Genomic DNA, 69,087 nt, shown 5'->3' on the forward strand with positions numbered 1-69,087 from the left:
GAAGGATGCAGAATGTCCCCTCTGCCCCACCCGTCATCCCCACTGGCTACCAATGGGCTCTGGCTTGCCTTTGCAATCCCCCCTACCAGGGGAGAAAGGAGTGAGAAGGGATCTAGTGAGCTAGAGCTGCTCTAGGCGCTGGCAGAACGCATTCCCGAGAGCCGTCTCATTTACCCCTTCGCATCCCGTGGAAAGAGCAGAGAGCAGGCTAGATCTGCCACCTCGTTTCTGCTGCCAGAGAGCCGCGTGACCCTGGGACTCCATTTCCTCGGTGGCTGAGAGATTCAGGGAAGATTCTGTGTTCCGAGTTGGAAGAAACTTGCTCCAGGCCACATAGGTTAGGAGGGACACAGCAGGAGCTCCAACGGACAGCCTGGGAACATTGAGGAGTCCAGCTGGACCCACCTAGACAGCACCCGGAGCTCCTGGATCTCCAGAACCTGCCACCCCCCCCCCACACACACACACCTGGCCCTGGAGTAAATCTGGCACGGCCTGGGTCCCTCTCCTTCCCCAGGAAGCCTGGTCTTGCTGTCCCCTGGCACCGAGGTTGGCCCAAGGGAGGTATTTGCCCAGTCCGGTGCCCGGGCCCCTCCGCCAATTCAGTCAGAACCAAAATAATTCCCCGTTGATATGGAAACAAGTCAAATTATTTTAAGGAGAAAAAGCCAGTCCCTATTAAATCGTGTTGTCATGGCAACAGGGATTCTAACAGTAACTTAACTGAGGAGGCCGCTGGGGTTGGGGGTGGGATGGAGGCTGACCCGAGAGCTTTGAGAGTCCAGAAAAACAAACCAAGCTTCCATTCCCCAGCAGCCCACCCCACTTTCTGCGAGGCCCCCCCCCGGGAGTAAGTGGGGGAGAGAGGGAGAGACCGGGGTGGGCCTCTGTGAGTTGCTGGGGTTCTCCTGCCTTCTCCGGACTGACCCTAAGCTTCCTCGAGGGGTGGGGGGTGATTGGAGGCTTAGCATATGGAGGGGTTGGGCCAGGGGTCCCACCCCCTGTCACTCTGCTGAAGGCAGGGGGCTTGAAGGAGCACAGCCGGAAGAGCTCTGAGATGTGAGAGCTCCTCCAGGGCCCGGGACCGAGAGCAGCAGTTGGGGGCACCTCGAGCGAGGGGCTGAGAGCCGTCCCTGGGACGCTTTTCCTCCACGCTTACCCACGTCCCCTTGGAGCCGTGTTCTCTTGGCCCAGAACAAACCACAAAGTCCCTGACCCACAGGCCGGGAACGGACCCGCTCCTGGCTTCCACTCCTTGGCTTTGGGTCCGGCCAGCAGTTGGCATCCTCGTCCTCCCTGATGAGTGCTTGAGCTGGGCACCTTGGCAGCAGGGGCAGCCTGGCAGAATAGGGGCTTCTCCGGAGCCCGACTGCCCCGCTAGTTTGGCTCCCCCATTAACTAGCCTTTTGGACAAGTCCCTTAACCAACTCCCTGAGCCTGAACCGCTTCATTTTGGAAAGGATGCTGGGAGGCGGCATTCCCTGCTCCGCAAGGAGCCCAGAGGAGAGCAGGCGGGCCGATGGCTGGTGCTCAGAGGGGATCGAGGGCCGTGTCCGCAGGGACAGGGAGAGAGGATGCTGCAGGTGGCCCATTTGGGCAGGATGTCAGCTGGCTGTGGGGGAGGATTCAGGCAAAGAAGCTGGGGAGGGGTCAGAGAGGCAGGAGGGCAACCGTTCTGAAAACGGGGAGAGAGAAGAGAGCGTGGGGGGGGGAGCGGGGGGAGAGGATGATCCGCAGTGTCTGATGATCTGGCAGTTAAGAGAATGCTGGGAACTTTGGAGAGAGCCATCTCGGTCAAGCGATGAGCTGAAAACCAAAAGGACCTGAGTTCAGATTCCCTTAGCTGGGTGATCTGGCCTCTGGCTGCCTCGGTTTCCTCGTCTGTAAAATGAGGATGATAATAGTGCCTACCTCCCAGAGTCGCTGTGAAGAGAAAACGAGATAAATCTGTCAAGTGTTTAGAACAGTGCCTGGCACATAGTGGATCCGATATAAATGTTTGTTCCCTTCCCCCTCCCCTTCTGGGTCTGGTCCAGCTCTCATGCTATGCTCTAAAGACCCTTCCAGACCTGATGTTCTAGGTCTCATATAGCACGTTCCCTGTTCTAAGCTTTCTTTCAGTTCTAATAGTCTCTGATCCATGTTCCGAAGCCCCTTCCAGCTCCGCCACAATCTCTTCTGCGTTCGTTCTAAGGGGCCCTCTGGCCCAGATAGGCGTGCGGGAGCTTTGCCTGCCAGCTCCTCTCTCATTGGATTTCCCGGCGGTTTGGGGCTCAGCACACTCAAAGTGAGTTTGGCTCCGTTTTGCGTCTGGCCTGTGCCCGGAAGCGTGTCTCCTGAAAAGGCCTCCCCGCTGGGCTGCGCGTCCCTCTGTCTAGCGCGAGGTGACGTCCCCAGACTTGGATGGGCCGCAAGTCTGCGTGTGCCTCTGGGGCAGTCCATTAGAGAACCCCCTGAGGCCAATTAGCCGGGGATGCTGAGGAAGCCATGTTTCCAGCCCTCCTTCTGAAGCAGATCAGACTTCCTGAGCACGCCGACTGCTCCGGCCTTTCCGGCTTCGGATTACAGGGAGCCGATGGAGCCTGACAGCAGGCCCGCCGGTTGAAGGGGGCCAACAAGCTTGCCACTTGGCCCAGTGAGCCTAGCAGGACGTGGCTTAAAAGGGATGCTGGGAAAGGAAAGAGGGAAGGGGCTCTTGGGGGAAGGCTGCCTGCTGGCCTTCTCCGCCCTCCCAGCTTAATGCCGTGGATTCGCCCGGCTCTGACCTTCTCTGGGCCTTTCTTGGAGACATTCTAGAGTCCACATCCAAGGGGCCCTTCCTTCTCGCATGTTCTTTGTTCTCCGTGTCAGGCCTTCTTCCAGCTCTAACATTCGGTTCTAAGGGCCCTTCTAGCTAGAGGGCATTCTATTTTCTAAGAGCGTTCCAGCTCAGACATCCTGTGTTCCGTGTCTAGAACTAGTCAGAAGCCCTAGGTTCAAGGCTTGCTGGGGACCTTGGGAATGTCCCTACAAATCCCCTGCTTCCCTTTTGGGTTTGTGGACCGGCTAACCTCAAGAAAATGCTAACAGGCCAGATTAAGCGGAAGAGAGCTGGTTGTTGAACATTTGCCATCCCACCCCGGCTCAGGCAACCCTCCCTGACCAGCTCCTGAGTCTTGGGGAGGTTCCGATGACTGTGGGTGGAAGGAGTTACGCCATGGGGGAGTGGGGGGGGGGGTAAGTCGCTGCCACTGGACCTTCCTCTTGAGGGCAGCCTCAGGCTCAGACAGGGCCGCCCAGGCGGAGATATGCTGTGACTGGCACTGCCAAAGGCAAGGGAAGACGGGGCCGGTACCTCCTGTGCTTCGAAGGTACCTGATAATCCAGGGAGAAGTTTGTAAACCAAACGATGTGGCCGGACCTGGCACAAGAGGAGCCCCTGCCCTCGGTCAAGGACCTCCAAATCCCCGAAAGCTCAAATTCAGGCCCTTTCTCCCTCCCCAGGCCATGCCTGCTGTTCCACCCAAAGCACGTAGCCAGGCCACACGCGCCAAGGGCAGGACAAGCAGCAGCCATCCGTTGGGGATACACGGGACGACCATCTTGGCCCCCCCCCCAGCCACTGGCCACACTAACCAGCCTCCCCCAGTGCCAACTACCCCCATTCCACTCCGTGACTACCTGGAAGCCTGAGGGAAGGGCCAGCTCCCATTCGGACCTTGGGGCTAACCCCTTCACAGCTGGTCTAAACAAGCTCAACTCCCCCCACCCTCACACGGGAGAGAGAGAGAGACAGAGACAGAGACAGAGAGAGAAGGAAAGAGACAGAGAGACAGAGAGATAGAGACAGAGAGACAGAGACAGAGATATAGACAGAGAGACAGAGGGAGAGAGACAGAGAGACAGAGAGATAAAGAGAGAGAGACAGAGAGAGAGAGGAGAGAGACAGAGAGGAGACAGAGAGGGAGGGAGGGAGGGAGAGATGTGTGAGTATGTGTTGTGTTCTTGAGGCTGAGCAGCCTAGATGTAATCGGGGGGCCTCACTTCCTGTCTCATAGATTTCTTCCTGTGAACCCCAATATCCTGGCTTGCTTTTTCTTGCTGACTCATGTTCAGCTGGTGACCCATTATGACCTCCACACCGTTTTCTATGTCACTCCCCCCCCCATACTGTAGAACCTGGAGGAGTAACTGTATAGAGTTATCCTCTCCTTCCCTTCTGTAATAACAGCTAACATTTCTCCAGCACTTTAAAGTTTGCACGTTGCTTTTGTACATTCCTTTGAGTCTGATGATATGGGGATCGTAACCCCATTGACTAGATGAGGAAACTGAGGCTCAGGGAGTTTACTCTCCCATGATCACATAACTGCCAAGTGTCAGAAGGGGAATCTGAACCCCAAACTTCCTCATTTCAGCTCCACAACCTGCCGCCCCCCCTCCACCTTTGGCCGTTTTGTTCTCTCCTTCCTGACCAAATAATCTCACTCTACAGTTGACCCAGATCCAGAGCGGTATAATATAGAGTTGCAGTCAGAAGACCCGAATACAGTTCCTAGTCCTGCTGCTTGCCGACCTCATGGCCTTGGACAAATCCTTTCCTTTCTGGAGACCTCAGTTTGCACTTTGGGAAAATAAGAGATTGGGGCTAGAGCAGTGATTCCCAAAGTGGGCGCCACCGCCCCCTGGTGGGGGCTGCAGCGATCCAGGAGGGAGCGCCAAGTAGTAGTTTTTCTGCAAAGGGGGCCGGAGGCCAAACAAGTGTGGGGAGCCTGGCCTAGATGATCCTTGAGGTCCCTTCAGAGCTCCGGGTTCTCGGCTTGAGTCCCAGAGCTCCTCTTCTCTCCCAGCTTCCCTGTGGCCACTTGGGGCTGATGACTATTTGAAGTCGGGTTGGCGCCCCGCTCAGCGAGCCCCTCTGCTGCTGGATGTTTCAGAGAGAGCCAAAATAGCATAGATAACGTGGAGAAGAAGAAAACAGTCAACGCGCTTCCTGCACCTCCCCGGGAGTCAAAATGGGATTGTCCTTCAGCCCTTCTAAGGCTCCCGGGGACCCAGCAGAATGGGCGAGCCTGCGCTCAGTCTGAGAAGTCTCTTTTAGCATCTTCCTGGGGAGTCCTTCGGGCTGAGCCACCGAGTAGCCGACAGCCGTCCCCTTCTGGGTCTCTTTCTCTTGCTCCTCCCGAGCGTTCCCATCTTGGCGCCCCCACCGCCTTGGCAGCCCGGTTCTGCTAAACGCCTCCTCGCCTGGTGGGATCACCCCCCTCGGCCCCACGAACAGCCTCGGCATTGTTGGAAGCGGAGGCCTCCGCAGATGTTCCTCACATGTAAAAGGGGGCTGACGGTGCCCACGCTCCAACCTCCCCCGGCTGTCAGGAGGCAAGCACTCTCTGAACCCCGAAGGCGCCAGAGAACTGGCAGCTCCTGTCATTAGTGGAGAACTACGGCTGCGTGATGAGGCTGAAGGGGGCTCTTCCCATATGGGGCTCTGATCTCCCTGGGACCACCGTGCATCACTCAATTCCCCTGCAGTCGCCTTTTACGTGGGGAATGGAAAGGGCCCTCTGAAGCCAGCTTGCTCAGCCCCTTCATAGGACTGAGAGGGAAGCTGAGGCCCAGGGAGGGGAAGGGATTTATCCAAGGTCACACAGCTAACTAGTGTCTGAGGAAGGATTTGAACCCGGCTTCCTTGGACCTCATAGCTAGTTAGTACTCCTTTTCTGCCCTCTGCATTTCAGAGGATTCTGGCTCGGGCTTTGGCGAAGCAGAGAGAACCATTGGAAAAGCTCAGTTCCTCTTCCTTTCTTAAATGAGGTTTTTAGACCTCCCGCTGCTGTCAACAAATGTCTCTTTGGGTGAGTTGCCCGAGAACGCGTGGCAGGAGCTCACTTTCAGTGTGGCTGACAGGTGGGCAGATGGAGAGGCGACGGCATCGGCCGTTTTGTCCAAATGTCAATGCTACTGCTGTCCCGGGGTGTCCCAGTTAGAGACTGGCCATTTGGGCCAGCTTCTGCCCAGCAGTGGGGGTAGTGCCAACCAGTACTGGTTTGGGCACAAATCTCTGAGCCACCGGAACTCAGCTAAGAGATCGCTCTTAGGCTGAGAAGGGCCCTACAACAAACGAACCAAACAGAGAAGGCATCTGCTGGTTGTGTAGGAAAGAGCGGGGGCTGTTGGAGAAGGAGAGGCTCCCAGGATGGCAGAAAGGGAAACCGAGGCCCAGAGAGTACAAGGGACTTGGCCAAAGTCACATGGCCTTACAAAGGCAAGGAATGCTTTTGGGAAGCAGATGTGTGTGTGTGTGTGTGTGTGTGTGTGTGTGTGTGTGTGTGTGTGTGTGTGTGTGCATAAAACCCAGATCTCATGTGATAATCCTAGACCTACCCTGGGCTGCTCATTCAGAGGCCAGAAGAACAGGAAGCTGCCAGGTTTCTAGATTTCTATAAACATTTCTTGAAAGAGGAACCACAGGCACTCTCCTTCCTGTTCCACCCAAGCCCTGCTTCCCCTGGCCACCCCCAAACCTCCTCACCCTCTGTGGCGAGGAGGCCTCTTTGGGCCTCTAGAGGTTCAGCTCAGGAGGCAGTTGCCCAACGGTGGATAGTAGACAGAACCAAGAAGGGCCAGTTAGCCCAAGACAGTGGGGTCCATGTCTCTCCCCTTAGAGGCAACTAGGGAGTGCCGCAGTGGATAGAGGCTGCCCTGGGCTTGGAGTCAGGAAGACCTGAATTAAAGTCCAGCCTTAGACACTTCCTAGCTGGGACACCCTAGGCAAGTCACTGAACCTCTGCCTGCCTCAGTTTCTTCAACTGTAAAATCAGGATTGCTCTGAAGATCCAGTGAGATAATATTTGTAAAGCACCCGGCACAGTGCTTGGCATATAGTAGGCACTTAATAAATGCCTGTCTCCTTCCTCCCTCCCTTTCCCTTCCTCCTTCCTTCTTTTGTTCTTTGCTGCCGTCTGTTGCTCTCGTCCCCACAACTGAATCCCAGGCCCCAGAACTCCTGTCCTCCAGGGCCGCCCCTGGCACACTTGCTCTTCTGATCAGACACACATTGGCCCTGCAAGCAGAGGCTCTTGTCTGTGTGGTTGGGCTGAGCTCTGAAAGGAATCTGGGGACCTGGTTTTGACTTCCAGATCCAGCATGCCTTTCTGGCCTGAGCCGGGGGGGGGGGGGCAATTATTCTCTAATGAAGTGTCAGTGAGATTCGCCAGGCGTGTTTTCCCCCTTTGGGCCACAGCCAGTGTGCAATCATAGACGTAGAGGTGGAAGGGAACTTAGAGGTCACAGAGGAGAAAAGGGGCTTGCCCAAGGTCAATGTATTAGCAGGACCAGGATTCGCATACTTGACTCTTGCTGTTGGACACCCAGTTTTCTATTTTCTGCCTGCCCCTCTCCCATTAGGACTCCATCTGCTGCCCCTCTTCCCCGCCCTGACCTCCCGCCCCCATCCTTGACTCCCTCTCTGGCACCGGTTAATCGTTCGAGGAAGAATAACTCAACAGGCTGTCGAAGAAATGCGAAGGCGCATTGGTCCAAGCATTTCCCTCAGAGGGGTTCGTGAAGCCAGCACAGGCCCCTTCTCTTGGCGCCCAGCTGCCCTGGGGTGCTGTCTTGGCTCTGCCTTTTGGGAGAAGCCAGTCTAGAAAAAGTGGCCTCGGGTGGGAGCTGGCCTTTCGTTGGGCCCTAAGCATTGCTCACAAACCAGGAGGGTCTGGGCCTCTTACACGCCACCGAGGCCTGGGCCTGGGGCTCGGTAGAGCTGATCCCGAGCAAACAGGAAGCCTCGGGCTCCTCCTCACCGCAGGCCGCCACGGGTCCCTGGGGTCAGATGCCTCTGGCCTCTCCCCAAAGGAATCTGGGCTTCCCTCAGCAGGCCCGAAGATGGTTCCTCCTGGCCTTGAACCATATTCGTCTGGAGCACATTTCCCGGTAACTGGAGAGAATTCAGACTTCCTATCAGAGCCATATAGCCTTCCCCAGTCTACACAGGATGCAGGAAGTGCCGGCTGGAGGCTCCTCCTTTGAGAAGCATGTCTTGGCTACACACGCTTGGCTACACACATCATTTAACGCTACCTCCGACCCTCCCTCCTTTGAGGCTACGATGTTGGCTAACTGAAGGGTGCTTGGAGGTAGCTGGATGGCTCAGTGGATAGAGGGCCGGGCCTGGAGTTGGGAAGACCTGAGGCCAAGTCTGTCCTCAGATACTTACCAGCTTGTAAGTATTGACCTTGGGCAAGTCACTTGATCCTACTTGACTTAATCCCCTGGAGAAGAAAATGGCAAACTGTTCCAGTATCTTTGCCAAGACAACCCCTTGGACAGTTTGGCTCATGGGATCGAGAAGAGTCAGACGCGACAGAGGGTGGGGGTAGAGTGGGCTTGGAGTGATCCCAGGAAGCCTCAGCCTTTAATTGACTCTGAAGGCCAGGATGGGCCAGGCCACCATTGCTCCTAGCCATCGTGGAAATGCTGGCGATTATCATGTACCGAGGAACTCGGAAATATTAGCTGTTGGGGGGAATGGCAGGGCTTGCCGGGATCGGGCCTGTGTGTGCTCCGCCTCAGCTGACTCCCGCGCCACCTGGTGGCTGTGCCGCCCCCTTCTCGGCCACGGCTGTCCCTCCCTGGGGTGCAGGAGACCCCTCAGGGAAGTTTGGAACAGCTCGAGGGACAAAGATCCAGTGAGATCAGCTTAGCAAAAAGACTTCTGTGTGGCCGGTCAGCGGTGGCTGGGACTGACCCCCTTCCAGCTCCGTCCCTGCTCAATGAACAGGAACATGGAGCCGGGGCTCTGCTCTTCCTGCTACAGGGAAGGCCCTCTGCCCGTGCAAAGCAACCTTTTTCTTGGCATCACCAGCACTTAGCTCTGTGTCTGGCACATAGTAAGGGCTTCTTAAGTTCTGACTGACTGCCCACCCACCGGCAAAACTTAGAATCATGGGAAGTTGCCAGGAGCACAGAGAAGGTGGGGGACTCGGCCATAGTCACACCACCTTGAACTCTAATCAGGTCTTCCTGCTTCTGGGGCTGGCTCTCTCCCCACTGTGCCACACCGCCTCTCGTGAGCAACGAATATTTCTCCAACTATTTAGGTTGGCCTTCGTTGCTAGAAAGAGTGTCCGGTAGTCATAGTCATAGAGTTTCGGGGTCTCCCTAAGAGTCACCGCGCTGGCGTTATTTTAAATGGATCCTCTTTCCAGCTCTTCCTGCTGGGTTTTGCTGGCCATATCCAGGAAAGCTGATGATCTCTGGAGTTTTCCCCAAAGCTATTCAATTAATGAGTGGACTCTCTCGGGTTCTAGAGTGCCTCCAGTCTCCCAAAACGATCCCTCGCTTTCTTCTTTGCCACCGCGTATCTCTGCAGTCAGTCTTTTTTTTCATTGCTCTCACTGGCATCTCTGTGGCCCTGCGGTACATAGGAATGAGGAGACTAGACATCCTTGCGGTATAATGAAGCTAGTGTGCTAGAGTGACAAAGCACAGGTCCTGGGGGCCGTCGAGACAGGGTCGAGTTCCTGTTCTGCCCCTGACACTTGCCGACTGTGTGATGGTGGGACAGTCATTGAATTGTTTCTGAAGCTGAAACCTGTTGTGCTCAGCTTGAGGTTTGCGGGGTGGGGGTGGGGGGGTTGGTTCGAGGTTTTTCCCCCTGATCTTATTGGAAAGGCCTCTCGTGTTTCTCCATTGTGGATCGTGCCAGTCCTGGGTTTTAGATAGTATTCATTATATTAAAGAAAGGGCCACTTATTCCTGTTTGTTTAGCTTGCGCTTTGAAGCTTGCTCTGAAGCCCCTTTCCAACTTCTGCTCTGGGCTCTTTATTCTCTTTCGATCTGTTTTCTCCCGGGCCCTTAACTCTCCCTAGAACACTATTTTTGCTTATATTTTGTCCAGGGATCCTTGCAATCCTTGTGGCCAGCTCGGTTTTCCCCCCAGAGGCACTGCTTGTATTTGTTGTGTAGTTACTTTCTCCTTCTGGGTTTACTCCCTGGGCATCTCTTGTCCCATCATATTTCTCCCTACTGTCTAGTCCCTTCTAGTACTCACCCATATCTCCACCCTCAGTTCTGATCTTGAGACCTTGGCCAGAGCTAGGCTAATTCCCCTTCAGCACTCCCAGGTTAGATTAGACCCGGATTGGAACCTGTTTGTCTTTTCAGTAGCTTCCCCTTCCCCTGATGGATCTTTGCTTCAGTGTGGCCCTGGTCAAGGCCCAGATCCCTTACCCCACCCCCAGTCTTGCCCTGCTTAGGGTGCTGCCAAAGGCTTCCATCCCGCCTTGAGCTTCCTGGAGAGATCCTTCTTTCAGCAATTGCAACATCTTTTTGTGTAGTCTTGATCTTGTCGCAAGAACTTGCTGAGGTTTCTCTTTGGATTTCTTGATCCCGTTTCAATCTGGGGCTCTTTTGAGATCATGGCTGGCTCCTCTTTGAGCCTTCGCACAGTCATCTGAACTGGAAGGCGGAAGAAGCACGCCTTTCCAAGGAAGCCCGATCTCCTCCATCTTCGTAAAACCTAGAGCATCACACATAATGGGGACTCACTGTTGAGTGGATAGATGAATGAATACATGGATGGATGGATGGATGGATGGATGGATGGATGGATCAGAGGGATGAACCAGGGAGTTAGAGAATCCCAGAAGCTCAGTGTGGGCAAGAAACTTCAGTGCCATTGAATCTCAACCAGAACCCCTTCTTCAGAATCCCAGAATTTGCTAAAAAGACATCTAGGGAAGCACGCTGTCTTGGCAGGTAATGAACTTCACATTCTTGGAAGTCTTCAAGCAGAAGATGCTTGAAAGGCCCCTTTCAGTTCTCAGACTCCGATTCTGTGACTCCTTATCCATGCTCTCTCTTTTTTATTTTATTTTTATTGTCATGCAAAATACAATTCCATATTGGTCATGGTTGGAAGAGCAAACTCATACATTAACCCAAATGCCAAAATAAAACCATAAATACAGTGATGTGAAAGACAACTTCCAACAGTTCTTTCTGTGGAGGTGGAGAGCCATCCCCATCGTAAGTCTTTCATTGTCCCAGATCATTGCACTGCTGAGAGGAGCCAAGTTTTCAGATAATCATTGTCTAATATTGCTGTTACTGTGTACAGTGTTCTCCGAGTTCTGCTTGTTTTGCTCTGCATCAGTTCATGTAGGTCTTTCTGGCTTTTTCTGAAACCACCTTACTTATAGCACAATAGAATTCCATCACCAACATGTGCCACAGTTTGTTCAGCCATTCCCCGATTGAGAGACGTCCCCTCACTTTCCAATTCTTTGTCGCTATAAAAAGAACTGCTAGCAATATTTTTGTACAATATTTTGGCAAACAGACTCAGTAATGGTATTACTGTATCAAAGGGTATGCACCGTTTTATAGCCCTCCAGAATGGTTGGCTCAGTTCGCAGCTCCACCAACAATGCATTAGTGTCCCGATTCTGCCACCTCCCCTCCAACATTTACTTTACTGCCATACTGGCCAATCTGCTAGGTGTGAGGTGGTATCACAGTATTATTTTCATTTGCATTTCTCTAATCCACAGGGATTTAAGATGTTTTTTCATGTGATTATTGACGGCTTTGATTTCTTTCATCTGAAAACTGCTTGTTCTTATCCTTTGACCATTTGTCAATCGGGGAATGGCTTGGATTCTTATACATTTGATTTCGTTCTTTATATATTTGAGAAACGAGACCTTTATCAGAGACGTTTGTTATGAGAAATTTTTCCCAGGTTGCCATTTCCCTTCTAACCTTGGTTATGTTGGTTTTGTTTGTACAAAACCTTTTGAATTTAACTTACTCAAAACAGCTCATTTGACGTCTTCTCTTACTCGCTATCTCTTGTTTAGTTGTAAACTCTTCCCTTCTCCAAAGACCCGCCAGGATCGGCGGTCCCTAGTTTAGTTCTGGTCTCCCTCTTCCACGTTCTCTTCAGGACGGCAGCTGGCCTCCGTCCTGGGTTTCTGGTAATGCTCGTGTTCATATGTTGTTTATGAGAACCACATTCTTATGCAGAAGTCCGGGACTTCGGTGCTGTATGTAGCCGCCTTCCCAAGCCCTGACTGGCCCATCTAGTCACGGCCTGCGTGGCCTCTCTCCAGGCTGGGCTGTGAAGTATGCTGTTTGGGGGAATGGCCCAAAGCGGCGCCTTCCCTGGAGCCAGCCCCTGCCCAAATGCCCCATCACTGTGTCTATTGACCACGTTCTGGTTGAAATTGGGGCTATTTACGTGCATGGTTTTTCTTCCCTGTTGGGCCGTTAGCTCGGTGAGAGGCTTCACTCTTGGTGCCCATCTCATGGTTTGGCACATCGCAGGCCACGTACTGGTCCACGAATGAAGGAGCGGGAGCAGAACCATAACTAGGGTGGGACAGCGGGGCCTTTGCTCCAGAGCTGCTGAATTTAGAGGACTCCATTCCTTCAGCACGTAGCAATGCAAAGCTTATCCTCTGGTGAGCCAGACTAATGGGTGAAAATGGGGAACTACCAGAGGGCAAGCTGGAGAAAGCTCGCCCGCCTCCTTCCTCGCCTCCCCAGCAGTGGCCTCACTGCTCGCGGACTGATGCTGTGGGACTTTGGTCTTCCCCTGCTCGGCCCAGCCGAGGTTGTGGGTTGGTTTTTCTTTTGCCAGGCCCAGTGTTTGGTACTTGTCCCGAGTGGCAAAATTCCTAGTTGGGGCTTGGAATGCGAGACTGAACGGATGGGCGAGAGGATGAGGCGGCTAAATTGGGCAGGGGAAGCTGAGGAGAGGGTCCTGGGCGCTTCAGGAGGACGAGGCCACGCCAGGCCTCCCGAGAAGCAGTTGGCCTGCCCTGCATTCCTGGAAGCTTTCAGCTCAAACCCCGGAGCCTCCCGAATGAAGTGCTAAAGGCGACTGTGGCGGCTTCCTCATCACGTGGCCCAGCATCTCCAAGGCTCACTTGGTGCTCTTCTTCCCTAGCTGCCTCCAACTTAGGTCTGGAGAATAAGAAAGCTGCTTCCCACCCCGAGTCGTCATGGCAACAGCCAGTGAACGTGTTCCTCTCCTCCAGCCGGCCCCCAGGTGTGGAGGAGCTGTACCAGGAAGCCGAGCTTAATCTCCAGAGCTTGCTACAAGGTACTGCTGCAAAGGGGGAGGCTTTGGGGGGAGAGCCGGGGAAGGGAGGAATTGGAGGCAGTCACAGGCAGCAGCGGGGCGGGCACAGGTGAGGTGGATGGCTGGCGCGCCGTCTTCATCTTCCAGAAGGTTGGCCAGCTGGCAGCGTTTTGTTCCTTCAGACGTGGGTGTGGGTATAGCGAGGACCTCGGTAAAGGGCTGGTAGAGGACGGCTCGGGACATGGTATCTGTCCTCGACTGTGCACCTGGGCCTCAGCTCCTCTCTCTCAGCCCTCTCCTGGGCTGCCCGTCCGGTTCAGAGACAGGTGGGGCAGGTTAGGGGAGACGAGGGCTTTCCTTGGCATTTCTTGGCTCTGATGGCTGAGAAGATGCAGCTAAAAGAACCAGAGAGCCAGAGTCGTCAGTAAGGATCTGAGTTCTAATCCTGACTCCAGTCGGTACTCCTCTGAGCCCGTGTGGGCACCACCATCACGGAGGGAATGACACTGGCCCTCCCTGCCTTGCTGGCTTCGTCAACACAGAAAGAAGCATTGCCAAAAAGTCAGGATGATGCCAGGTTGGAGCGAGGGCTCGCACTCGGCGCTTAGTTCTGCTGCACTGAAAGCACCCCCCCCCCCGGCCCTCAACCCCCAGATTTCTCCCTTCCCTCTGGGAGCTGCTGAGTGTGTGACGCCCAACAGCAGCTTGTTCTCTGCACAGCTCAGAAGAGAAGGCACCCACTCGAGATGCCAGCACACTGACACTCTCAGGAACACTGCTCATTACTGCTGCTGCCTCCCTTCTCTCCTCCTCTTCTGGGGTCTCTGTTGCCACGGCAACCCCATCTGGAATCCTCATTTGACACGGCACACCACTACCACCACCACCACCACTACCGCCACCATTGAGTGCCGCTATTCTGAAAGCACTCCAGGCCCAGGACGAGGAGACCCGTCCTGCGCCCACTCCCAGCCAACGGGGACCGCCGCTGAGGTCATGCTGGTGGCACGATTACCAATCACCGCTTGCCGATTTTCCCTATTTCCAACTTTGCCCCCCAGAGACCTTTCCACGGTCATCCTGCTTCTCCCTCTTCACCTGCTCTCAGGCCATCCCGCGCACACTGCAAACTCCAGCTTCCTAAAGCCCTGCCGCCAGCTTCTTGCGCTGCTCAGGAACCAGGCGTGGCCAGCTCGTGTCTGTCTGAGCAGGGCGAACGGCCTCCACCTGGCATTTGAGTCTTGGAGGCTCCTCCGTCCCGGGCAGCTGGGGCTCTTCACTGTCTCTTCTTCTAGTCTGAAATGACTCCTTTCTGCCCCCCTCCCCCGGGAAGCCTCCCTCTAGTGACTTGCCTTGCTCTTGCTCTTCATTCCTTGCACGCCGTACATTTGTATATACGTTTGCACGTGCACGGAGAGTCTGTCCCCCACTCGGTCGCCTCCTCTCGCTTGGCCATGGTTCCTGGGCTGGTTCAGGCATTCTCGGGGCCCCACCTAAGCCCTCAATTGCTCCATGATGGGGACGGGGCGTTCCAGCTGGGTTTCCCAGTATCCATAATGGCGCTCGACCAGCTCTCAGTAAGTGTGCAGTCAAGCTTTATCAAAGGGGGGACATTCGGTGTCGAATGTCCGGGCGTCTGTCACGAGCGGGAGGACCCACTGGCCCAGAGAGCAGAGAGCCAAGTTAGCCGTCTCTCTAGATGGGGAGCGTACCAGGGGATGCAACAAGCTGCTCCCTCCCCCAGTAGAGTAGGGCCACATGTGCGCAAGGGCAGTGGTTGCCAGGGTAAAGGCATCATAGTTTGTGGCTGGTGGACCCATGTTCAAATCCCAGCTCTGCTACCTGTGTGACCTTGAGTTAGTCCCGTCTCCTCTCTGGGCCTCAGTTTCATCCTCTAAAGCGAGCAGGGCAGCTTGGTGATACTGCAGCAGACAGAGCACAAGACCCAGACACAGGAAGATCTGGGTTCAAATCTGGCTTCAGACACTTCCTAGCTGTGTGAGCCTGGACAAGTCACTGAACTCTATTTGCCTCCATTTCCCCATCTGTCAAATGAGCCAGAGAGGGAAATGGTAAACCACTCCAGTGTTTTTGCCAAGAAAACCCCAAGTGGCATCACAGAGAGTCAGACGTGACTCGGTGACTAGCCGACAACAACAGAATAAATGACCTGGAAGTCGCTTGTGGCTCTTGCCGTCAGAGCCCGGGCACAGTTTCCCAAATCCCCATCTATTGACAGCAGGCAGGCCCAGGGGACTCCTGCCACTGGGCCATCGCTGGGCTTCATCCGTCTAAAGCTAGGTATGAGCCCCCGGGCATTTGCCAGGTGTCAGGAGCGCACTTCCCCCCGCCACTGCCCCAGAGCTTTGTGCGTGGCGTAATCTGAATCCCAAGAACTGAGGCTTCGCTCAGTCCTGGGCTTCCCTCCAGTTCTCTGGCCCATGGCAAATGACGATAGAAAGAGACCGTGTGGCAGCATGGGCCAGAATGGAGAAAGCGAATTCTGAAGCTGGAGGGAAGTCCTCTGTGATGGGCTGTCCTGGAGCCAAGTGGTTAGCGCATGCCTGGCAGCTGGACCTGTGCCCTCGGACTCCACCGATTGTACTCGGTCCTTCACATCCTACCATAGCTTAGCACACAGGAAGCCCGGCCACTCAGTCCAAATGGGGAACCACTGGCTAGAGGGAGGCGAGCACCATCCCTCCCCTCTGTGTGCCAGCCGGCCTTGTCTGGATTCCCGGCTCTCTGGCGCCTCCCCGGAAGTGCAGGTGGCCCTTGGGCCAATCCCCCCAGGCACCCTTTCTGGTACCCCCCCACCCCACCCCACCCCACCCCAGCTTCCAGAAGTCTTCCTTCCTACTTGGAGTGAGAGGACACGGTAGAGGCAGGCCGAGAATCAGATCCCAGGCTCCTCACTTTAGAGCTGGAAGGGGCCTCAGAGCCATCTGGTTCAACTTCCCCCACTTTACAGCTGATGAAACTGAGGCCCAGAGAGGTCAGTGACTTGGCCAAGGTCCCACAGAGCTGGGATTGGAAGCCAGATGTTCTGAGCCCAGTCAGTGCCTTTTTCGCCACGCAGAGCTGGCTGAAGGCAGACTCACTGGCCTGACTCCCTGTACCACTTGTCCTCGTGCCTTTTCTTTCCCAGAAGAATATGAGGAACAGTACTCTGAGGCCAGGATTTCTGGGCAGACCTTCCGCACCCCGGCCCCAGATGAGCCCCCGGAGCCCACCATCAGCTCACGGCCACAGCCTGCCAAGCGCCTGGAGTTTGTGTTGATGGTGAGTTTCTGCTTTCTTCCCCGGGATGGGGCTATGGGAGGCAGGCCTCAGAGCACACAGAAGCCTATAGCCACCTCGGTGGGAAGAGCTGAGCTTCCAGGAGCAACGAGCCCTGCCCCACGGGCCCTCTGCTCCCCCCTTCTGGCCCCAGTCCCAGGGAGTTGGGAGGGCTTTCATGAGGAGGCCCCTAGCGCAGAGGACAGAGTCAAACGTCAGGGCAGGTAGCTTGGAGAGCCGCCCCCCAGGGCAAGAGCACTTCAAGCTGGCAAGGGCTAGGGGAGTTCTGCTTGTTGAGAGTGGTGGAGGAATACGTGTAGCACGTGGTGTCCGGAAGGCCTGGCTTCGACCCTGGGCAAGTGAGTGCCCCTTTCTCAGCCTCAGTTTCCTCACCTGTAAAATGAGGAGAGTGGATTCTATGACTTCTCAGATCCCTTCCATCTCCAAAGCTAGGATCTCCTAAGAGTCCGTCCAGCAGGAAGCCTCAGACTCCCTGTCCAGAGAACAGCCAGCCAGGCAGACCCACGAGCTTGCCATTATCATTACCCTCTTTCCATTGGACTTTCTCCTAATAGCCCACGAGCCGAAGAGGGAACGGAGACAAGACCACCACTCAGGGTGTGAGGCCCCCCGAGTCCTCTCTGAGCCTGCCCGCCTCTCCAGACAAGCAAAACACCTGGAACAGACCCTTCCCGTTGCCCATCCTGGAGGAGAAGAGGTGGCATCCATCGTGTTCCACCCAAGGCAGCATTGTGCCCATCAATGTCTCTGGTAGAGTTTCCTGGGGACCCCCCGTCCTCTACCCTTCGTGCCCTCTGCAGTCCATCCTCTTTGCACACAGCCGGGTCAGCTGGCAGAGGGATAGCATTTTTTAATTGTTGCCTGAGTGGTCCATGCGGTCTTCCGTAACACTCTCAGACGGGGCCAAAGGGTGGCTGTGCCTCTATTCCAGAGGCCTGATTGCACTGCTGTACTCCTCAAGGACAGCCAGGGACCAAATGGCCAGAAAGTTTGCCACAGAAAATTCCCCCCAAATTTAAGAACCCGGCCCTCCTTGGAGCTGAAATCGAGCAAGTTCTGGACCTCATTTCAACAAAAGCCCACATTGGGCAACAGATCTCTCCCATTGCTTTGGCCTTGGGAAAAGGAGACTGCCCACTTAATGCCAGCCAAGGGGGTAGCAAGTCTTTGGGCCAGAGGGCCCTACTAGGGTGGAGAAAAGCCCTGGCCCAGTGATGGTGAACCTATGGCACAGGTGCCAGAGATGGCATGCAGAGTGCTCTCTGTGGGCACATACACTGTCACCCACCAGAGTTGGTTACTAGGCAGAGGGGCTTGGGCAGAGCTGCTCCCCTCCCTCTCCCCACCGCACCTGTGGCATTTTTTCACATCATCTACTCCTCTGTCCAGCAGCCCAATGGAATGGGAGTGCTTTCTCCCTCCCCTGTGTGGGGTAAGGGGGGGCAGGGCACCCCCAGCACTTGGGGGGAGGGGCATGGCACGCCAGTCTCTGGAGGGGCACGGCACTTGGTCTGGGAAGTGGGATGGGGGAGAGGCCCAGCACTCTGGCTCTAAAAGGTTCACCATCACTGGCCTAGATACAGATGGCAGGTATTCCTCCTGGGTCTGGGGGTGAGGTGGCCAAGGCAGACCCCAGAGTCCTAAGTCAATACTGATAGACAGTTTTCCTTCCTTCTGTCCCCCCTTCCTCCTTCCCTCCCTCTTGAGGAGAAAAAAAGAGGCAAACTATTAGAATGAGACTAGAAGTTCAGAACCAAAGACACATCGATCTTTTCCAGGCTGACTGTCCCCAGGTCCTTGTTCTCCCCTCACCACTTTGGTCTCCCTCATCTGAATGCACACTAGTTTGTCAATGACTTTCTATAAATGTGGCCCCCAGAACTGAGGGGCGTACCCCAGCTGTGGAGTGGCCTGGTCAGACTGCAGCCAGATGAACGCGTCCTTAAGAGTCCTAGGTCTCTTGTCGCATCCTAGAGTAATACTGTTAGTCAGGCCACCATATTATACTATGGCCTCATTTTGAGTTTGTGGTCCACTAAGAAGCCACGCTCTTCTTCACACAGCCTGACATCTAGCCAAACATCCCCCGTCCTACACTGGGGGAGTGGATTTTTGAACCCAAGTGTACTAGGTTGCTTCAGAAGCCAGGATGTAAGCCCTCACCAGAGGGCTTCAAGCCAAGAACAAAGTCTTGATGGGAGTGGTAGAGAGTATTCTTAGCCAAGTCTACATTGAACGAGATGAACTCTGAGGCCCCTTCCTACACTGAGATCTTGTGATTCTGTAGGCCTTTGTAAGGGGATTGCAGTGGCCTAGGAAAATGAAGGGTTGGAGTCAGGTTTGGGGCCAAATAAAGCCCAGGCCCCTGGCCAGGCTTCAGTGCTTAATGTTCTAGGATTAGACTGCAAGGGTGGGAAGGAAAGAGAGCAAAGCCAGAAGCACTCCCTGGGCAAGGACTTGGGGGAGACTGCAGGGACACAGAGGAAAAGGGCTCCCCTGGAATCATGCTCTTGGTATTCTCCCTGGAGGTGGGTCCAGTTTCAAATGATTTCCCAACCCTGTGGGCTGCTGGTGACATATATGAATCAGGGAGGAAATGGAGAGTGTGTATATCTCGAGGAGAACCCAAACAACCTGGGCTGATTGAGACGGCCGGCCGAGGTAATGTTTCCAGGCTTTGTTTCCAAACTGGGATCTTGCCATCTGTAATATTGTCCCTTGTTTTCTCCCACGGAGCCACATCATTCTGCTAATATGGTCTTGTTTCCAACACGTGTAGTCGCTATTCTGAGCTAAGCAGTCGGCATTTGCCGTTACCACCTTGGCTCTCCTGATGGTATGTTCGACTCATCTGTTTTTGTTTGGTGGAAGGTGAATATTAGGAAATACATTTAAAGTGGTGTCGCGAACCACTGCCAAATGCGGCGAGCAATTCTTCATTTCTACGAATATAAAGACAAACTTGGGTTCCAAAAAGATCTCCTTCCAAAGCCTAATGTAGCAAAGCGGTAGGATAGGAGGAGGGAGCCAGAGGCTTTTTAGGAGGCTGCAAGCTCTGAGTGACTTACCAGCGCTACACGACAGCGGAGGAAAGCAACATCATCTTGGCCTGTCACATTAGACAGAGATGAAGTGTTCAGAACTAGGGAGGTAGGGAGGTACCTGGCCTCCTGGACTCTGCCCTGGTCAGACCACATCAAGAGTATGGTACTCAAGTCAGTGATAAGCTGGGAAGAATCTAGACCGGGAGATCAGGATGGGGAACGGTCAAAAGATTATACCTGATGGATATGAGTTGAAGGAACAGGGGAGGTTCAGCCTGGAAAAGAGAAGACTCAGGGAGGTGGGAGAGCCACCTTCAAATATCTCAAGGGCTCTCATGTGGAAGAAGGAATCATTTGTTCTGCTTGGCCCCAGAGAGCAAAATTAGGAGCTATTGTGTGGGTGGGAGTTGCAAGGAGGTAAATTTAAGGTTGCTCTCCCAAAGTGGGAAGGCTTCCTAGGGAGGTGGTAGGTGCTACCCCAAGAGCCTCCCTTCAAGGAGAGAGGCGGGTGCCTACATGGATGCCCATGTTAGATGTTATAACAGAGATTCGTCTTAAGGCCGAGACACTAGATAACCTCAGAGGGTCCTTCAAACTCTGAGATTGCAGGAGTTGGAACTCGTGCATTCACCAAACACTCATTGTATAGAGTAGTGATTCCCAAAGTGGGCGCCACCGCCCCCTGGTGGGTGCTGCAGTGATCCAGGGAGGCGGTGATGGCCACGGGTGCCTTTATCTTTCCTATTAATTGTTATTAAAATTTTTAAAAATTTATTTCCAGGGGGTGCTAAGTAATATTTTTTCTGGAAAGGGGGCGGGAGGCCCCAAAAGTCTGGGAACCACTGCTCTAGACTTTGGTCTCTTTTTTTCATCCATTCTCAGGAGGGATACTTGACCATCAGTCCCAGGAGGTCACGAATGCCCACAGTTCTGGTGTCTTTCGGTGGTGCTTTCCTTTGCATTACATTACATTTTAGGGGTCACTGTGTAAACTGTTTTCCCAGCTCTCCTTACTTGACTATGTGTTGCTTTGTACAGATCTTTCCAAGTTTCCCTAAATTCTTAGATTTCCTAGGGCAACAATAATATCCAGTATATTCATATACAATTCGTTCAGCCATTCTCCAAGCACTGGACACCTACTTTGTTTCTAGTTCTTTGCCTCCACAAAAGGAGCACTATAAATATTTCTATGAATATGGGACTTTCCCCTCTGTCTTTGGCCTCCTTGTGGAATGCGCCTTGTAATGGCCTTGCTGGGTCAGAAGGCATAGATGGTTTGATGACTTTGGGCATGTCATTTCAAATCACTTTTTGCAACAGTAGGGCCAGTTCAGGGCCTCTACAGTGCATCGGTGTGCCTAGCTTCCTCCGGCCCTTCTAACATTTACCATTTTTTTAGTTTCTATTTCTTCTTCTGAACAACTGCCTGTTTTTATATATATAATATATATAATTTATATATATAGAATATATAATATAAAGGCTAAGTCCTTTAGCCACTTATCTATCAGGTTAGAGACTCTTGTTCTTCTCTATGTATATCAGTTCGCTCTGTATCTTAGATACCAAACCTTTATCAGAGATACTGGCTGCAAAGGGTTTTTCTCAATTGACAGTTTCTTTTCTTATTCTAGCTGCATTGATTTTTGTTGTGCCAAAGCTTTTTTAACTTGACATCATCAAAAGTATCTGTCTGTCTCTGACGATCACCTCTCTTCCTTGTTTAGTTACCAGTGTTCCCCCTGCTCCCTCAGCTATCTATGCAAGGGAGTCTCTTCCATTCGCCTCGAATCGCTTTATATCTGGAATTTACTGTGGCGTGTGCTGTGAAAAGTTGGCATTAACCCTTGAATTGCTGCTCAGCTCCCTTCTAGCTTTCTCAGCAGTTCTTTTGTAGTCGAGGAGTCCGGAGCTGGCTGGTTTCTCTTTCTTGGGTTTACTGAACGTGGGCCATGTAGTCGCCACCACCACGTTCATTTGCTTAAATGGTCTTCCGCCAACCACAACTCTTCTGATACTTGTAGTTGAGTGTGGGGTCAAGTGCTGCTTATCCACCTGATTTCCCCTGAGGCTTGACCTTTGACCATTGACTTGCCATGGCCCAGCACCCTCAGGTGCACGAGGAAAATGACTTCGCACGGGGTTTCTCAGGGTGGCTTTGACTTTACTTATGTGTTCAATGTATGGCCCTCAGCCCCTGGGGCTCCTGTCTAGAGATGGCTCCTTCCCAACCATCTGATGCTTCCAAATCCACGGTTACCCTTAACTCTGGGTTCTCAGGCCTGCACCTCCATCAAATTCAATCAACCTCGATGCCCTTATTAGCCCCGAGTTCTGTTATCCTGCCAGCTGACCCCCACAGAGGGAGTTTTGCCTTCATATGTCTGGCACTGCCTAGCGGAATCACTGCTTGGGGCCCAAGGCTAGAGCAGGATGGAGGGTTGCTATCACAGCTATAATTACATCTATATTTAGTGGGTCTTTCTCAGACGTGGGCATGGCCTAGTGCTGCGAGTCTCCGTGAGACGTGGTACGGAGCAGAGTAGGGCAGATAAGAAAACTACCCAGAGAACAATAATAACGGAGAATGGAGCAGGCTGCAGCCGTTGAGGACTCGGGGCAGAGAAGGTCTCATGGATAAGGCAGCATCTGAGCTGAGCCTTGAAGTATGGGCTGGAAATGGAGGGGAGGGCATCGCAGGCAAAGGGCCCTGAAGAAGCCACGGGGCGGTATCAGGAGAACCCGAGGCGTGTTGGGGACAAGATGACTAGTGCCAGTTGGCTAGGGTAACAAGTTCCTCCAGGGGAGCGGGGGAAGGGAGAGACGCTCACAAGGTTCTAGGCAAGTGTGAGTTCTTGTTTATTCTGTAGGCAATGGGGAGTCACTCACTGAAGAGCTTTTAGCCAGGAAATGGTGTGATCCAAGCAGCGACTGACTCAGTGAGATGGATCTAGCAGCGTGTGCAAGATGGATGGGAGCCAGGAAGTCCTGGAGACAGAGGCCCCAGCAAGAATCCCATTTCCGTAGTTCAGGAATGACGGGATGGGGGTCCTGCCTAGACTGGTGGTAAGGAGAGATACCGAAGAGGAAAGGTGTGCAGGGATTCAGCAGGAACTCGACGTGAGCCGGAGGGAACAAGCCGAGGTTCCTCGAAGGGTTCGGGCCTGGGGAATGGTGGCACTCTGCCTGCCGCGAGGGCGATCCGAGCTTGGGGCTTGCTACGGTGGTCAGAGATGAGGAAGTCAGCAACAGTGACAGAGCTGGGCAAGGAGGCCGAAAAGGCTCTACTGAGAACGTGAGGCTGGGAGGCTAGGAAAGGGGCCGAGCATCCGGGGCTCACCGTGACGGCAAAGGGCAGTGCGTGGCTGAGGGGGATGATTCGGGGGCTGCGGCTGGAGAGCGAGAACCTGGGAAAGAGAACCAGAATGAGGTGAGACACTCCACAGATGTTAAGACCTGGTTCTCCTACCTGGGCACTCCCCAGTTCCTGCCATTCTCTGCCCCCAATCCATTGCCCCCAGCTCAACCCAAAAAGAGGCCACGATGTCAGGCTCCAGCTACCCCGGTCTGGTTAGGCCCCATCTAAAACAGAGTCCGAGTTCTGGATGCCACACTTAGGAAGGCCATTGTTAAGCCTCCAGTGAGGGACAACCAGGATGGCAAAGGGCCTGGAGATCATACCACGGGAAGGTTAGCTGGAGAAGCTGAGGATGTTTAGCCTAGTGTTTGCAAATAGGGAAGAACCAGCTGCAAAGGGGCAGGCTTAATCTTGCTGGGAGGAAGACAAACATCCCACATGATGATGGGAGCTGCTGATCGGGGTGGGGGCGGGGGCAGAGCCCAGAGGATCGCCCGCTCAGGACAAAGATTCACGCGGTGCCTTCAGCCTCCGAAAGGAGTTGGACTAGCTGGGCCTGGGAGTCTCTGCTCTAAGAAATGCTTCTTATGACCCAGTGGTGCTTAAGGCCCCGGAGGCCCTCATCTCCTGCCGGCTCCATTGTGCCCAGAATTTGACAGGAGCCAGTCTGTTCAAAGGAGAGCCCGTAGCTTTTGCTGATAAAGAGCCCCACCTCCCCCAAAGGAGCCAGTGTCAGACAAGCAAGAGCAACAATGTTGAGGAGGCAGGCAGTGGTCGGTAACCTTGAGCTGCTACTCAAGGGGAAGCGGCTGGAAGCCGGCTTCTCCGCTGTCCAGAGCCTCTCTGCAGCCCGGGCTGGCTTAGTGAAGCAGCTTAGCCCCTTCTGTGTTTACCTGGACTGTGTTCAGATGAATTCTTCTTCATCCAGAGTCTGGACCAGACCCTAGAAACCAGTTCCTTCCTTCAGTGAGTTTCATGCCACAAAGCGCCACTGCGGACATCTTAGGCGCCTCTTCTCCCAATGGTGCCATCACTTCTTAAAACTGCTGGGAGCACCAACTTGGAAACGGCCTGCAGAGATTTTCTGAATAAGTGATTCCCTTCCGGAGCCATCCACGTGCCAGTTCTGAGGCCTAGCACAGTGCCAGGCACACAGCAGCTGCTTAGTAAAGCCTCGTTGATTTGCCCAAAGATAGCCGAGCCCATGTGTTCGAGTGCTGGCACTTTCCTTGGATTTTGTCGCCACGCATCTGTGCCGATTGTCTTTCGTGCTTGGTCATGGCTGCTTGGTGCCCTGTTGAGCCTGCGAGGGCTATATTACCCAAGCCGTGCTCTCCCTCCCCCTACCTTCGCGATTTAGTTCGATCTGTAAGACATCAGGCAAGTTCCTCGTTCCCCGTCTTCAGGCCGCAGCAGTAAAGAAGGCAGCCTCCTTCCAGTGCCCTCATTCAGTTCCTTGGCCAGGACTTCAGAATCCTTAGCGTTCCTTCTGGCACCATCCCCAGAATAGGCCTTGGTGCTCCTTGCCCAGGCGCCATTGCTGCTTGTCTCTTCTTAGCTCCAGGTGTCCAGTGGGCCTGGGCGGCCCTTTCTCTTCTGCAGCACCTGCCCGCCATCGGCTCTGATTCAGATCTTCCTCTCCTCTGCTTTTCCTTTTTTATGGAGTATTTCATCCTTCCTCAAACCCCTCAGCACCTTTCTCTGGCGAGAGACCGTCCGCCAAGGCGAGCCTCCATAGCAGGCGCTTGGCTGTGGTGGGATAAATAGCATCTTCTCTGGGAGATCTCCCCCCCCCCCTTTCCCTTTGTACTTGCTGGAAGCGAGCCCAGGTCCTCAGTCTCCTGTGGTGCTTCCGATAGACAGTTCCTGTGGCCTTCTAAGCACTGGTTCCCAATCAGCCTTGGGTCACTCGAGTCACTGCAGGGGGGTCCTAGATTCCTCACAGTACCCCGAAGGGTGTCCTTCCCTTTTGCCAATGCAAAACAAAAGGCCTGTTCCTTTCAAACGTGGCTTCTCTAGATGTGACTAGCCCTGAAGGCCCTCTGCGATCCTGTAATTACACTGGCCTCCTTGCTGTTCCATCCACTGCAGCCCTCTGCGTCCCCAGGGAGAGAGACAAAGAGTTCTCTCCCTCCTCGCTGCCACTTCCTCGGCCTCCTCCAGTCTTAGCTAAAGCGCCGCTCTCTGCAGGGAGCCTTTCCCAGTCCTCCTTCGCCTTAGGGCCTTCCCTCTGAGACCGCCCCCCATTTACCCCATCTGTGGCTCGGTTGCACCTAGTTATCTGCACACTGTCTCCCCCATTAGATTGGGAGCTCCTGGAGGGCAGCAACTGCCTTTCGTATCCCCAGAGCTTAGCATAGTGCCTGGCAGCCGTGCTTAATAAATGCTTGATGCACAGCCTGGAGAGTGGAGGGGGAAGGTAGTAGAGTAGTAGAGGAGAGAAGGAGGAGGAAAAATGGCTGGGGGGGGGTGGCAGGGGCCAGTGAGTTTGGGCTAACCACAATGACGAGCTGAAATGATGCCCGGCTGCCGGAGAAGCGGCGAGTGAGGAGAACGCCAATCCCTTCCCTCAGGCCCAGCATCGCTCAGTACGTCACAGCCCGAAACATGGGGAAATCCTGCTCGGAGGGGCTGGGAGATAGAGGGGACTTGCCGAAGAGCAATCGCCATTGAGAAAACCCTAGCCTCAGTGGTTTCAGGGCAGAAAGCCAAGCTGCCTTCGCTGGGTCTCTCCAGACGGGAGAGCCCTAATGCCGTTTCCCGCTCTTGAGGTTCTCAGAGAAGGAACTGAACCACTTGGCATTCAGGGCAAGGCCGAGAGCCGTCTCAGCCTCGACGGCAGTGCAGGGGGGGCCGAGGGTTGCCAGTTTGGGGCGAGGAGTTCAAGGATGGAGCCTTCCGGGATGCCAGCTCGAGCTCATTACTGCGCCCGCCTCTTGGGCCCGTCTCCATTTGACTGCTAGCGTGCTTTTGAAGTGTCTTTCTTTTGGCTACAGGGCAGCAGTTTGACAAACATGCGAGTCTGCGACATTCCTTGTTTAACACGGAGACTGCGGTGAACCCCAAGTCCACCCTGAGGCGACGACGGACCATTATTGGCTTCCCTCATCTTTCGCTGCGAGACCAAGGTGATCCTTGCAGCAGGTGGCCCAGTGAGAAGTGGGAGCACTTGAGTGTCGGCAGGTCTTGAAGAGGCCAGAGGTAGAACTGGGCAGGGCCGGGAAGCCAGGGCCCCCAGACTGCTGCCCCATCCTTAGTTCTTTCCATTTCCTTTTCGAAATGGAAGAAGCGTCATGCTCGTAGAATAGAGGGCCTCAGTGGCCCCCTCCGTCAGCTGCTGGGGTAGTTGACACCAGTGGGGTCAGACCCCAATAGAAACGAACCCCTGCAGGCCACACAGCAATCGTGTCTGTCTGATTGTGTCCTTGTTTATCTTGCTACCCAATCCCCAGAGACATTTCCATCCGCTTCCAGCTACGCTTGGGAGCGTTTGGGGTGTGCTTGGCTCCTCTTGGCTTCCATTGGCCATACGGCCATACTTCTGCTTTAAGAGGAATTCCGAGATTAGGGAGAGCAGCCACATGAGCTCGCCGTGCCCGGCTTGGGTGTCTGTGGCTCTGCTCCTGTGGTCCTGCCTGATCCCGAAACGCTTTGGGACTTTTAAACAGTCGGGTCTGGCTTTCCTTCCTCCCCACGTCCCACGTCATGAAGTCTTTCGTCTTGCCTTGGAAAATGCAACAAGCCCTTGATATCAGTTTCTGAGAAGCGGCTCCCACATTAGACTGGACGCCCATTGGAAGGCGAGGGGTTCTGTCTTGTTTGTACAGGACGTTGCGCTCAGACGGAGCCCGTTTGCTTATTTGTAACAATGCCATCCAGCCAAGCCTTTTGAGCAGTCGTTGGCTGTATTGAGAGATGAATCGAGTGATTGATTGGCCCTGGGGAAAAACTCGGGGGCTGAGACTCAGTTTGTGGCTCTGGGCACGTCACTGACTGTCCCAGGCCTCGTTTCTTCAAGGGGGACGCAGAGGAAGCCGAGGAGGTTGGAGCAGTCCGTTGCCAAAGCCCGGGCCCCCAAGGCGCCACCGCCGGTGAGCTGACAGGGGGACGGTCTCGTGATGTAACTGACGTTCTGTGTTGTCCCCCTTCTCTAGGTCGGAGCAACGGGCAAATACACTCTGCCTCCAAAGAGTCCGCCTCCTGGAACGCAGCTCCAGACGTGGCCAACGGAAGGGGGCTGCCCGGCCACGAAGCATGTTCCCCAAAGCTGATTGCTCCAGCACCGAGAAAGACACCCAGTGACCCAGGAGAGTCTTGCCCAGCGAAGAGCGGCCCGGCTTCAGCCAGCATGGAGGGCGTGGGGATGGTGTATAGTGTCCCCTCTTCCTGCAATGGACCAAAGGATTCCACATTCTCTCCTCCTCCGTGGAAAGGGAGCTACTTTAATTACATGAGCCCGACCAGTCCCGCTCCCGGCGAGGGCAGCCAGGTCAAAGAAAATGGGAAATCTCGTCCTCCGGGCAGTTCTCAGGGCTCTCTCGACGTCCTCAGCCCTGGCAACTTGGAAGGGTTTGCCGGCTCAGTTTTGGCTGCTCAGGGTGAGCAGGCGGGGAGCGGTGGATCGGCTTGCTGCCCCGAGTCCCTGACTCCAAGAAGCCAAGAGCCAGAGAAAGACTGCAGAGGGGCTCCCTTGCCCGGCCCCCAAGGGGGGGAAGGGGAGCCCTCAAGGCTAGAGTCAGACCTAAGTGCCTGTAGATTCCGGGAGAGGTCACTGTCTGTGCCTACAGACTCGGGCTCTGTGTGCTCAGCGGACGGGGGCTGTGGAGAGGACCAGCAGGGCAGTGAAACTGGCACTCTCGCCTACCCCAGCGCCAGTTCAGAGGGCAGAGCCAGTACCGACAACGTCTCGTCCCTTGGAGCCGAGCCCAGACCGAGGAGGACCAAGAGTATCTCCCTCAAGAAGGCCAAAAAGAAGCCTTTGCCACCGATGCGCAGCGTCTCCCTGGTCAAAGACGAAGCCGTCCTCCAGCCGGAGGGTGGTCCCGGCCTGCCCAAGGACCAGAGGCCTAGAAGCCTCTGCCTTCCCCTTGAACACCAGGGCCATCAGTTTCCCCCGACAGATGCTCAGGGCCACCCAGCTGTGCCTCCTCTAAGGGAAACGGAAGGCACACACTTCTCCCACCACTGGTATCTCACTGACTGGAAGTCTGGCGACCCCTACCGGTCTCTGTCCAGCTCGAGCACTGCCACTGGGACCACAGTGATTGAGTGTGTGCAGGTGAGGGGGAGCTCCGAGTCTCTGGCCTCCCCCTCCACCTCTAGGGCCACCACACCTTCCCAGCTTTCCACTGAGGCAGAAGCCCGGGAGGTGTCATCGCCAGGGAGGCCAACAGGACTGATGTCACCTTCCAGTGGCTACTCAAGTCAGTCGGAGACGCCAACACCCACCGTCCCCACCACGTCGACGATGCTGGGTCACTTACCGCACCCAAGCAGCGGTGGCCGGGTGCGGCCGGTGGTCCCAGAGAGGAAGTCGTCCTTGCCGCCAGTGTCGCCGATGGAGAAGAGCCCCAAGTCACAGCTGTCATTTGACCTACCACTGACCCCTCCAGCCCACCCGGACACGGCAGGGATGAAGATCTCCCTCCGGGGCAAGGCCAAGGTGAGCCGGCATCACTCAGACTCGACCTTTGGAGCAAAGTTGGCCCAGAAGACCAGCCCCAACCAGCCGATCATGCCTGTGGTCACCCAGTCCGACCTACGCTCCGTCCGACTGCGATCGATCAGCAAATCGGAGCCGGAAGACGACGTCGATAGCCCGGACCCAGCTGAGGAGCCTGGGCCGGAAGTCTTTACCCTGCCGGAGAGAAAGGTAAAACCTCCGGTGGCCGAAAAGCCTCCCGTGGCCAAAAGGCCCCAGAACCTGGTTCCCAAGGAGCCTCTGCCAGCTTCCCCTGCCCTGCTCCTGCCTACCGAGAATCCGGCCAGCCAGGCCAGGCCCTCCCCTCAGGATATCTATATGGTTGTGCGCAAGCCAAAGGCTCTGAGAAGCCCCACCAGCCAGAGCCCACTGGCAGCACTGGCACCTTCCCTGAACTCCTCCTTGGAGGGCTTCTCCCTCGGGACCCTGGAAGAGGAACGCCCAAGGATGAGGTCCGTGCCAGAGAGGGCCAGTGTCCAGAGTGCGGCTGAGGTGGAGAAAAGGAGGAGCAAGGTTCCCCCTCCGGTGCCCAAGAAGCCCAGTGTGCTACACCTGCCCGCCGCCTTGCCCTTACCACAGCCGGGGGCCAGTATGGGAGAGTCAAAGCTGGCTCCCAGTCCCATCATCACCCTGGATGAAGAGGTCGGCGCCCAACTGAGCCCCGATGACCTCCACTCCCCAAACACCAAGGAGGAGCTCTTTAAACCACCAGCCGACAGCGCGACAGAGGCGGGCCTTGCAGGTCAGTGAATGCTGGGCTTTCTCGCATTTGGTCCGGCTCGGAGAGCTAGGCTGGCCCTGGTCCCAGAGCGAGCAGGTCCATTCCGGGACAGTCTGTCCAGGGGGCCCCACAGTTTACTCTTGGATCTCCAGGGCCAAGATTGTAAAAGCATTGATGAAGTCTGTACCGGTGTGCAGGGAGGGCCCCGGGGTGGGAAGAGAGAGCACAAATAGCCCCTGCCCTCAGGGAGTTGTTACCATTCTAAGAGAGAGACACATCTGCCCAAATCAGAGCAGATGGGAGGCGCCTCACCTCTGTGGGTGGGGAGGGGCAGGCGGGGGCCCAAGGCAACACCGGACAGGGAGTCAGTGCTGCGTCGAGGTCCACTTCCTGACTCAGTTTCTCTCCTTACTTACCTCAGGAAGTTTTGCAAGTGACAAGACAGCAGACTCCATAGCAGAAGATGATGACGATGTATTTGTGACAGCTCGTACGACCGAAGACTTATTTACAGTCATCCACAGGTCAGACCCGGTGCCTTTCCCTCCCCAGATTCACACCATCTGCTTTCCTTGTTGAAATGCTCTATCGGCACCACTTTTAATGCTGCTCTTCCTTGTCAGCGACTCTCCTCCCCGACCAGGCCTCCCCTCCTACTCGAGGCCTCTCTTGGGCAGCTTCTGCTTTCTTTCGGTGCCGTTTGTTTTAAGCTTGGCCCCACGAGGGAGGACCACTACCAGGTAGCAGCGACAAAGGCCAGCTAAGGCCCGACGTCGGGGAGAAAGAGGTGTCCCAAAGCGGAGCGGGCAGCCCCGGGGGTTAGCGGGTGAGGGAGTGCCGCTCTCTGTCAGGGCTCTCCAAGCTTGTGCTGTCGTGGAGATGGATCCCTTTTGAGTATGGGCTGGACTAGATGTCTTGGAGGCGCCTTCCAGCTCTCAGATCCTCTCCCCCTGTTTGCTGGAGTTTGCCCAGGCTGTTTCCCCACTACTGAATCAACAGGCTATATTGTGCAGCGCAATCGAGGGATCGCCCAGCACGTATTTAAGCATCTCCCGGGTGCAGTGCCGGACAATAGGGACGCGGGGCAAGGTCTGACGGTCCTTGGCCTGAAGACACACTCGTGTTTTCTCTGGGGAGACGGCACGTTCACAGAATCAGTCCAGGCTCATTCCAGGGGGGAGACACCCGTGTTTGGGGAGAATCAAAGCACTACTAATTGGGGAGGGGGGGGCGTGGAGCTGGCCTTCCAAGGGTGCTCGGGAACAGAAAGGCAGGAGACGGAGGACCCTGTGTGTCTGTTGGACTGCAGAGCGCGTCAAGGGAAGGAATCGCCAGGAAAGGGAGTTAAGTGCTTTGGAGCCAAGGAAGTGTGGCCTTCTGCGATTCCATTTGGCAGACATTTTGCCAAGCTTTGTTGCCGATGGCGCTCATCTCTTCCAGCTTGAAAGAATGTCAGGTTGATGGGAGGAAATTGTAGGAAAGGTCAAGGGGCAGGAACCGTCCAAAAGGACAATGTGGGGCGATCATCAGGAAATGCGAGTTGGGGCCAAGAACCCAAAGTGTGTGTGTGTGTGTGTGTGTGTGTGTGTGTGTGTGTGTGTGTGTGTGTGTTGGGGGGCACAGGGTGGGGCGGGTACCCTCCCACCTCAGTGTTACTAGTATAAAGCTGGGACAAAGCTCTAAAAGTCTGTAGACTCTGGGATCTCTTTGAGGTATGAAGCTCTTCGACTGGCTCAAGAGGGGAGTAGCCGAGTGGCCAGGGAAGCATGCTTCCTCTGCCGCCATGGAAGGCTCCGGGCTCAGAGCTCCTGAACGTGGAGCCCTCCACGACCGCCCAGCCCACTGCTGAATTTCTTCCAAAGCTTTCAAGGCCCCAGAGGCATGGTCGGCTTGCTTGCTTAGCCAATCGACTGTTCTTTTCTTGACCTAGTCAGAGCTTTACACCTTGCAAAGAGCTACAAGATCTCAGCTATTAGCTCTACTCTGAAACTTCCTAGTGGCCTTGCATTGATTCAGTCGTCACTGAAACGCAAGAGCCGTAACCCCGGGCCCTGGATTTCTGAGACAACAGGCTGCGACCTCTTGGCTGAAATCCCAGAAAGGGCGCTTGGAGTTGTTGTCAGCCCGTACCTGTTGGCCCAAAGTACTGCCGGAGCCCAAAAGGCCAACATCATCATCCCAGAGAACCGTGAGGACAAGTTCCTGGATGACAGAGTGCCGAGGAAAGCTGAGGATGTTACACAGGCCAGCCAGGGCTTCCCCAACATACCTCTCGTTGATGCTGTTTGAGCCAGTAGGACCAGGGGGCTGAGCCCGAGGAGCACTTCTGCTCTCTGTCCTTGTGTTAACGGTTAAATCGGCACCATCCGACTCCATCAGGGGAAGGTCTGGAATGTACGTTGTGCCTGCTTCCCAATGCCACCTTCTCCCCCCTGCCCAGTCTTGTGACCCCATTTATCTCCACTCTGGTGCTTCACATCTCACTTCCACTGGGTTTCTGCAAGCCTGCCCAGGTGTGGGTGGGGAGGCATCTCCTTTAGTGCCCACATCCCGGCCAGCAGTGGAGAATTCCATGGCCCAGCCTGGAGGGCTCCCACAGTATGACTCCCATCTGATCACATCTCAGCCTAGAGTCAGGAAGAACTGGGCTCAAATCTTGCCTCAGCCAACCACTAGCTTTATGGCCTTGGGCAAGTCACTGAGGCCCCTCTGTGCCTCACTGTACTCATCTGTAAAATGAGGATAATAATGGTGTGAGGGTCAAAAAATAGAATTCTAATACAAGAGAATAGAAGATAATAGAATAAGTGCTGTAGAAATAGGAACTGCAGTTAGATTTCCTGTATTTGTGGTCAGATGTACTCAGCAGCAGTCCACAGAATTACATTCCTATAAAAAACAACAAAACAAAAAACTCAAAGCAGCAGCTCTACATGGGGCACACACACCAGATTTGTGGTGAGGACCAGGCTTGAGATCTGGGCTCTGCGGTGGACTAGGCAGCCCCATTCCCATGCTGGACCTTAGTTTCCTCGTCTCTAAAGTGCACAAGTTGCATCACAATGGCCTCAAAAGGCCTCAGCCATGTTGGTTTACATGTCCCATTTACAGAAAGGGGAATTTCATCAAAGAGAGACCAGGTCGGTGATGGCAAACCTATGGCACAGGTGCCTAGGAAGGCATGCACAGCACTCTCTGTGGGCACACGGTCACCACCCCCTGCCCCCCTCCCCCAGTTCATTACTAGAAAGGCAGAGGGACCTGGGTAGAGCTGCTCCCCTCCCCCTCTCCACCACACATGATAACATTTGTTTACATCCTCCACCCCTTCCACCCAGCGGCCCAATGGGAGCTCTTCCTCTCCGCCCTGGGCGAGATAAAGGGGGGTGGTATACTTGGGCACTCAGTCCCTAAAAGGTTCACCATCACTGGACTGGGGGATCTGCCACAGGTAGCTAGCCTGACGAATTGGAAGGCTGCCTGCCATTAGGAGCCTGTCCTGAAACACAGGGTGAGCAGGGTCCTATCTGCCTGCTGGCCTGGGGCTTGGGGCTGTTCTGCCTCCTAAGTGCCGCCCAACACCACTTAAACCAATAATGCCAAGGTTCTCAAGCAGGAGTGTGTGGGTCACTGTGGTATGCCTGACACTTTCCACGGTGAAACTGCATTATTAACATTTTCCTCCTCGCTTCATTCTATCTAAACAACAATCCCCGAAAGCTTGATTTGTCGCACTTGCAGAATTCTGAGGTGTAAATGTTCTCAGTGTATAGTAACAATTGGCTCCAGTCTCCTCTGCACCCAGAGGTCTCAACCAACCCAAGCCAGCCGTCTCATCCCCTCTAGAGTATTGGGCGGGTGATGGCGCAGAATTGCCGAGTCCTTCTGTCTGCCGCCTGGCTACTCGTAGGGCAGAAACGTAAGGCCACGTCCCCAAGGCTGCTGCAGACCAGTCGTCCTTCCATGAAGGTGGCATTTACAGGCCCATTCGTGTAGGCAAGGCAATTCACTTCCGTTCAGCTCAATTTAATTCAGCGAGTATTTTGTGAGGCTCCATCATGGGCCCGTCTAGTGCCTCCCCCCCCAAATGAAGCCATTCCTACCCTCAGGAAGCATGCATTTTCCTGGGGGTTGGAGGGGCGGCTATAGCGTGCCCACGGATGAGTAGACACAAACTGCATGTGAAGACAAAGTGATCTGGGGGAGGAGGGAATGCTGGGAACTGGGGGATCAGCAAAAGTCTCATGGAGGAGGTAATGAGAGAAAGGCACAGAGGTGGGGCCAGGAATATTGTCCATGGGAAACAGCTTCTTCAGTGACTTCTCTTATTTAGGTCCAAAAGGAAGCTGCTTGGCTGGAAGGAGCCCGGTGAGGCCTTTGCCAGTGGCAGATTGAGTTCCCATCCAACAGCCAAGAACCCAGCTGGCTCACCAACCAGTGAGGCTGCTACCACAGGTGGCGGCGGTGGCAGCAGCAGCGGTGGCAGCAGCGGCGGCGGCAGCGGCATTAGAACCACCAGCAGAAATGAAGACTTCAAGGCTCTACTCCAAAAGAAAGGGAGTAAGAGCAGCACTGGCTCCCGGCCGTCAGCGGCAGAGCTGCTCAAGACCACCAACCCCCTGGCTCGCAGAGTTGCCACAGAGTTTGCTGGGGACCAAGACAGCCCCAACGTGCCTGGTACCTAAGCACCTCCTGGATGGCTCTGGGGAGGGGATGGTGAGCTGGAGGGAAAGACTTCTGAAAGGCAGTGGTGAAAAAGAGCAAAATTGACAGACAATCCATCAACGGTGATAGAACAGGAACTCAATCTGGACTTTCTGGCCTTCAGGGGCAAAGTCTCTGGTCATCTTCATCTCGAGCTAAAACTCCCAAGAATTTCCATGAGCTTTGAACATTTAAGGTTTGATTATAATGGCTCGGTCTTTGTCGACCCCCCCTCGTGTTTCTGTCTTTGGGGGAGCTCACAGAATCAAAACGCTCTCGACCAAGGGCACGGCCATCGGCTTGGAAGCTCGCGGGTGGTCTGAGCTAGCTCTTCTCCCACCAGGCTAGCTTCTTGACGTGGAGCAAGGCTGCATGGATGAGGCCGGCCAGCGTGTCCATGAGCAGCAGGTGGTGGGGCCCCCTCCGTTGATCTGCCCCCCTCTAACAAACACTTCCCTCTTTAGTGTGAAGTTACCAGGACTGACTTCTTTTGGGCCCCCATTCGAATTCTCCCAATGGAACGGGTGGGTTCGATGATACAAAATCTGGATGTTGTTGCTTTTGTCCTTCAATGTCCTACCTTTTTTGGATTGCTTTTCTATACGGAGATCAGGGTGATGAGTCCAAACCAATCTCTATATTTTGTTTTTGGCTAAGTCAGCCAAATCGGGCCAGCAGGTCTACCCGGGTTACTTTGGAGGTCCGAAGCTTGTCCAGAATGGCAATCGTTGGTTCGTTCAAAGCACCCTCTGAGATGATTTAGGATTTCAGATGTTCGTCCCCAGTGACAGCAAGGGACAGTGAGGATCCCTGGTGAAACCCAGTGGGCACACTGGGAGTCCCTGCTAATGCTGCATCCACTTTCATTTACATAAAATGAAAAGAAGAGAGGTGGAAGGAAGGGGGTGAAAGGACGCCACCCTAAACGAGAAGAAATCCATTCACTGTGCCCAACGTAATTCAATTGCTATTGTGCTTTTCAAAAGAAAAAGGGAAAAGAGGAGGAAGCCACTGCTCCGAAAACAAAAAAGAGGAGAGGGCTAGTAAACCACACCGTAGACAAGGCCGACTGCCAGGCGCCAATCGAAAGGGGGCATTCCTAGTTTAGTCAAGTATGTCTGCCGATTGGGTTTTGCGCTCCCTCGTTTCCACACTGCCAAGGGACTACAAGTGCTGTCGGTGCCCTCGAGATTCTCGCGGCCTCGTGCAAAGGCCCACCGCCTTGTCCTCGTTATGAACACGTCTGTTTCTGGCTGGTGATGACCAGCGGCGAAGCGGACAGCGGGCAGCTGGGCGCGTGGCTCGGAAAGAACAAGAAGGAGACGAGGACGAGAAGCATCCGCTGAAGAATGATCTACAGTGAGGTGTGTATCACCTTCCCACAGAAAACCGTTCAACAAAAGTACTATAAGCCTCAAAGGCCTTGCACGAGTCGCAGATGAACAGGCTGTAGCCCCCACGGGAGCTCAAGTCTGATGGGTATTTGGACTCGAGGATCCCATGTGGTACCAGAACTGCGCATGTCGGATCCCCCACCTGCGGGGCCCTTGCCTGCTGCCAAGAGCACTGTGCTGTCCCTGAATGAAAGGGAGCTCCCCAGTGGGGGAGAACTAAGCCTTCTCCCCGATAAAGGCCCAAAGGCCTTGGCTACACAACCCAGTTCCAAAGCTACCCTCACTGCCACCCTGTCGTATGTAGGGAGAGGCCAGGCCTGTCTACCTTCACCTCAGTCAAGAGGAAAGGAGCGGAGCTGGTTCTGGCCTGGTAGAGGAAGCAGGCACACCACACAGGTCGAGGAAGGTGGGGCCAGTGATTGCTGCCCCAAAACAAAGAACCCCTCGGCCCCCTCGGCCCCCTCAGCTTTGTTCAGCCCTTAGTAATTGGAGAAAACTGGCTGTGTATTTGGCTTCCCTCTTTCTCCAGCACAAACTGTGGGCCCGCCCACGTCCTTGGGCCAACTTGTGGGCACTTAAGCTACACATACTTGGATCAAACATTCCCTCAGACATCCTGGGCTAGGAGGCAGGGCTTCATGCCCGCCTCTGGTTGGGCTCAAAGTGGATGATCTGTTTCATTATTGGGAGCAGTCTTGGCAACATTAGCTCACGAGGTCCTCAGAGCAGTCCTGGGAGGAAGGTTAGGGCAAGCCTGATTCCCCCCAATTTTAAAGAGGAGGAAATCAGAGAGCTAGAGCTGGGGCCTGATTCAGAGCTAGGAGATGGTGACCGCCGCAGGCCCGCATCTGGGGGAGGAGTTGGGCCATGCCTCCTCCCTTAGGGACTGCCGTCTCTGAGCCTTGTGGTGTGGTCCTCTGCAGCCCGCGCTGCATTGTCCTCAGGGGACCATCAATCACCATGGCCCCGTCCTCTCAGGGCCTCTCTTCCCCCATTAGTGGCCCAGGGTGTGCTGAGGCCCAAGCCCTCCTTGGCCCAAAGGGCCGCACCCATGGATGGATCGTACGTAGCATCGACCACCGGGTCCATCCCCAACCCTGCTCAACTGACTTTGTCCTCATTGATGCTCTGCTCATGTACCATATTCCTCCTGCCCCAAAGGCTTTTCTTGTCCTGTGGTTTGAACACAAGTTTTGAGCGTCAACATGTTCAGGGAAGCATTCATGTGTACCCAACTGTTTACGGCCTTGTACTACATTGTGGAAATCCATGTATGAGCTTGTATGCTAAAGCAGTGTTGATATGATTGTACCCATTGTTCTAAGCCTGTCTTTGTACCCCACCCCTTATAAACGAATTAGTCAATGGAAAGACGCACTCGCGGGCAATGGTCTGGGCTCTCGGCCTCTGCTCTCCTTCTGCCACGGGAGGATTTGCCCTCCCATCGGTGGCAGCAAGAAGTGGGTGGTGTGGTCCAGAGAGCCGTGGGGTTGCCGTCTGAGACGATCCATGTGAGCTCAGCACAACCTTAAGGGTCTCCGAGGTCTCTTCCAGCTCTAACCCTTCTGGGAGCCAGTCCTGGCCTTGATGTGCTGCTTCTTCCCGTGACACTCGGTGACGGATTAAGCAAAGGCTTTCTGTCCTTGTTCCCGGTTCGTCGTGTCGCCTCTGTTTCTGTGTTAGTGAGCCTGCAGTCAGATCAGGAAATGTTGTTTGAGTCATTCGGAGCGGTGGGCCAGGCAGGCACCTATCCCAAGCTGGTGAGGTGAATAACGAGCCCATCCGATAAACATTTCTTATGCATCTTCCATGAGCAATGCACTGCCCAGGTACTGGAGATAGAAAGTCAGAAGTCAAATAAAGGTCCTCACCTCATGGAGCTCCCATTCTATTGGCTAGAGGCCACCAATCAGGTATAGGGAAGAGGAGGAGTAGCTGGAATCTGGGAAAGCCTCAGCTCCTGTTTGCCTGGTTTCCCCCCCAACCTCCTGCCCTTTCCCAAGAAGATCAGTACCGTCGAGCCCTCCCCCTTCATCCTTGGCAAAACCTTCTCTAGAGAAAGGATCGCCACGGTAACACCCTCTGTTGGTTAAGATCATTTCTACAGGGGATCCTCAGCACTGGTACCCCAAAGGCAGGAAGCAGGAATCGCTGTTAACATTGCGGCGGCATTCACGTGGAAAGAAGGCCATTCCCATTGGATTCGCACAACGGAAGCATTTAAAGAGTCGGTGAGGTGTCCTGGGCCGGCCAGGCGGGGCGGTCCCATTGCCATCCACACCTTTTGAGCACAGCCGTACATTTTAGCTGGAGCAACCCCGGCCTTTCTATATCTTGCAAGGCATTTTGTCTCCAAGGCGAGGGCCGTCGTGGCAGCGTTTTATCTGAACATCCAAAAGGGTGAGACATAGAAAGGTCTGAGAGCGAGAGATCAGGGAGGTGGGGGTTTTGTTTTATTTTTGAAGCACAAGGTAGATGGTGCCAGCGGCAGCCAGGGAGCTGGGCCCAGCCGGATCAAAATAACCACAAGGTCATCCATCTAAGTACAGGACAGATGCCAACCTCGGTGCCTCATTAGACCTAGGGGGTCTTTTCTGAGTTTCTGAGACCAAAAAGCTGCATTTCCCTCCCCTACCCACAAGGCCCCTTTTTCTTGCTGAATTGCTGTCCTTTACAGTAAACACAGCACACACCCAGGCCGGGACCTGACCCTTTTCCAGCTTGTTTGGGCCCCACTAACACAGCCTTCAAAAATCCAGGGGCGGCTGCAGACCACCATGAGGCTTCATTCAAAGACTTTAGCATACACACTGCCTCCCTCCAATGGATCAATGACCTTCCGGCCATGGCCCTTCCACGCCCTGTGCCCTCCCATGAAGCTCACTTCACAGTATCCCAGGGGCCAAGCCAAGGGTGAGAAACCACGGACAAACTATGAGCACAGCACGGTGCTGTTGAAGAGCTCTGAAGAGCCAGGCCGTGCTTTGGTCTTTAGGCTCTTCCCGCCAAGAACAGAATGCCCTGGGGTGGAGCTCGAAGCCTAGCATTAAGCAGCTTTTCTGAGCAGGAGCCCATTTTCCTGCCCAAAGCAAGAATGGCGAAGGGGGGAGCATGAATACTTTAGTCAAGGGCAGGGAAGGGGGGATTCGAGTGGCTCCCAGTAGGCCTTCTTCGGGGCCCAAGTCTTTAGGTGCTTGTAGCTTCCGGACAGAGCCCTTGAGCTTTAAGCTTCGTCGCATGCCGGCCAGGCTGAGATGACTTGCAGACACCCAGCACAGGAAGGCTGTTGTCGGAGCTGGACTTTCCCCTCGGATGTGCTTAAATCAAATGAATTCTTGGTTTGCAGTCCAAGTTTCAGTCACTCAGCACTGCCGGAAACGAGAGCTCCCTCAGGAGCCAGGCACACCTGCAGGTCTGAGGCGTAAACCGACACACACACAGAGTCTCTTCATCAGAATGATCGCGCAAGGTAGGAGGCGACTTCACACGACGGCAATTGTATTCCAGGGGAGCTTCCTCCTCTTTGGATCTTTTCCTCTATCCCTCCACGGATGGTTCCAGGTGTCAAAATTGCTAGCTCCAACCCTAGAACGGTGCCACATGAGAATCAGTCGAAGCGCCAGAGTGCTTTCTGTCAGATGGGACGTGGTCACTGCCGTGGCATTCCTACTGAGGCACACGAGGAGGTGAACTTTGTTTAGTTCCTGGGGCAGAGCTAGGAGTAGTGGGGGAAAGTGCTCGAGAGCAGATTGTGACTCTGGAGAGCACAAAGAAGGACTTCCTAGATCGGGGAGCGTCCCGACAGAGGCTGTGGGAACACGGGAGTGTGTTGTCAGAAGCGTCAGAAGAGGGCAGATGATTGGGCTAGACGACGTCGCCAGAGCTGGCTTTAGCCATCGATCGATCGCCCAAACATTCAGCATCGTCTCTGCCATTAAGTCGACGAGATCGGAACGCACAGATGTCGACGAATGTTTCACCGGTCCGGTCAGGCTCTCTGGCTGTGCGTTGCTACATCGAAGGAACCACAAGCCTAGAAGAAAGCATCTGTTGCCATTGCCAAAGATCGTGGAGCTCAGTGGGACCTCCTTGTCTCACAGATGAGGAAACTGAGGTAGAACGCCTTTGCAGGGCCAGCTTGTTTGGAAGAGAACATCTTTGCCCTGTTCTCTTCATTTGGAGGCCTAACTCTGGGGAGCAATGGGCAAAAGTAGACTGGATCGCAACCTTCTGCCTTAGTTAAAGCAATCGTCAAATGGTCAAATTCGCTAGCAACCTTGGTTTGGGTTTCGTGATTCAGTAGACATGTAAGTCCTGGGATACAAAGACCAGAAGGAAGGCAGGGCTCTTCCCTTCTGTTTGGCTGAGTCATTCCAGTGCACGCTGGCTGGGGCTTGGCCACACTCTGGATAGTGGACTTCATCAGTCCCGTGGGTTCCGGTCTCGAAGCCCATCAAATAGCAGGCATGCATTGTGCTCACTGTTCCTCATAATCCCAAGCTTATATTGACCATGTGGTAGTGAATGTAAACTGTTCGTGTTTCCTGATCAATTGGACTTTATCAACTGTCTAATCCTGTTTCCTCTGGCTGATAGTAAAAGTGCTATTCTCTTTTCCTGTGGTTCTGGCTCCTTTTTTCCCGGCTCGCCAAAGTGTCCAAGGGGAAAGATTTCTCTGAAAAGCTAACGTCACCACCTCTTTGCTGGCTTCCCAGGCTACTTCCACTGACTTGCTGGCTGAACACTGAGGAGTTCAGATCATTGTAACTCACAGGGCTTGACGGTCTACAGAGTACAATGATCCAGTGGAGGTAAAGTCGGAGGACCTGGGTTCAAATCCCACCTCTGCCACTTTCTGCTTCTGTGGCCTTGGGCAAGTTCCCGAAGTTCCCTCAGGCAGGCCCAGTTCCTCAGCTGAAAGGTGAGAGGTTGGATTAGATCCTTTCTAAGGTCTTCAGGGACCCTGAGGTCCTTTCCAGCTCCAAATCTATGGCCCTGTGATGTCATACACAGTCAAGGCAGAAGAATTCTTTCATTCACTCAGCTCCAGCCTGGCTTTCAATATATGACTAAGAAAGTGCATATTCCTTTTTGATGAAATAGGCTAAAAGTCCCCAAATCATAATGATGAATGTAAATGGACTAAACTTTCCCAAGAAGAAGTAAGTCACAGAATGACTCAAAGACCAAAATTCAGCAGTTTAATCCCTAAAGCTCTAAATAGATTCCAAGTGAAAGACTGGTCTCAAATGAGGCAGGTGAGCCACTAAGAAGCCCAGTGCACTGGGCCTGGAGTTGGGAGGTCTTGGGTTCAAATTTGGATTTGGACACTTCTTAGCTATGTGACCCTGGGCAAGTCACTTCACTCCCATTGCCCAGTCCTTGTCCTTCTGCCCTAGAGTTGTTATTAATACAGAAAGTAAGGATTTTTAAAAATTAACAATCTAAAATGAGGCAGGGTTCAAACTCAGCTCCCAATGCAGCTGTACTCTTTCAATCAACAACAAATCAATAAGCATTAATGAAGCACACAGTAATCTGTGTGCTAAGCGGGGATCTAAATACAAAGAAGTCACCAGTCCCCGCTGTCAACAAGGAAGACAAGTCTCTGTAGCAGGGAAGCTCACGGGAAAATGTCTGAAGGAAATCTAGTCTTACTTGTGCTGAATAGTTATGTAATTCAGTAAGCTGAGAGCTCCCAGACTAGGTTTCCTCCCGCACTGGGCAGGTACTAGCCCTTAAGCTCGGTTCTCTTTTCCATTAGCTTTAGCACTTCCCATTCTTGGGCTTTCCTCCACAGAGAATAAGGCCCTCATGATGCCATCCAAACTTGGCCCAGAGGCAAAAGCAATTGTAAGAGCATAGGCAGCGACTAAAGCAGGCCCAGAAGATCAGGAAACTCTGGAAGGGGGCACCATGCTGTTAAGACCAGAAACCAAGAGTTTCTGAGTGAGAAGTGGGTGGTGCGCATCTGTCTGCCCCCCCCCCCGCCCAGCCCCCCACATCCCTCTCTCCTCAGAGCTCTGATGGTGGATTCCGGTTCACCTGTCGTCTGTGCTCTCCTGCTCCTTCTGCCTCTCCTTCCAGCTCGGCAGATCCCAATATTGGCACGATGTGCCCTGGCACGCCTGACGTAGAGAAATGGCGCAGCGGAACGTCGGGCGCTGGTGCCTCTTCCCCACTTCCTTGGTAGTGATTTTGCTGGGCACAGGCTGTTTCTCAGAGGGCAGAGATTATTTCCTCTATAGCCCTAGGACCCGACACAAAGGAGGCAGTGAAGTTGTTGAATTGATCTGAAATCCATTGAATTTGGGTGAAGGGATGAAGGTGAAGTGACCAGTGTAACACTGTGGAACGAGGCCCACGGCCTGTCTACACTAACGAGATGCCCGGGGCAGCTCCAGTGTGTACGTGGGCATTTACTAGACAGGGAGGAGCTCGGAGAGAGAGGAAAAGGACTCCAGCGCACAACAGGAGCAAACGAGTAAAACTCGAGGGGGCCCCAGCAGTTGGTGAGGGGCGGAGCAAACGAGGCTCCATGAATGGTTTCACAGAAACGCTGGGAGAGTTGTAGGAACTGACGAAGAGGGAGCAGAGCCAGGAAAGTGGCTGGACCCAGTGCCCACTCTGAGGCCAGCTCCACGGTAAGCCAGCACTCTGAGCTCGAATACGGTTCCAGAAAGGCGATGACGAGCTCGGCTAGGTACTTCCGGACTCGAGTTGCCCACTGAGGCACACATTCTTGGAGGTGGCCATAAAGGGAACTGGCAAGGAGAGAAAAATGAATAGTAATTTGAAAATGGAATAAACTATAAGAGAGAAAAATGAGGAGGCAATTTCTCATCTGGAAGAGTGAATGGCTGTTCCCTTTCAGATATATCTGAGGTAGTTTAAGGATATGTTCTGTAGGGAAAAGAATAACAAAGGGAGGGCGTGACAATGAGACGGAATCATTCAAGTAGAAAAACATGTTTAAATAGAAAAAGCAAATGAACCAAACAAAGGCTAGTGAAAGTTATCTGGGGCCTCAGAAATCCTGCAAGAGTCTCCGAAGTGGGAGAGGGATGCCCCCCTGCTCCTGGATCGCCTTCTCTGCCCCTTCCCATAGCAACCCTCAACACCTCCTTTGTCCATACCACAACTTACTCTGCATTTGTCCTCTGCAGATATTCTTCCAAGAGTGTGCAAATGAGTTCATATTCTCAATTGGAATTGTAGGCCTTCCCTCATAACCTCCTACCCGGGCGATTACAAGAGCCTGCTGGTCAGTCTCCCTGGGAGATCTCTCTTACTCCAGGCCATCCTTTCGCTCTCCAAGTGCCAAATGTAAAAGTTCCTTATTGCTCTTCATAGCCTTTCATGATCTCTGTCTCCCACCTTCCTGATCTGCTTACAACTTTGCAGGGGGGGGGGGGGAGGTGTTTCAACCCTCACCTTCCATTTTAGAATCAAGGCAGAAGAGCAGGCTTGGCTAGTGACTTGCCCAGGGTCACACAGCTGGGAAGTGTCTGGGGCCAGATCGGGACCCAGGCCCTCCTGTCTCTAGGCCCCGCTTTCAATCCACTGAGCCCCCCAGCTGCCCAGCCCCTCCTTACACCTTTTTTTGTTTTAGTTCTCTTTTCCTCCAATTACGTGTGAAAGCACCCTGTGGCTTATTTTTTTAAGTTTGGAGTCCTGCAATGTCTCCCTCTTCTCCTCTCTCCCTGAGACGGTAAGCAGCCTTGGTTGAGGCTTCTAACGAGATACTCACTCCACCTCTGAACTCTACTGGCATTCTGCTGAGCCTCCCTCAATTCTTTTTAAGGCCCAGCCCCAAATCCCACCTCCTCCAGGAAGCTTTCCCCAATACGCTTCATCTCCCATGTACATTTGTTTCCCCTTGCGTGGGAGACCTTTGCCTCTTTGGGGATCCCAAGCACTTAGCACGGTGCCTGGCACGTAGTTGGTGCTTAACCCATACTGGTTGATCTCTGCGCCAGAGTGTAAGGCAGCGGACACACAAATGAAGGGTGTGATGGCCCTATCGATGGCGCTAAGGGCCCCAAGCACTTGCTGCCTGGCGGACGAGCCCCTTCCCCTAGTTCGGTGACCCAATTGGTAGTTTGATTTTTCATTTTTTTAAACATTTATTTAAAAAGACTTTTTTTCAGTTCCAGATTCTTTGTCCTCGCAGTCTCGCTCCTATTGATTATACACTGAAGCACCGAATAACAGAATTCCGTATTAACCACCTTGACAAAAGGAGAAAAAAAGTGAAAAACGGTATTCTTCCGCCCGAACGCAAAGAAATAAATCAAGGAACAACTAGATTTCAGCTTCCTCTGGGAGAGGAGGTACGTCATAGCTGTTTGTAGCGAATTACGTATACCTACGCACCTAAGGTAAATAGTGCGCAGCGCGTGTACGTACTAACGTATTACGCATCTACGTGCACAGCGCGGGCACGTACCAGCGAATTACGAATTGCTGCGTGAGCAGCGTACGCACGTACCTATTGTGGGCACGCAGCAGCGTAAATACAAATCGGCTACGTATCAGCACGGTCCACGTAAATGCGCGCATCGCGTACTACGCATACGTACACGTGTTCTCGTGATTATGTAATACGTGCGCCACGTATTTGCGTGATCACGTACCGCGGTGCGTATTTGCGCGCCCACGGCCCGGAAGAGAGCCTCCAGGACCACGCCCCTTCCGGTCTCGTTGGAAACCCGCCCCTTCCGTTTTCCAAGGACCCAGACTCCGTAGCTGGCTCAAGTACTGCCTGATTGAAGCCGATCTAGGCGGAGCGTCCTGTGACCGTAGAGCAGTGCGGGCATAACAGTGGACAGTCCTGCTGAATCTTCAGCCATATTCGGCCGACGGAAACCTGGAAGTACAAACAGAGAAAATGGCGCCCAAGGGGAAGAGCGGCTCTGGCAAAGGAGGGAAAGGTAGGCCGATCCGAGGGAGCCTGGAGCCGGCGGTTCGTATGTCTCTTCCCCTGCTGTCTCTAACGTCTATCTCAACCTCCTCAAAGCCCGACCCTCGCTTCCTTGCGCCTTTCTTCCCTCTCGTTGCCTCACTGCGCGGTCTAGGAGTTGCGCTACCTATGCAAACTTTCGAGTGCTGCGTTGTTATTGCTTTGTAGAGAAAGAAGGGATAATCCTGATTAGTGATGTGAATCAGCTCTCTCCGTTTTGCCTCCCCTCAGGAACCGCAGACTTTAAAATGTCTGTCCTTTGGGTAGGATTGCCAGTTGTTCTCGACAGTGGCCACCCTCCGGAACTGTCGCTCCGTAAAGGGCTCCCCAACCCCCAGACTGTTGAGAGAGGCTCCGTAAGTCCGTCCAAGCCTGTGCAGGTTATTGATGCAGCTGATCCCGTTTGGTTTGGAGTTGGAGAATAGGGAGAAGCAGATGGGGCGGACACCCGGCACTCCGGCTTTTCTAGGACACTTCTGATTGCAGGAAAAGGAAAATGACCTTGAAGCCCAAATTGGCTTTCTGCTGCGCTCACAGCCCCCTGCAGCCGCGGCTACGATCAGGAGTTCTGCCCTAACGCCAGCGGCTCTTGAATAAAGTCATGGGCACCCCCGCCAGCACTGCTTTCTGGTTTCGCTGTTTGCAGACTGTCCTAACTGGACCGGGGGTGGGGACGGGCGGGGGTGGGGGTGGGGTGTAGTCAGAAAGTAACGTGACCTCAATAAGTGTCCTTTTCTCTTCCATAAAGGGGGAGCAGCAGCTTCTGGGAGTGAGGGTGCTGCTAAGAAGGCCCAGGGTCCCAAAGGTGGTGGAAATGCAGTCAAAGTAAGTGACGGTGCCGGCATCTCTGTCTTCCCAAGTTACGAAGAGGGTCATTTCAATTCTGTTGAGTTTAGTCAGGAAGAATTAGTGTAGCCACTCTGGCCTGAAATCTAGAACCCCGCCAAGAAACAGAACACAATTTCCGGGGCCCTCCCAACCAGAGAGCCAGTTGCTAAAGTTCCCGGGTACACGGAAAGGCTATGGCGGCACTTTGCTACCAGTGGGAGAATAGGCAAAGCAAATGTGGTGCATGGAAGCCGAGTGGTATCTAATGATGTGTGTGTAATAGATACAGATGAGCAAAGAAAGATCCCCACCAACCTCGGGATTCAAGGGGGAAGCAGCAACAATGTTAACAACCAGAACTGCAAAGAAGGACACCAACCCCCCCCCCCCCCCCCCCAGCAACCCGAAAGCTGCTAACGTTGTTGCAAAGTTATTAATAGAAGACGACCTCACTGCCCTGTTGGTGTTCAGTCATTTCTGTTGTGCTTGACTCCTCACCACCCCATCCAGGGGTCTTGGTAGAGGCACAAAAGTGGTTTGTCCTTTCCATCTCCAGCTCATTTTACAGATGAGGAAACTAAGGCAAATAGGGTCAAGGAACTTGCCAAAAGCTGCTGCTGAAGCTGTGGCTCAGTGGTTAAGAGTGCTGGGCCTGGAGTCAAGAAGACCCAAGTTCAAATGCAACCTCAGACCCTTCCTAGCTGTGTGGCCCTGAGCAAGTCATTTAATTTCTGTCTCAGCTTTTACTATAAAATAAGGATAATGATGGTACCCATCTTCCTAGGTTGTCCTGCAGATCAGTGAGATCGTAGCACAGTAGTTGGCACATACAATATGTATGTGCTGCTTTCCCTCCTTCCCACTGAGAGCGATTTGCTCTCCTTTTACTGCTCTCAGCATCCCCCACCATAGGGATCGAGGAGGCCTCACATGCCATAGCAAGGTAGCCTTTTCTTTTTGTTTAAAAAAAAAAAAAAAGCCACTTCCCTTCTGTCTTAGACCCCATACTGTGTACTGGTTCCAAGGCAGAAGAGCAGTAAGGGCTAGCCAATGGGGATGAAGTGACTTGCCCGGGGTCACACAGCAGGGAAGTGTCTGAGGCCAGATTTGAACTTGGGACTTCCCGTCTCTATGCCTGGCTCTCAATCCACTGAGCCATCTTCTAGTAAGATCAAAGCTTTGGCAAATGTTCTTGGTGCACAGAGTGGGACTCCTCTGGCCTGGCTCCACAGGCCAGTTTTCTTCCTTTTAAACATTTCTTATTGGTAGCTTTTGTTTTTCTATTACCTATATTTCCTGAAGCATTCCTCTCCCTTTTCCCTCCCAGAGAACCATCCCTTATTACAAGGAAGAAAAAAGAGGGAGGGAAAGTTTCAGCAGACCTAACACATAGAAAGGTTTGATGTGATATGCAACGTTTCCTACCCATAGTGCTTTAGGGCCAGACTTGGCCATCCTAATCTTGCAACATCCACTTTTAATTCTTTCTCTTTCTGTTTCGGGGTTTATATGAGCTTTGCTGCACACCATATCAGTTTGTAGAAGTCTTCCTAGACTTCTCTGCATTCCTTAACCATCATTTCTTACGGTACCCTCAGATCCCATTATGTCCTTGGACCACCCTTTTCCTTTGCTACCACCAGAAGGGCCGCTATCCATTTTTGAGTGTGTGTGAGAAATTTCTTTTTAAAATCATGGACTTCCTTGGAGGATATGCCTAGCAGCACACCAGTTTGCTTTCCACAAGGGTTGGCCCAATTCAGAATTGACAGGCATTTCCCAGTAGTATGCCAGGGTGCCATTCTTTTCACACACACACACACACACACACACACACACACACACACACACACACACACACACACCCCATTCCCATGTTTTGTCATCTTTGGTTTGGCAGTGATTTGGAACATTCTTTCATAGTTTGGGATTCTTCTTTGGAGGTATATAGTCCTTTTGCCATTTCTCTTGTGCTTTTGGCCTTAGATAGTTCTCTTAAATGTCTCTGTGTCTCAGGCTCCAAATCCCTAGCCCAGTCTAGTTTGATACAGAGATTTTCTTCCCTTTTGACTACTTCCCTTGGCACATTAATTCCATTTGGGCAGAAAGCTTTACGATTTCTTTTGTTTTCTGTGGTCACCTTGTTTGCTAATGCTGTGAAAGGGATCAGCGGACCATTTTTCAGCTCCCACTTCTGGTTCTTATACTGTGAGGAAGGATTTGGTACCCAAAAGAAAGTACTGGGGGAGGTGGGGCATGTTACAGCTGGGTGGCTCAGTGGAGAGAGCCTGGCCTGGAGACTGGAAGTGCTGGGTTCAAATGTGGTCTCAGTTATTTTCTAGCTGGGTGACCCTGGGCAAATCACATAACCCCTGTTGCCTGTCCTTTACTGCCCTTCTGCCTTAGGACCAATACACAGTATTGATTCTAAGATGGAAGGGAAGGGTTTTAAAAAGAGAGAAAGCACTGTGGGGTTCCTCTTTTTGTCTCGTAGGTCCGACATATTCTGTGTGAAAAGCATGGCAGAATCATGGAGGCCATGGAAATGCTGAAGTCTGGAGTGAGATTCAATGAAGTTGCCTCTCAGTACAGTGAAGATAAAGCCAGGCAGGGGGTACATATCTCTTCCCAGCACAGGAGGCCACCAAACGCACCACCTGCTGCCAGAATGTGTGCCTCGTTAAAGGGCTCAGCCAGGAAGTAGAGGATATTAAAAGGCCCCCATCCTCCCACCACTGCCACTGTCAGGGGTAGCGGGCAGTGGCCATGCTCTTTGGGGTTGTTCCTTCCTTAAAACACAATGCCCATTGAGGGAAAGGGGAAGTCTGGCTTTAAAGATGCCAGCTACTCTCTCCATCTCTTCCTGGCTCCTATGGAGTGTCTGTTGTAACTGAGGAGGTGATCAGGGGCTGCCATTGTTGGGGAAGCAGGAGATGCTCTTGACAGAACTGAAGAAGAGACAGCCTTTGGCCCCTTCTCTTCCCACTGTGGAGCAAGTTAGGGCCACAGGGGGTTCATTGGGAACTGCCTGCCCCTTTCTTGAGTCTTCCGTGTTCTCCAATTTCTATTTGAGGAAGAGAACAGATGTACAGTGTAAGCCTCGCTCTTCTCATTGGATTTTGTATAATCGATCTCTTTGGGGCTTGTTCTTTTTCAGGGAGATTTGGGCTGGATGACCAGAGGTTCCATGGTAGGCCCATTCCAAGAAGCAGCCTTTGCCTTGCCTGTCAGTGGCCTAGACAAGCCTGTGTACACAGATCCTCCAGTGAAAACCAAATTTGGGTACCATATTATCATGGTCGAAGGGAGAAAATAAACTCATCCATTTTTTTATGAGCTTCAGACATCTATTGATTTCTCTTCAAGGTGTCAGAACAGTCTGGGTGGGTATTTAGTGAATTCTGGGTATCAGTGCTTGGAATTGGAATTGGAATGGTTAAGATACATCCTGGTGTTTCTTCAAGGACAAAAGTTCCTTTCTGGTGCTTTATGGCATCAGAGGCAGCTAGGTGTGGCCACAGTGCATGTAGCACTGGATCTGAAGTCAGGAAGACCCGAGTTCAAATCCAGATTCACTTAGCTGTATGACCCTGGGCAAGTCAGTTAATCCCTGTGTGCCTCAGTTTTCTCAGCTGTACAATAGGGACAGTAGTGCCATCTACCTCCCAGGTTGTTATTTGCAAAATGCTTGGCCAGGCCTGGTGTGCAATAGACACTGGAGAAATGCTTGTTCTGTCTGTCCCCTGACCCCAGGTTCTTCTATTTGCCAAACACATCTACTCGCACCCACTATCCTAGTGTAGAAAAGTCTCTCTAGTCTTCCTGTCCCTGGCCCATTACCCTGCCCCTTCCCCGGCTGTGTCCCTCCTTTTTCCTGGTGTGCTCTCACTCTTGCCTTGCTCTTTCTCCAGAGTTTCCCTGTCTACGTCTTATGTGTCCAGTAGCTTCTACCTTCCTCCTGGGTCAGATCATCACAGTCGCCTTCTTTGTACTCTGACCCCAAAGACCGTTAATCCCAATCTAGACTCCTGTTGGAGCTGTTCACTTGGGCTTTAGTTTGGAGGGACCCTGGCCCTGGTGTCGGGGGCTCGTCGAGCTACTCGCACTGGCTTCTTTTCTGTCCGTCCCCGCCCCGGTTCTTCTGTGAAGCCCCTTTAGGCCTCGTCAACCTGAAATAGCCATGTGCTCCGATGAGTCTGCCATCTCATGCGTTCAGAAGGTCCCACCATCCCCTGCAGTTCTCAGTCACTCGTGTCTCCCCATACATTTGCCACAAGGATTCCCGGCCAATATATACATTAGGCCTTCCTCACTTCCTCTTGGCATCGTAAGGGCGCCATTGGTATGGTGCTCTCACTTGCTACCTGTCAGGTCAACCAAAGCCTGCTGTGTGCCCGTCTTGGGTTTACAAAGGAAGGCAGAAGTCAGCCCAGTCTAATGGAGAAACGAGCCACGAAGGCCAAATGGAGGTAATCCATGAAGGGATTGGGGAGGACCAAGGAAAATCCCGGGACTTGAGAGACAGAATAGTGAGAACTAAATCGGTCCCTGGGTCCTACAGGGTCAGAAGGGGCAGGTTTGAGGCTTTGAATGACGGATGGATTTTCCGGTGAATCCCAGAGGTGACGGGGAATCGCTGGAATTTGTTCAGTGCGTGTGAGTACGCGTAGGCATTTGGAAGGTCACTCGACAGGCCAGCATGAATGCATTTGTTTGCCTGTGATCCAGCATCTGTTCTGGGGGCTCTACAGTGAATTCAGCCTATTTTATCTCATGTCCCTTTTCTCCCTGCCTGCCCTCAAGTGCATTTTAGCCAAATAAGCCCTGGATTTGGAGGCCAAAGACCTTGATTCCAGTCCCAGCTCTGTTGCTACCTGTGTGACCTTAGGCAAGTCATTCAGCCTTTATTTCCTCGGTTGTAAAACAGAGATTGGAGATGATGATCTCGAGGGGCCTTTAGTTCTAAGTCTTATGATCCTGTGGAACGCTGGGGGAGGATAAGACACGAACAACCCAAGTCAAACATTGACAGCAGAATGGGGCAAGGGTAAAGGCACATTCCAGACAGAAGTTCCAGAAAAGTGGAAGGAGGGAGTGACCTAGAAAGGCTTCATGTAGGAAGTGGCATCTCGGCTGGGCCCTAAAGGAAGACAAGGATTTCCTGACTTGGGGAGGAATGCACAGGGACAAGAGAATGCAAGAGGGCATTGGACAAGTCTGGCTCACTTGTAGTATGTGGAGAGGAATCATGAAGTAATGATGGAAGCGAAAGATGGGGTCAGATTGGGGAAGGCCTTGCCTATCAGCCTAAGGAGTTTGTGTTTTATTGACTAGGCATCAAGGAGCCACAGGAGGATCTTGAGCAGGAGAGTGACCTGGTCTGATCTGAGCTTCACTGAGAATGTCTTAGTGGCTATGTGCAAGATGAACTGGAGGGAGGGGGACCCATTCAGAAGTCACTCTAGTAGTCTGGGGCAGAGTGGTGACTGCCTGTGGGGATGATGGGACAGATATAAGAAAAGCAGTTGTGGAGACAGCTGGGTGACTCGGGATAGAGAGGCAGGCCTAGAGACGGGAGGTCCTGGGTTCAAATCTGATTTCAGACTCTTCCCTAGCTGGGTGACCCTGGGCAAGTCACTTCATCCCCTTACCACTCTTCCCCCTGTGGAACTGGACACAGCATTGATTTTCTTTTTTTTTTTTAAACCCTCACCTTCCGTCTTGGAGTCAGTACTGTGTATTGGCTCCTTGGTGGAAGAGTGGTCAGGGTAGGCAATGGGGGCCAAGTGACTTGCCCAGGGTCACACAGATGGGAAGTGGCTGAAGCCAGATTTGAACCTAGGACCTCCCGTCTCTAGGCCTGGCTCTCAATCCACTGAGCCACCCAGCTGCCCCCGCACAGCATTGATTTTTGAGACTGAAGAGAAGGAAGGGTTTAAACCTCCCCCCCAAAAATGTTTTATTTGGCTAGTTTTCAGACTCTGCCGCCCCCCCCCCCATAGGCTCTGAAATTTACATAGCATTGAGGCATCATCTCAGGTAGGAGATTAACAAAGGCAGTTTCTGGCTACTTTTCCCAGGAGTCATTGCAACATTGGCCCCGGGGCCTTCTTTCCCCATCAAGATGGGCCCAGAAGCCCTGGCTCCTCCATTACACTCCCCTAAACCTTCTGAGAAAAGCACAAATGGCTCAGCACAATGGAGTGGCTGGCCACTAACAAGGCCACACTCCTGACCCTATATCCCTTTCTTCCTGGTGTCGGAGAAGAAGCATACCGATGCTGCCATCTGTTGTCACAGCCAGAGTGTGCCACAGCCCAGGAAAACTTGTGTTTAGTCAGGCCTCAGTCATTCACATGTCACTGCCTGCCCCGGTTTCCCCAACTGTAAAATAACAGCACCTCCATCAGAGGCAAACTGGTCCTTTTAGCAAACTCCCACCCTCTGTCTTAATCCCTGTGATTCAGTCTTAGGCCATCTTCTGCGGATCCTCCCCCTTTCATTCCCATCTACTTTTCTTTTTTTTTTAATCCCTCACCTTCTGTCTTGGAGTCAATACTGTGTATTGGCTCTAAGGCAGAAGAGTGGTCAGGGTGGGCCATGGGGGTCAAGTGACTTGCCCAGGGTCACACAGCTGGGACGTGTCTGAGGCCAGATTTGAACCCAGGACCTCCTATCTCTAGGCCTGACTCTCCATCCACTGAGCTACCCAGCTGCCCCCCCTCCACTGCCTCTTCTGAAACACTCTTTCTCTCATTAACAGACTTACCTTTGTCCTAGCAGTCTTCAAGATGGAGCGTCTAGACTTCAGGCCTGCCACTGCCACTGCCCCCCCCCAGAATGGGGGCTCTTGTTATTGCTTGTTGAACCAAACTGAAATTGGAAACTCCAGAGCATCGAATGCCTTCTTCCATTTTCACCGTCTCGTACCCCTGAGACTGCTCGGTGACAATAGTAATATCCATTGATAGCAGCAGCTGCCTAACTTTTCTCAAAGGCCTCCTTTATTTTCATAGCGACCACACGAGGCATCTTAAAGATGTGGAAGCTGTCAGAGAAGTCAGAGCTCAGTCTGGCAGTGATGTGGCTTGACAGGTCGTCACCCCACCCCCACCCCTGACTGGCAGCCTTCCTGCCAACTGCGGTAAGGGAGCATGAAGGACTTGTTAAAGGGACAAATGAGGAGACGTAGGTGCCCATTGGCGGTGGCCACCCAAAGCCCTCGGCCCTTGCTCCGTCCTCTCTGAGGCCCTCCCACTGCCCCCCAGCAGATTACCGTAGCACATTCTCCCCAGTCCACCAAAGGGTGCGCAGTCCCAGCTGCGTCTCTCCAAATCGTCACTGCATGCTTCCAGACGGGAGAGCCTCCACGGCTCATGCCATTTTCTTGCCACTAAAACAGATCAGAACCCTCGGGGAGGCCGAGCCCCATGACCAGATTTCTCCCAGGAGAGACTGAGAAGAAGATTCCTGTAGAGAAGAGTTGGATTCCATGGCCTGTGAGGCCTTTCCAGGTCTGAACTGGAGCTCGTGTTTGTGTGCGATGCTCACGACCATCAGAATCGGCAGGGACCTCACAGGCATGGAACGTCCATAGGGAAAGCATTTTCCAAGCCCTTGCCATCTGCTGGCTGCTGGGGATGCCAATTCAAGGGGGCTTAGCTACGCTTCAACCCAGGGTGCTGCTAAGGAGGGAGGCCCAGAGCCAGGCCACAGCAGAACATGGGTTCATTCCCTCCCCGACAGCTGATTAAAAGCTCTGACAGCTAAGGAGGGGGAACTCTTTCCCTTCCAAGGGAGCCTCGTTCACATTTGGAGATCTTGGATTGTAAAGAACACTTTTCTAACCAACCTTCAGCCTTCTCTGTACAGCACCCATTCCTCACTCTCACCTGTTCCCTGTGCCCAAGACTGGCCATTCGGTAGGGAAACACCCTCTCCAGGCTACAGGTTCTGCTCTTGGCAACCTCTCCTGCTTAGGTAAAGGCTCCGAAGCCCAGAGATGCAGGCCAAGTCAACAGTGCTGGGGCTCCCGTCCCTCTTCAGCCCCCTTGTCATCCTTTAATGCCATCTCAGCATGCAGGCACCAAGTTTCCATACTAATAAGCACCTCTATTTAAAAGTAACTGCCGAGGCCAGCTGGGTGGCTCAGTGGATTGAGAGCCAGCCCCAGAGATGGAAGGTCTTAGGTTCACATCCGGCCTCAGACGCTTCCTAGCTGGGTGACCCTGGGTGAGTCACTTCACCTCCATTGCCCAGCCCTTACTGCTCTTCTGCCTTGGAACCAATACACAGTATTGATTCTAAGACAGAAGGCGAGGGTTTTAAAAAGTAAATAAAAGTAACTGTTAGCTGTCCCCAGCCCAATATTTTTCATGGGGAACTCAGCTAGGACCATTAAATCAGCAAATATCAACACAGAGCAGTCTCAGGAACTCCCTAAACCTGTGTCCTTGCTGGCCTCCAAAAACAATTCCACTTTTTTTCCTTTTTTTAAAAAATAAACCTCTTAGAATTGATACTAAGTATGAGGCAGAACAATGGTAAAGGCTGGGCAATGGGGGTCAAGTGACTTGCCTAGGTTCACACAGCGAGGCAGCATCTGAGGCCAGATTTGAACTCTTGCCTCCAGGTCTGGCTCTCTATCCACTGGGCCACCGAGCTTCCAATTGTACTTTTTCACAGGCTACCTATATACTGGAGCAAGTACCTGAAGGTAGCCTGGAGGGGTGGGGAAGACTGTAACAGTCAAGATGGGGCTTAGTATGATTTGAGGACGTCTTCCCAAGAGGACAGACCCACATGCATACGCCCAATAGACACACGTAATATTAGGGGCATCTAGTGGTTAAACGGGTTCCGAAATCTTGTTCAAATATTCCCTTCTGGGCAAGAGCTCAACATGGGCCTTTGGCAAAAATGTTTCCAGGACCCTGAGGCAATAACTGAGCTAAGGGGCATCAGCTACCTCAGGGTACCCATTCTAGCTCTCATGTGGAAATCAAGTGCTTCCCGTAGGAGAGGGAAGAACACAAGGAGCGTGGCAGTGTAGTGGGCCCAGGGCCTGGCTCGGACAATCAGAACTCAAATCCTGCTTCAGATACTTAACTGGCCGTGTGAACCTGGACAAGTCAGTTAGCCTCATCAGGCCTATTAAATGAGAAGAACTGAATTCAGTTCTTGAGGTTGTGGCTAAAGAATGTCTTTTATGGACGTGACATGTAAGCTAGGAGTCAAGCTAAACTATTTTTCTGAGTGGCAGGGAAAAGTCCCCTTCCTTACCTCCTTGGGGGGGAGGGGGCTTGTGCGCTGCAGTTATGGGGAAGGAGCACACTGGGTTAAGAGTAAGTAAAAGAGATGAACCCTGGATTGGCCCAATGAATGGGGCAGAAAGCGCACGCTAGGTCTTAGTCAGGTTCCAAGTATGAAACTTGGGTTGAACAAAAGGACACCCCAACGACTTTGGGAACAGCCTGGATGGTGCTTTCCACGGTGAATCAGGGGCAGAGTCCTCCTCACCCACCGTCAGGGAGAAGGCGCTTTTCAAAGAGAACACAACATTTAACTTAAATGAAATTCACTTTAATTTCCCCCCTCTGCATTGGAAAGCCCTGGGGATGTTTTTTCAGAACAGGGCCAACCGGCTTGTAAACATAAAAGAACCTCTTAAAACAGCTTTCTCCCATTTGGACTGCCCCCAAAGTAGAACAATAAGAACAAAACAGGCAGCCAGAATCTCACTCCTCCCCAGCCTTGATGGCAGTAATGAACAAAACTAGCGATCACAAAAAAAGTAGGAACACGAACATGTTCTGTAACGTGCTAGAACCTATCCTCTGTCGCCTTCCCCCCGGAGAGACAGAATTACAAACATCAGCACACATAAGCTTGCAATGGATTTTCAAGTTTGATTAAGTAGCTTATATAAACTTAAAGTCATGAGCATGACTTGAGGATCTGTACTTCGTATATCAAGGGCTTTCAGTAAACAGTTGAGTGCTTCCTGGATTTTCCCGCTCTCTTTCAATTCTTTTCCACGCCTGACGAGAGTCTCGTACTCATCTGTTGCCTCTGCAGCTGAACTTGGGTTGTGCTCAGGCGTCTCTTGTGAATCTTTATCGGATGCACCCGGGGCCGAGTCTGCGTGAGGCGCAGGCGAAGAGCAGGGCTCGCTCTCGAACACTGGGGTTTCTTCGGTGGGTTCTTCTTCCAAGTGCTCAGACTCTTGACTAGATTCTGCTGCTGCTGTTGCTGCTTCTGCTTCTGCTTCTACTTCTAATGATGCTTCTGCCTCTGCCTCTACTGCTTCAGCTTCTGCTTCTGCTTCAGCTTCTGCTGCTCCTTCTCCTTCTCCTTCTCCTTCTTCCTCTTCTTCTTCTTCTAAATACTCCTTGGTACTCTTTGGCTCACTGGCATCTTCTTCCATATCTTCAACATGGTCTAAAATTACATTAATAAGAGACCTCCTAGAAGCCAGGGATCTTCTAGAAATTGCAGCATTATTCCCACTACTGCATATTTCAGAGAAAAACAATTCAGGCTGGGACATGTTGCTTTTCGGAGTTGAACTAAATTGTGTGAGTAATGGGTTTGGTAAAGGGGACATCGTTCCTTCGGTCACAGAATCATCTTCATCATCGGAAACAATCTTCTTGGCCTTATATCTTGTTTTCACATGAATTATTTCATCTTCTAGTTCACTTTCTCCAGAGCGATCATCAAGCTGTGGAGACCTGACGCTACTACTTTCGCCTCCAGGATTGTCTGCTAAATCCCACGGGATATTCTCCCTCTCAGTGGGTTCCAGAGGTAGATTAGAAAGATTTTGGCCACTCCCTGGAGAGTCTTCTAAGAAAAGATTGAAATCACCAACATTCTGTAGTGAAGAAACTAAGGAGTCTTTCCCTAACCTGGTCTGATTTGGTCCAGAATTCTCCCATGCACTTGGGCATGCTGATATATCCCCCATCAGGCTTCTAATAGGAGTACCCAGTTCCACAGACTTCTCCGGACTGATGGGCAAGAGGAAAGATTCCAGGGCTATCTCATCCTTTGGTAGTTGATCTGGATTTGGCTCAGTATCAGCTTTTGCTATTTCCTGAGCTAACTGCTTTACACTGTCTTGAGTGTTATCTATTGAAACTTGACTGTCATTGGGATTACTACTGGTCTTTGATATTTCCATTTCCTGGCACTCTTCACTGGAAAAAGTAGTTCCAAGTTCATCATCAGCTTTGTGTTCAGGCACGTCAACATCAGATTGTTTTACAGGCACGTCCACGTCTTCAGTGATACTCAGATTTGCAATTCCAGAATGGAGAGAGTCTTCCTGCGTAAGATCAATGACGACAGGTGGTGAAAGATGACGCATAACATTCAATTCTGGGCCTTTTTTCTTTGGTCTGGAAAATGCAGGTTCTTTCCACCAGATTTCCTCCATTCCGCTTTTTATATTGCTCATTAACAGTTCGTTATTCTGAGACTCTAATTCAACCAGGAGTTGAGCCTTTTGAACCCTTTCTTGAATATACTGAGATTGTCCTTCCTCTAACTCTTCAGGAACATCCTGTGTGAACATCAAATCATGGTCCGAGATTCCGGCGATTCCCAAAGTGTGCAGGTAAGCGATATGTTCTTCTAGTTCCCTATCAGTCTTTCTGTGACCAGCATGTAGAGAATGCAGCTGCAGCTGGGTCGCAGATCTCCGAAAATCCCCCATTGTAAAGAGCTCTCTTAATTCTTGTTTGCTAAAATATCTGAAAGGGTTTTTTTTATCCCCAGTCGTCTGTCTTACTAATGAGTCCTTGAAAACCTGTCTTCTATATATTTTCTCTTCCACCGTGCCACAGGTGATCAGTCTATATACGACGACATTTTTTTTTTGGCCAATTCTGTAAACCCGGTCTACTGCTTGTGCATCAGTTGCAGGATTCCAGCTAGGATCAAAAATGACCACTCGAGTTGCTGCTGTTAAAGTAAGGCCTACTCCGCCTACTTGGGAAGTGAGGAGAAAAACAGAGACTCCCCGGCTCTGCTGAAATAAGTCAATTCGCCTCTGTCTTTCTGAAAGATGAGTAACAGTTCCATCGATCCGCAAAGTCTTGAAATTTTCTGCCTTTAACAGGCGTTCTATAATGTCTAGAAGTTTTCGGGATTGGGAAAACACCAGAGTTTGATGTCCTTCATCTTGTAATCTCTTAAGCAAAGCCAGGAGGAATATCACTTTCCCAGATTCTTGCATTAGGGAATCATGTGGTATCTGATCGATCCGGGTATCTGAATGAACCAACTGACTTTCATCCCCACCAGAGAGGCTACTTCCTTTGAGACCTAACAGACTGCAGGCCCGTGCTGACAGTAACCTGGGGTGATCACATAACTTTTTTAAGACATTCAGCTCAGCCAGAGGTGAACGTGTTTCTATCAAGAGCTGTTTGATGTGGTTCAGGGATACAAATTTCCTGTAGATTTCTTCTTGCAGAGGCACTAGACGCACCCAAATAATGAACTCATTTTTCCTGGAAAGGGAAGGCATTTCACAGACATCACCACCACCCGGATCCTTTTCCGGAAGAATGCTCTGCTTATCGCTGGCACGTTTCTTCTGGACATCTTCTTTAGTTCTCCGGAGAAAATAGGGTTTTATAAGAGTCATCAAGTTTTCAGAGATCTTGAACCCCAGGGCCTTCTCTCCGGTAGTAGCATCTTTCTCCCTTGCCCTAGTAATAGGATTTTCATACTCTATTTTAAAGGTCTTGGATGTTCCTAGCAAGGATCCCTGACAGGCAAAGTCAAAGAGGGACCACAGCTCATACAAGTTATTCTGAATTGGTGTTCCCGTAAGGAGGATACGATTTTTCACAGGGATACAACGGGCAATTCTTGATGACTTGGTAGATGAGCTTTTAATTTTATGGGCCTCGTCAAGTATAAGATAGTCCCAGACGAACTCTTTCCCATCCATTTGGGAAAGTTGCTGCCAGTTGTTGATTAACATTTGGTATGTTGTAATAGCCACACCATTCTTCCTCTGAATCCTAGTTAGATTTTTAGTACGTTCACTCTTGCTAGATCCGTGAAAGGTTGCAACCCTCATTCCTGGGGTCCACTTTGCAAATTCTTTGATCCACGTGCTGATTAGGCTGCTTGGCATGATCAATAGGACATGCCTTACGAATTCAGCATCGAACATGGCCGAGAGGAAAGCAATGATCTGAACGGTCTTCCCCAAGCCCATGTCATCTGCCAGGATGCCACCTTTTCTTTTGTCCTTATATAGGCTATAGAGAAAGGCCACGCCTTCTTTCTGGTACTCAAAAAGGCGATCGTGCAGCTCCCCATAGAGCATCAGGCCACTATTGCACACGTCGACAAATTCATCAGTTTCTTCCACTGACAGCTCTTCCAGGGCTTCCTGTAGTCTCTGGATTCTGCTCAGAACCTTGTCATTGGGATAAATGGCTTTGGCTAAGTAGAAAAGCTTAAGGGCTTCTTCTATGTTGCCACTCTTGGTGGCTTCTTTTGCTTCCTTTACATATCTGCAAATGGAAAGAGAAAGGCACTTGCTATATGCGGGGCACTGCAGGTACAAAGACAGAAAATAAAGCCCTTCCCTCAAAGAGCTGCCAGGGGGGTGGGGAGGATGGTAAGGGGAGCCCGGACATCGGCCTGGTACACGGGAGATCAAGAAGTCTTCTAAAGAAAAACAGCCGCTTGATCACATGAGCTGTTGGGGATATGACTGGGGATGGAGACACTAAACGATAACTCTAGTCCAAATATCAATAATATGGAATTGGGCCTTGATCAGTGATACGTGTAAAACCCAGCGGAACCGTGGGTCGCCTAAGGGGGGTTGGGGGAGAGGGAAGGAACATGAAACATGTAACTAGGGGAAAATACTAAAAATTAAAATAAAATAAAAATTGTTTATAAGTTAAAAAAAAAAAAGTCTTCTAAGATGAGGCGGGATTACATGCCGGTAGCTTGGGGAAGAGGGGAGTGAATATGAGCCATGTAATGGTTTCTGGAGTGGGTTGTCCTAATTAGGAAGGCAGGGCACATGGCTTCAAACACTTCCAAGACAGAAGGTAATTAATTTTAAAATCTTTTTAATTTAGGGGGAGAAAAGGATAAAGAAGGAAGCAGCTATTGCCAACAACCCAACCAAGAGCACCACTAGCTTCTTCCTCTGTCTGAGGTATCTGTCACCAGCTTTTACAAAGAGAACCCAAAAGAGCCAAGTGAGACCCCTCCAGGAACAATTGCCAAATGCTCACCATTTGGCATTCAAGGCCCTTCGTAATCTGCCCCCTCCTACCTTTCAGTCTTCTTCCACCTTACTCCCTTGTATGTGCTTTTTGATCTAGTGCCTCTGGCCTCCTGGTTAGTCCTCAAACAAGACCTTCCATCTTCTGACTCTGGGATTTTCACTTGCTCTTCCTCATACTCAGAAAGCTCTCCCTCCTCATCTCTGCCTCCAGGCTTCCTATGAGTCCCAGCTAAAATTCTGCCTCTTACAGGATGCCTTTCCAGATTCCCCCTCGATTCTAGAACCTTCCTTCATTTGATTATTTCCAAATTATCCTGCTTATGGCTTGTTGGAAGAATTATTTTCTTGTTATCTCCCCCATCAGATTTTGAAGGCAGGGATTGTGTCTTTCTTCCTCAGAGCTCACCTAGCACTGGGCTAGGCCCCATGAAAGGTGCTTCATAAACATTGATGGCTCAATGTGACCTTGGACAAGTCACTTGATCTCAAAATGTGAGTTATTTTTAACAGATTAAAATGCTTTCTGGGAAAGTCCCAACCCTTCCTCCACCCCCACCCCACTGTCTATAGTTCTGCTTTATTAAACTATAATGTTTAATAACATTTAATAACATTAAACATCTGTAACAGAGCGGGGATTTGAAATGTGACAAGCAATTTGCTGTCATCTTTTCATTGTACATTGAGAGAGAGCGCGAGAGAGCGCGTGCGCCTTGGCTTCTGGGGGCAGAGAGAAAATCCAGAAAATCTTCTCAAAGGAAGTGACACCTGATGAGGTTTGCAGGAAACCAAAGCTTCTAAAGAGGCCACGGAGGATGGGGTAGGGGTGGGATGGCACATCCCAGGCATGGGAGAAAGCAAAGACACAGACAGGAGACTTAAGAAATAACAAATTCCTGAGTGAAGGATCTGACTTTTCTTTTGTGCCCACAAAAGAAATGGCCAGAGGAAAGGGCTCGGGACCCATGAAGTCCCTCATGAAAACTTTCTTGGGGATACCTAAGGAATTCTTCTCTTCGAGGACCTCTTTGGATCCTAACCTGTCACCAAAAGATCCCATCCACCCTGGACTGAGGTAAGCTCCATCTCTTAAGGAGCGATTCCAGGGCTGTTCTGTGTTAAGTCTCGTGACTGTCTTTTGTTACCATCATTTATTTCTCTATAACTTTATCTTGTGCATAAATATTTATACTGTGCATGAACTGGCCAATGGGGCCAGCTGGAGTTTTGAGTAGGTTTGTGGATCCACTAGAGTTTGAGTCAGACATGTGCAAGAGTGACCTTTCTGGCCAGTAGCTGTTTATTCACTGAGAAAAAATTAAAAAGAAAAAATATATATTGGTAGTGAACCATATGTGTGTTGGAGAGAAGTTTTTATAAATCTAGATGGTTTCTTTCTTTTTTTTTTAACCCCTCACCTTCCGTCTTAGAATCATTACATTGGCTCCAAGGAGAAGAGTGGTAAGGGTGGGCAATGGGGGTCAAGGGACTTGCCTAGGGTCACCCAGCTGGGAAGTGTCTGAGGCCGGATTTGAACCCAGGGCCTCCCGTCTCTAGGCCTGGCTCTCCATCCACTGAGCCACCCAGCTTCCCCCCTAGATGCTTTCTTTAAATCTTCTTTCATCCTTTTTTCAGGTAAGGGTTCAAAATCATCATTGTCTTAGCAGGGATCTGTCCACAAGATAGGGAGGAATAACTCTGCCAAGAAAAATGTGTGTTAAGATAAGGTGTTTGTCTTTCTAGGTGGGAGGCCAGGTGGTCCTGACTCTATCTAAGTGTTTTGGGACGTTTTAAAAATTGTTCATTTGATAAAATTGCTTAAGTACCTCAAAAGAAGTTTGTGAAATTTCTCATCCGTTAGAGAATCGAGTGTGGTCAAAACAATTTTTTCTGTTGTAAGTACATTTTAAGAAGTTTGCACCCATTCACTATTATTATCTTCAAAAGGATTAGGGGAAAAGTCAGTTAGGGACTTGGGATTTTTGATACTATAGAATTTAGAATTCAGAAGTGGTAACAACCAGCTGTGTATATTAGGCAAAAGGAAAATAGCTTTCAAAATTTAAAAAAGGAAGGGGACAGCCGGGTGGCTCAGTAGATGGAGAGTCAGGCCTAGAGACGGGAGGTCCTGGGTTCAAATCCGGCCTCAGACACTTCCCAGCTGTGTGACCCTGGGCAAGTCACTTGACCCCCATTGCCCAACCCTTACCCCTCTTCCGCCTAGGAGCCAATACACAGAAGTTAAGGGTTTAAAAAAAATAAAAATAAATTTTAAAGCATTCTGACTCAGTAGTGTTATCTGTAAATAAATGGCTTATAGAGCAGGAAGGAAGCAATAAAGAAACCTAGGCTACTTGAGCTGAGAGACTTGCAACAAATTCATGAGCAAAACAACTTCACTAAAACAACTATAATAGTGAGGAGGGTTGACAGTGGGAAATGGTGCTTTAAAATCCTAGAAGTGCTTTGAAATCCTTTTTCCATAATAGTGCTTGTAGATCTTCTGCTTTTTACTAGTTAGCAGATATTAGAATCTCGGAGCTTCCCCTGCTGCAGAATTTGTAAGATCCAGGAGGGGACAGCTCCAGAGCCAACTTGTAGATCATTATAATCTTATTACCTTTTGATAAAAGTTTGAAGGCAAAATAAACTTGACCGTCCACCAGACAATCAGACACAGGACTATTATTAGCCAGGGGCACTGGGGACCTTCTCCCTCTTTCCTTGTCCCTTCCTCTGGAATGCAGTCGGAGGGAGGGCAGAGAACTCACAGGAGGGAAGGAAGGAGGACAATATCCCAGGATCCATAATAAAAATATTGACAAGCAGAAATGGACAAGAATGTAGAAAAATAACTATAATTTATTTTGACTTTCCCAATTGAAAGTTTAATTTGGTGCTTTTTTAATTTTAGAGAAGGTGTGTTGGGAAAGGTAAAAATGCCAGCTTCACTCTACCATCTTGGCATTGTCCTGTGTCCTTAGTTTGAAAGCCTTCTTTCTTCTACTACATGCATAAAGTTTTTCACTGGTCTGAATTCTTTCCTGCAAGTGTGCTTCCAGTTTGAAGATTTTCCCACATTCATTATATTAATGAAACTTTTCTCAAATATGAATTCTCTGATGCCACATAAGTACTGTCCTCAGGAGGAAGGCCTGCCTACATAGATACATTATTTTTCTAGATTAGGGCAACTTAGCAAAAGGGTTAATCTAGAGCAGTGGTTCCCAAACTTCTTTGGCCTCCGGCCCCCTTTCCAGAAAAAAATCTTCCTCAGCCCCCTGGAAATTAAATTTTTTAAATTTTAATAGCAATGAATAGGAAAGATCAATGCACCTGTGGCCATCCTGGATCGCTGCGGCACCCACCAGGGGGTGGTGGCGTCCACTTTGAGAATCACTGATCTAGACACTGGGGTGGCAGTTAAACAGGAATGCAGCACATAGCCTGTAGGCCCAGCAGCAGGGAGCAGCCCAGCACCCTGTGAAAGTAAGGGAACTGAATACATGATCAGAAAGAAAATTTAGGAGACCCTTGTGCTACTACTGGGTGCAGGATTACTTCCCTTTGGGAGCTTCTTTACCCAGTACCCCATTCTGATTTGCAGTTCTAAGTTGGACAGGAATATTTGTGGTCCAAAGGGAGCAGTACCTCTGCCTGGTTAAGAGCCAAAGCTCAAGCCAAAAGAGCAATGACCCTGCCTCTACCCAGCGTATATCATCCCAAGATTAAGGATTAAAAGTAGTAAGATTAAATCATTTCTATTCTTATTTGAAAGGATGATACATGTTCAAAATTTTATCACTAAGGCAGAAGAAATATAGAGAACATGGTATGAGTATCAAGTTGGGTTGATATCAGAAATGGAGGAATGTGAAAGTGGAAGATACAGGGAGAAGAGAAAGGAGAAGTAGACTGGGAATGTTTATCTCACAAGAGACCTGTAAGAAAAAATTTTAAATGTAGAGGCAAAGAACCGACTATTAAAAATCTCCTTGTGGTCAATATGGGTTGCAAGACACAGACTCAGAAGAATACATTTGCTTGAATATATCTATAAGCAAAGCCTCAAAGAAAAATGCAAATTGGACACAGGCCCCTACAAAAATTCCCAGAAGAGGCAAAGAAAAAAATCTGAACTGGTCTGAATTGTTTCAAAGAGGAAAGACTATATATATTTACATACTCAATTACAAATAGAATTTGAACTTAACTAGCAGAATGGGCAAAGAAAGAGGGAGGGGCAATAAGAGGAAGGGAACATTAAAGGGGAACTGTGGTCAGAAGCAAAACTGGCTTGAGAACGGGACAAGGACATAATAATCATAACTGAATGTAAATGGGATAAATCCACTCATCAGACAACTGATTACAGAATGAATTAGAAACCAGTCTAAAAAGATGATGTTCTCAAGAGTCACAAGATACAAAAAGTTAAAAAAAAAGATTGTAGTAGAATCTCTTATGTTTGAGCTAAAGGGGGAAATGGTTCAGAGCTTCCAATTGTGGTTTCAGACAAAGCAAAAGTAAAAACAGTCCTGATTAAAAAAAAGAAAGAAAGAAAGAAATGAACAAGAATGGGGACATTTTCCATCGCTCTGGGGCTTCCCCATTGCCTTGGCCACAAAATTTGTAAAATAACTAAATAAATACTTTCATGCCTTCACATGAATGAAAGGGTACACATTTTAGTTTTTTGAGTGAGAACCAGAATTAGCCCTTCCACAAAACAAAAACTTATTGCCTCACAACATATTTCAGTGCCAAAATCCAGGAGTTTAGCTTTTAGTTGCAGTACTCTACACCTGAAGATAAGAAGCCTTCTCTTTGCCCTCTCCCTCTCTTGGATCCTCTCTTAGCAGGCCAACTTTAGCTAGGAGCAGAATGAGGGCCTGGCTGCAGTACAGGCAGTCAGAAAGTAATCATTTGGCAGAGAGGAGAATGTTTCATTTCTTCTTTGCATTTTCCAAATTGTATTTATCTCAAAATCAGAATGAATGTGTTAAAACCAGTGGAAATGTGCATCGGCTATTGGAGGGGGGAGGTGGGGGGGGGAGAGACTAAGAGCATGAATCATGTAAGCATGTTAACTTTTCTAAAAAATAAATATTATTAAATGTTAAAAAAGTAAACAAATAAAAAAATTCAAAAAAATAAAAATAAAAATAAAATCACCCTAGACAACGTAAAATACTTAGGAATGTATCTCCCAAGACAAACACAGGAATTATACGAACACAACTACAAAACACTTTACACACAATTAAAACTAGATCTAAACAATTGCAAAAACATTGAGTGCTCATGGGTAGGACGAGCTAACATAATACAAATGACCATCCTACCCAAATTAACTTACCTATTTAGTGCCATCAAACCACCAAGAAACTTCTTCACTGAATTAGAAAAAACTATAACAAAGTTCATTTGGAATAACAAAAGACCAAGAATATCAAGGGAAATAATGGAAAAAAATGTGAAGGAAGGGGGCCTAGCAGTACCAGATCTTAAGTTGTACTATAAAGCAGCAGCCATCAAAACAATATGGTACTGATTAAGAGACAGAAGGGAGGATCAGTGGAATAGACTTGGGGTAAGTGAAGTCAGCAAGATAGTGTATGATAAACCCAAAGAGCCCAACTTTTGGGTCAAAAATCCACTATTTGACAAAAACTGCTGGGAAATTTGGAAAACAATATGGGAGAGATGAGGTTTAGATCAACATCTCACCCCCTTCACCAAGATAAACTCAGAATGGGTGAATGACTTGAACATAAAGAAGGAAACTATAAGTAAATTGGGTGAGCACAGAATAGTTTACTTGTCAGATCTCTGGGAAGGAAGATTTTAAAACCAAGCAAGAGTTAGAAAAAAAATCACAAAAGGTAAAATAAATAATTTTGACTACATTAAACTAAAATGTTTTTGCACAGACAAAACAATGCTATCAAAATTAGAAGGAAAAACAACAAGTTGGGGAAAAAATCTTTATAAGAAAAAACTCTGACAGGGGTCTAATTACTCAAATATACAAGGAGCTAAATCAGTTGTACAAAAAAAAACAAGTCATTCCCCCCAACTGATAAATGGGCAAAGGGCATGAATAGGCAATTTTCAGATAAAGAAATCAAAACTATCAATAAGCACATGAAAAAGTGCTCTAAATCTCTAATAATTAGAGAAATGCAAATCAAAACAACTCTGAGGTATCACCTCACACCTAGCAGATTGGCTAAAATGGCAGCAGGGGAGAGTAATGAATGTTGGAGGGGATGTGGCAAAACTGGGACATTAATGCATCGCTGGTGGAGTTGTGAACTGATCCAGCCATTCTGGCTGGCAATTTGGAAGTATGCTTAAAGGGCTTTAAAAGACTATCTGCCTTTTGATCCAGCCATAGCACTGCTTGGATTATACCCCAAAGAGATAATAAGGAAAAAGACTTGTACAAAAATATTTATAGCCGCCCTCTTTGTGGTGGCAAAAAATTGTTAAATGAGAGAATGTCCTTCAATTGGGGAATGGCTGAACAAACTGTGGTATCTGCGGGTGATGGAATACTATTGTGCTCAAAGGAATAATGAACTGGAGGAATTCCATGTGAACTGGAATGACTTCCAGTGATTGATGCAGAGTGAAAGGAGCAGAACCAGGAGAACATCATACACAGGGACTGATACACTGGGGTAAAATGGAACATAACAGACTTCTCTACTAGCAGCAATGCAATGATCCAGGACAATTCTGAGGGACTTATGGAAAAGAACGTGACCCATGTTCAGAGGAAGAACTACAGGAGTGGAAACACAGAAGAAAAACAACTGCTTGATCACTTGGGTTGAGGCAGACATGATTGGGGATGTAGACTCAAAACAATCACCCTAGTTAAATTATCAATAATATAGAATTAGATCTTGATCAATGATACATGTAAAACCCAGTGGAATTGTAGGTTGGCTAAGGGGGTTTGGAGGAGAGGGAAAGAACGTGAAACATGTAACTAGGGAAAAATATTCAAAATTAAAATGAAAAAAAAAGGAGAAACTTTTACATTTGTGGACTTAAGATGGAACATCTATCAGCTAATTAGGGACACTATTGAAATGTATACTTTAAAAAGAAAGATTTCATTGGCTGGATGTGAAAATCAATGCGATTGCTCGAATTTTTAGAGCTCTTGGAAGTATTTAATTGGGCCTAATTCAAAAGTAAAAATAACCCTTAATGGAGTGAAATTTGAATTATGATGGTGAGAGAAATGCTAGATTAGAATATGAAAAAAGCAAGTAGGAACATCAGGAGTTAAAGTGGAAAGGAAATTGTCATCTGCTTTAAGCAGAAGGGCTGAAGGTATGTTTAAATCAACTAAGAGCATTTTCCTCATCTCCTAGAACAGCATTTTTTTTAAAACCCTTCACTTCTGTGTATTGGCTCATAGGTGAAAGATTGGTAAGGGTGGGCAATGGGGGTCAAGTGACTTGCCCAGGGTCACACAGCTGGGAAGTGGCTGAGGCCGGATTTGAACCCAGGACCTCCTGTCTCTAGGCCTGGCTCTCCATCCACTGAGCTACCCAGCTGCCCCCCAGAACAGCATTTTTATAGTTAAACAACTGGGAGATGAAGCCCTCACTGCTCCTAGATAGGCAGGTTTGAGTTAATGTTAGTGTAAGTTAAAACTGCCTGCAGAATTATTAACCCTTTCTCTGACTCGATGAAAAGGGGAGAAGGTGTATGAACTGGGAAATAACTAAAAAGCTAGTACTAGAGTTCTCATTTGAATATTTAGATACTGAATGTTATCTCCCATAAGGTATATGCATTTTCTATCCATTTGTAACTGTTTAATTAGAGACTCAAGAATTGTCTCTTTTCCCCACTACGAAAAGAAAAGCTTATGATGGATGGTGGGCCAAGCTGAAGGCCCTGAGAGCTCTCAGATGAACTGTAATAGCCTGGGCAAAATCCTATCAGTTAAGCCCATTATTGAGAGGGGAGACTCAGTAAAGACTGGAGAAACTTTGGAAAAGACTAAAAGGACACATTTAAATGTAGTCTCTGTGTGGCAAAGTGAAGGAGAAAAATCTTGCGGATTTTCCTCTATCTGTAATTTGTCGGTCTGTGTGAGCAAGGCCAAACGAAACCAAAAGGTTGTTTAGGTTATGGAATTCCCAAACAACAAAGCTGGCTTCTGGAGAGTGTACACGTCGCTTTGTAATATAGAAATTCTTTCTACTAATTCATCTTTATGCCAGGATGAGCTATAACTTAAGAAGAGAAAAGGAAATCTCTTCATTGTGGCTGTGAATCCTGGAAATTTTCCAGCTCTGAGCTTTGATTGATGACATTTGCCATTTGGGGGGGCAACTAATATGATTTTGAGTTTTTGAGGCTCTTCCAATCCTGTCCTGTTTTTTTCCTTTTATGACAGATTTTTATAATCAGAGCAAGTGGTCAATGGAAGATAGACGTGGTGCAAATTGTAAGATGTGACTCTTTTCATTCATGTCCCAGACAGTCGAGTGAATTAGTAACTGAGTTGTCTGTTAATGCTAGACCTATAGAAGATGGGTGCCTGCAGCCCCGAGATCTGACCGTGCTTACCTCCCAAATCTGTTTTCCTACGTAGGCAACTCAACCGATATGCACCACTCTCTGTAAATAATTGGCAAGTCCCTGCTTAAGTGCATCGCTAGCCCCCTCACTCACCAAGTTTTTGTTTCAACTGGACTACAATTAATCTCTTGTAAATGAATTCATTTGTGTAATGACTGAACCTGGGGTGGCGAAACCCATCCGGACGAGTGGTGGTACTTATGTTTGAGATCTGCTGTGCCAGATTTTAGCAAAAGCAGGTAAAGAATCTCCACAAGCAACTTGGAGCCAAAGAAGCAAATGTACTAAGGAGGAGACCTATCCCTGCCTGTGGAGAAGAGATGGCTTCTGCAGACATGGCCCATGTGAGATCTGAGACGGAATTTGCCGAAATTGGGGATAAGCTACTAAAATTGCAGAGAAGCCCGATGTTAGTTACTGCTAATTGCTATCATATTACCTTCGCTCTTCCAGAGGTATTGCTTTATCTTATTTTATCATTTGTTTTATAATTTTATTTGTATATGTTTTATTTTATATCTATTTATTTTCTAATTTCTTTTGTTTACAAGCTGAGAGGATAAACAGGGGGCTTAAAAGCAGGAGAGCGACTCCTGGGGCCAAAATCCACCTCAACTGGCCTGATATTTGGCCTTTACCTCTCTTCTACCTGCAATAGAGCCAAGAAGGGGATTGGTCACAGTTTCCCTGACAAGAGCAAGCTTAAGCAAAAAGGGAGGTCACCCGGAAGGGTAGGGCAAGTCTAATGCATACGGTCAAAGTTGTCTGCAGGCTTTCAGGGGGATTCCCATGCCATGTGTCGGGAGAGCCAAAGGAATGGATGCCTGAAAACTTGAGATGCCCTGGAGCTCCTGTTTATTTTCCATTCGGCATTTCCTCCTAATTCCCTTTATTGATAATATTTCTCCTCCTGATTTTTGGTCGCTGCCTCATGGATCTACTCATTTTATTTCTTCCCGTTTACATTCTCCTGACTTTCAGATGATTAACAGCTGCCATCTTCCCATCCCTATTGCTTTGCACCCTCTAGATCAGGTCCATCCATGCTCTTCCAAACCCCAACCAGGGATACCTCGATGCCCCGTCTCAGCTTGAAGCAGCTACCAAGGAGACCTTTG

General features: G+C 50.9%; 3 protein-coding genes across 4 annotated transcripts; 2 read left to right on the plus strand and 1 right to left on the minus strand.

The window, feature by feature from the left end:
- The first annotated feature begins 12,459 nt into the window (after nt 1-12,459).
- On the plus strand, nt 12,460-33,881 carry NHSL2 (NHS like 2). Its single transcript, XM_044682856.1, has 8 exons — nt 12,460-12,598; nt 12,935-13,090; nt 16,218-16,351; nt 16,924-17,119; nt 25,771-25,902; nt 26,929-29,217; nt 29,618-29,720; nt 33,530-33,881. Exons 1-8 carry the CDS (start codon nt 12,460-12,462, stop codon nt 33,879-33,881), a joined length of 3,501 nt encoding a protein of 1,166 aa, XP_044538791.1.
- Nucleotides 33,882-44,134: 10,253 nt separating this feature from the next.
- On the plus strand, nt 44,135-48,420 carry PIN4 (peptidylprolyl cis/trans isomerase, NIMA-interacting 4). Of its 2 annotated transcripts, none has more exons than XM_044682502.1 (4): nt 44,135-44,227; nt 45,005-45,081; nt 47,579-47,698; nt 48,242-48,420. In XM_044682502.1, the coding sequence occupies exons 1-4, from the start codon at nt 44,185-44,187 to the stop codon at nt 48,398-48,400; spliced, it is 399 nt and encodes a 132-aa protein (XP_044538437.1). In that variant the 5' UTR covers nt 44,135-44,184; the 3' UTR covers nt 48,401-48,420. The 2 variants fall into 2 exon arrangements, with proteins under 2 accessions (XP_044538437.1, XP_044538438.1); XM_044682503.1 differs by lacking the exon at nt 44,135-44,227 and adding an exon at nt 44,241-44,259.
- Nucleotides 48,421-54,680: 6,260 nt separating this feature from the next.
- ERCC6L (ERCC excision repair 6 like, spindle assembly checkpoint helicase) lies at nt 54,681-58,456 on the minus strand. The gene is made up of 2 exons (XM_044682582.1): nt 55,449-58,456; nt 54,681-55,331 (listed from the first exon to the last, which is right to left on the minus strand). The coding sequence occupies exons 1-2, from the start codon at nt 58,430-58,432 to the stop codon at nt 54,986-54,988; spliced, it is 3,330 nt and encodes a 1,109-aa protein (XP_044538517.1). The 5' UTR covers nt 58,433-58,456; the 3' UTR covers nt 54,681-54,985.
- Nucleotides 58,457-69,087: the final 10,631 nt, after the last annotated feature.

The sequence above is a fragment of the Gracilinanus agilis genome, chromosome X, assembly GCF_016433145.1.
Source record: "Gracilinanus agilis isolate LMUSP501 chromosome X, AgileGrace, whole genome shotgun sequence".
NCBI lineage: Eukaryota > Metazoa > Chordata > Mammalia > Didelphimorphia > Didelphidae > Gracilinanus > Gracilinanus agilis.

Excerpts from the sequence above, each read along its gene's own strand:
- PIN4 (XM_044682502.1), top strand. The coding sequence starts at position 44,185 with ATGGCGCCCAAGGGGAAGAGCGGCTCTGGCAAAGGAGGGAAAG. Across the intron at positions 44,228-45,004 it reads CTCTGGCAAAGGAGGGAAAG|GGGGAGCAGCAGCTTCTGGG; the intron begins GTAGGCCGATCC and ends TCTTCCATAAAG. Across the intron at positions 45,082-47,578 it reads GTGGTGGAAATGCAGTCAAA|GTCCGACATATTCTGTGTGA; the intron begins GTAAGTGACGGT and ends TTTGTCTCGTAG.
- ERCC6L (XM_044682582.1), bottom strand. The coding sequence starts at position 58,432 with ATGCTCTATGGGGAGCTGCACGATCGCCTTTTTGAGTACCAGAAAGAA. Across the intron at positions 55,332-55,448 it reads TTAGAAGAAGAAGAAGAGGA|AGCAGCAGCAGAATCTAGTC; the intron begins AGAAGGAGAAGG and ends AGAAGCAGCAAC.
- NHSL2 (XM_044682856.1), top strand. The coding sequence starts at position 12,460 with ATGGGTGAAAATGGGGAACTACCAGAGGGCAAGCTGGAGAAAGCTCGC. Across the intron at positions 12,599-12,934 it reads CCCTGCTCGGCCCAGCCGAG|CTGCCTCCAACTTAGGTCTG; the intron begins GTTGTGGGTTGG and ends CTTCTTCCCTAG. Across the intron at positions 17,120-25,770 it reads TGTGCCCATCAATGTCTCTG|GGCAGCAGTTTGACAAACAT; the intron begins GTAGAGTTTCCT and ends TTTTGGCTACAG.